This window comes from Falco peregrinus, chromosome 2 (assembly GCF_023634155.1).
Source record: "Falco peregrinus isolate bFalPer1 chromosome 2, bFalPer1.pri, whole genome shotgun sequence".
In the NCBI taxonomy this organism is placed as follows: Eukaryota; Metazoa; Chordata; class Aves; order Falconiformes; family Falconidae; genus Falco; species Falco peregrinus.
Genome location: NC_073722.1, coordinates 41,270,426 through 41,342,514, shown reverse-complemented (window position 1 = coordinate 41,342,514; position 72,089 = coordinate 41,270,426). Strand labels below are relative to the sequence as shown.

Below are 72,089 nucleotides of genomic sequence, written 5' to 3'. Positions count from 1 at the left end.
GGGAACATTCTGCACCGAGAGGGCTGGCAGGCGCTGGCACAGGCTGCCCGGGGACGGGGGTGTCATCATCCCTGGGGGTGTGTGGCTGCGGTTCTTGGGGACATGGTTCAGTGGTGGCCTTGGCCATGCTGGGTTAATGGTTGGACTTGATGATCTGAAAGGTCTTTTCCAGGTTAAATGATTCTATGATTCTAAAAAGAGACTGCAGGCACCAGTTTGAGAGTTGTCTTCCCTCTCAGCCTCCTCCCTTTCTATTGAAGCCCTGAGAGGGTCAGAGGGTTCACAGTCCCTGGCAGTTTTATCCCCCCACACACACCACCTCCAGCACATACCCCAGTCACACATATATTTGGATTTCAGACTTACGTGTTCTCCAGTTATTCTTCTCAGTTTCCACAGAGGGGCTCCCAGCATCAGAGGAACCTGTGTTCCACATTCCATATGCAAACAGGGTCAGGTGCTTTACTGCGAGCTTCTATGATGAAACCATGCCTGTATCTGAGGCTTGGCTTTAAAAACTCCGAAAAATAATTCCTGTTCTACATCCTGGAGTCGGTAGGGTTTCTGTCCAGCAAATACAAGGGGCTGGGTAAGCCAGAAGGAAGGTGTAATCTAAGGGAAGTGTGGGAAGTACGTAAGAAAATAAGAATTGGCTGGACAGAGATAGAAAGAGTGCCATATTGCAGAAGGCAGATAATTACTGAATTAGCTCTTGAGTGTCCATATGATGCAGAGCCATTGGCAACCAGCTACCCCCACTATCATGAAGCCATCTAGAGTCTCCCCCTTTATCATTAATGGACTTTGGATGAGGCCCTGGATTCTTTGACTTGCATCCCTGTGTAAAACATTTAGTTTTTCCTGCATATATTTCCTTTTTTTGTTCTTTTTTCCCTTTTTTTTCCCCCTCCTTTTTAAAGCTATCAAAACCTGAGTGCTTTACCTATTGTCAGGCACTCTGTGTTACATTAGCAAAGCATCCCTATAAGTGCACTGGGCACAATGCAGACTTCAGAGGAGAGAGCTGCTGGAAGCCTCCTAAAACCCACCCACTCTCCACAAAAAATGAATTTTGGCATATCTCATTCCAGAGGTTTTCCACCTAATGCTGGGCACTCGTCCTCACCTCTCCCTTCTCTCCTCCCGCACCCTGCTCAGAGTTGCTCCTCTCTCCAGATGGGCCAAAGCAACCCACATCTAATGGAGGGGCGAGAGCGCAGAGGTGGGTGGCACGGGGAGAAGAGAGCAGGGAATGCAGTCATTTCTGCTCGACCCCCCATCGCTGGGAGTTGGAACCAGGTGATCTTTAAGGCCCCTTCCAATTCAAACTGTTTTGTGAGTCTGTGACTTACCTGATCCATTTCCTCTTCAGATGGACTGGAGGCTGTGTGCCTGACGAGGTACATTGGGATGCAGCAGCAGGACAAAGACAGATGTGCATATACATTTTTTTACCAAAATCACAAAGCAGCTTTGGGTATTTTCCACTACCCCACTTTTTGATAAACAACTGCCTCCACAGGCTGATCTTCCTAAACTGAAGGGCTAACCTGCCTCCAGTACTGGGTTCGGTGCATACCACAAAATTTTTTGGAAGATGTGGCCATCTACCTTTAGGTCAAAGGAAGAGGCTGAAAATTTCCCACCGAAACACAGGGAGAAAACATCTGCCCTTATATCAATCACTTTCAGGGTGATGAAAAACTGCATTTCTTTCTGGTGTCATTTACATCTAGCAAGCAGCATGTTCAGCACTGCCCTCAGAGCACCTGTCTCTGGGACACCTCTTCCAAAATCTCATAATTTTCCCTCTCTCTCTACGTTATCTTGTTATTTGTTCTCTCTCTCTCTTCACCCATGGAAGAATTTCTTTCTGTGTCCCCTGGAAGTACCAGTGAGTGGATTGGCCACATCATCCTGACCCCAATCCTCCAGCGAAAGGGGACCTACACCAACTCAGGATGAACTGAGGTGGGTTGCTTTAGGTCGAGAAGAGCGTGTCTGAGCTGTTCTCAAAGCAGGGGTGAGCAGCGATGAACGGGCTTGGCTCAGCAAAGCTTCTTCTCTCCCACTCTTGCATTTCCCAGTGGAAGTATTTGTCCTGGAGCAACAGGCGTGGCTGGAGTGACGCTACCACATAGCAAGGACATTACACTGTGCACGTAGCAAGGACATTACACTGTGCACGGGTGAAGGGAGTAGGAAGGAGGGTGGAGGGGGCAGGGCCAGAGCCAGCTTTGGGAAGGCAGCCTGCTGGGAAGTTCATTCAGAGCCGCTCTGATGAGTTCAAGGTCACGCAGACACTTTACAAAGTCCACTGCAGGGGCAGCCTCTGCTTAGGAGAGCCCTGGGAGTGGGGTCATTGAGATGTTAGATATATAAAAATGTATAAATATACAAATTGAGCACATGTTTTTATCCATAGATATTCACCAAGAGTTTTTAGTTCAAGCAAACAAAACGGTGGGTCAACTGCAGTGACATCTGCATACAGGTCTAGATAATTTAAGGGGCATTTTATCCAACCCTTTCTACGCACCTCCGACCCGTCATTATCCATTCCAGCTCCCTCCCTACCCCGCTGCCCATTTGCATGCAGATTATCTGAGAGAATGAGTCCTCTGAAAGCGGGGATACCGCAGCACTTCTTTCCACGAAGCGGGGCTTCATGCAATATTTCAAATACAGCTTTTTCACCTCAAAATATGGTCCTGTGAGACACAGGACCAAAGTGGCTTTGACCAGAGAAGGCTGACGGCCACACACAATGCACCGATTGCATCGGCTCCAGATGTGATTCAGGCAGCGGAGACAGTCGGTCTAAAATTAATCCTTGTCTGAAAAGGTATTGTAGGAAAAAGCTGTCATTCCTCTGTCCTGATTGCGCTGAAAGCCTGGCCATTTAGAACCGATTGTGTCAGCGGGCAGCTTGATATTCCTATTCTTTGGGGATGGGAAAGGTTTTTTGCCACTTAAAAGTCATAGCAGAGTGGTTTCCTTGGGCTCAGCATCTGGAAATGGCCATGGAGAATCACCTAGCCCTTCCCAGCAGTCCCATCATAAGGTTACTACGTGGGAATTAAATTGGTGTTTTAATTGAAAGAGCAGCAGTAATTAGAGTATCAAACTTCTGTTTGCTTGTTAGGGGGGGACATTTTTCAGAAGCAAAAGGGATGCTTTGCTTGGGAAGGGGAAGAGGGTGCACCAGACATTCCTCTTGGTGTACAGAGGAGTCCCAGAGCCCTCCCATAATGAAGATGCTGGACAAACACACCCTTGGCAAAGGGGCTGTGGAGGTTTTGAGATTACACGAGGTGAAAAAAGGTGCAGTGGAAGGTTTCTTTGTGAAACAAAACAGAGCTGAACCGTTCCAGCAGGTTGTCCCTAAGCCTGGGCAAAGAGACAAGGTTCCAGGGTTTGGCAGAGACCCGGTGTGTGATGGAAGAGCAGGATGGGGTGCAACCAGCCCCATGCACAGGGATCTACATGCATGAGCCTGTGCCCAGCATGTGATAACAGGAGACGCATGCCACCTGCAGACAGGTGATGGGACATTTCTGAAAGACAGGACCTGAGTACAACTCACGTAAGCTACAACCTGTTCTCTCTCTATGCTGGAGGGTCCTCAGGAGAGCTGGTGCCAGGGAATGAGGTGTTCACGAGGTCATGGCTCTGACAGGCCAAATTCAACCTCTAGGGTGGCCACCTCAAAATAGACATCCTCAAAACAGGGCCCTGGGTCTATCCTTACACCAACAGGTCCAATTCAGACTCTGGCTCTGCTTGCAGAAAGATCCAAGGGTCCACGGACCATCTCAGGGGCACATCAACAGAAATCCCCTGCCAAGCCAAGGATCACCCCCAGGCTGTGCTGTGGCCCCTCAGCAGAACCTTCACCAAGAGCAGAAAGTGATCCAGGAGCAGAGATCCCATGACAAGATGGATTCTCCTGCTCAGCCATGGTGGCACCCAACAAAGGGCTGCAAAGGGGACCCTCCAAAACAAGATCCTCACTCAAGGTCCTTTTTCTGTCCACAAACTGCACCCAGATCCAGTGCAGCCACGTCTCCGCAGAGGAGCCAAAGTACCCTTTGTACGATCCTACATGACAGCTGTAAGGGTCAACTGCTGTCTTCCTCATGAGCACCACAGCGTCCAGAAACGTGACCGAGGTAGCATAAGGTCACTGAATCAACTGGCAAACATCCCCCAGCGACTGCTGGACTTCCACATACACTCAGGTTAGCAGGGAGCGGGCAGGAATGGTCGGGCTCGGAGCGGTGGCAGTGTGGGACAGGACAGGAGCGCAGCTCCTGGCTTGTTTAAGCCTCTTCCTTCCTGCCACGCAGGAGCACGGTGGTTGTCATCACAAAAGCAGGTAAAAATTCAACCCAATAAATTCAGTCCATTCTCCTGGGAAACAGCAGTGTGGCCGGGAATAACCAAAGAATGCGGCACGTGTTTATGAGCACAAGCAAGCCTGGGTGTTATCAAGCTGGTCTGAGCATCCCCAGGTCAGGGAGAAAGCATCAGTTTGGACTTTGAAGTGTGCTTACCTGTAAGCAGGCAAACTTAGGGTTTCCAGCTTTGTTTGAAATGAAGCAAGCCAGTGCAGGCAAGGAGAGGTTTGGCACTGATGTCCCTGTCCCAGTTCCCTGGAGAGTTAAGGCCCTCAGCTGGCAAGGCTCAGCACAGCACTGCTGCAGACTGGCACATCCACGTTCCCGATAGCAGGATGGTTACGTGCCCTCTCTCCTTGCTAAGCTGCCATCTCCTGCGCTCAACATGCCACCCACCACACCACAAATCCTCCCCTGAGCATCCGCCAGCTCCTCCCGCATTCCTGGCATCCCACCAGCTCAGCCCTTGCCCACTGCCCAGCCAAACACGACATATTTCTCTCTGCTATTTTTTTTTTTAAATTCTCTTCCCTTATAAATCAATTTATCCAACCCCTGAATCGCTGTCTGTGCTGTTGCCTTTCCATTAGGCAATGCTTATGTGCCACATGCCTTACAAATTGCCCTCTGGCAGCCACCTTGGCTGGGGCCACACCGCCTGTGAGAAAACCAACACTGTTCCTTCTCCTCCGAACATAATTGCTCATTTTATTGCTGCTTGCACACTCACATCACTTCTCTACAGATACCCAAAGCCCACCACCCTGCTGTGAGGCCGCCAGGCTAACCAGAGTTAGGAAATCTCTCCCTGTGCTTCACAAAGGATTTTTTGTACCTTTTTTTTTTTTTTTAATTGTACAAAGCTGGCGTTGCTGGCATCAGAGTCCTTTGCTTGGACCAGTTGTTCATCCTTTGTGGTTTGTCCCTCTAATGAGCTATCACCAGCACCTGCCCCTGAGAAGGTAGGCCAGTCCCCATGGTTGCCAGCCCGTGACCACATGTGACCAGCTTTCCTTGCTGCCCGTCAAAGGGACTATAGTAGGGGAAGAGGGTGGGAGGAAAGAGGGAGATCCTGGAAGGTGCTGAGCTCTTACACATCCCTGTAACGCATGGAAATCCCCCATATCCAGCCCCTCACTCTCGGACCTTCATGTGGGACCAAATTAATCACTGTTATTTCTACAAGGGGACACTCAAAGCTCCTGGGGGGGGACAGCCACACTCCAGTTGCTGTGGGCATGCAATGATGCTGACCCTGAAGCTCATGTGGGCCAAGCAGACGGGGAACAGGCGGACTGCCCTTGCCCACGACACCAAGGAATCGGCACTCAGAGTCCCAGGGAGCCTGCAGCATGGCCAGCATCTCACACCTGTACACACAGGCACGGGTTCTGGCAGATGGGAGATCATCCAGCTGCTTCCTTCTACTTCCCACAGCTCCTGCCAGCCCCCTGGGGATGTCTCCAACACCCCAAAGCATCTCAGGTTATTAAGTCCTTCAAGCCCATTGACTGGAAAAAAAAAAAGCATGGATAACCCACCTGCTCCCTGGACCGTGTCCAGGCTCAGCCCTCCGGGCTCCCACCTCTGTTACTTCACTCACATATACGCGGGCATGTATTGCACATATTTCTTATAGCATATAACCTGTAGTATTTCTAGACAAGATTTTAAAAAGCCACAGGGTGGCAGCATAAAATTGCCTTTCCCGGCTTGTGTCCGCCTTCGGAAGGTCCCCCAGGCCCCGTGCCGTGGAGAAGATGGTCTCACCCAGGGACAGCCACAGGAGGAGAAGACACCCAACCCCACCACGTCCAGAGCCAGGATCCACTTTGTTTATCACCTGACCATCTCCAATTTCAGCACCAGGTCATTGCAAGCACTTCTGTTTCGCTGAGTTTGTCTGTTCACCCTTCAGGCACCCATCTAACAATTCCGAGGTGGCTCTAAACTTGGTTTGGACACCTGGAGTCTCTCTGCCTCGCCCCACAGCACCAAGGTGCTGACAAGCCAGTCTGATGTGCTGGGGGGTGTTGGGTCACTGCAGATGAGGCAAACAAAGCCCGCAGGCATTAACATGCTGAACTTTGGGCAGATCAGTCCTGAGGGCACCCAGCACAAACTTGTAACTTATTGGAGTTTGCTTTTCCTTCTTTTTTCCATCTTTGCATCTCCATGCTGGAAAAAGCCTCTGTAAGAGGGAATGTTTGGGCTGAGAAAGAGGAGATGAAGGCTGCAGCGAGCCCTGAGCAGCAGCAAAATCAGGATGTGCACAAGCCAAGATAGTGACGTGGCATGGTCAGACACAGAGAGACCTCCCAAGCTGCTGCCATTCCTTCCCATCCCCTCCCCTAACCCCTGCTACATGTCTTGGCATCTTTTGGGGTCCCAGGCTCCTTTTCCAGTTTGGATCTGTGTTTGCTACTGCAAATAAACCAGCATCAGGGACATTTTATGGCCACCAAACTCCATCCTTCACGCAATTGTATAATTAGCATCCCCTTGTACAGCCTGGCTTGTGCCCACTCGCACAGCTGGGAGACCAGTGTGGGTCCTGGATCATTCCCACAGGCCAAGAGGGAAAGGGCTAAACACCGCAAACATCTACAGCCCTGTGCCAGGAAATCATGCTGGGAGCCTTAAATGTGCTGCTGCAGGTACAGTGTGGATGGCCCCCTCTGTGCGTGGCAGCACGGACTACAGTCCACTTAGTGCCACCAGCTCAGGCTTGATGGCACAGTGACATAGAAGGGGTTCTCTGCTGGCTGAAGATCAGTAATGATTTGTGCATGGAGAGGTGTTAAGCCAGAAGCCAGGACTTGGCCTATACCACCACCCCACCCACCTCCAGCACAAGAGAAGCTTTGACCACTCCAACTTTTCAAACCAACCCCTTTTTTTAAGCATTTCTTGCTACTGAGTTGAAGGATCAGCCAGGAAATGGGCAGCCAGGGACAGATGTGAACGTTCCCCCATCAACCACAGGGCTTCGGGGACCCACCTCTGTCAGCACCCTGCCTTTCCCACCCTCTGCCTTCCCACCCCAGCCAGCCAGCAGGAGCTCTCTCTAGTTACTTCTGGATAGTTAGGTGCCTCTCACCATCACAGCACCCATGGCTGCCTTCCACCAACCTTCATCTTATCGATGAGCTCCAGGTGGACACATCTGGAGAGAGGATGCTGCAGGTTTCGGAGAAGGGAGAGCGGGGTGGGCAGTCACACAAGTGGTCACAGACCCCATGGTGATGCCACATCTCCTCGCCATGTGCTCAGGGTGGCCTTCACTGCTAATTTTAAGTAGCACTTAGTAACCAATTGCTAAATTTAGCGCCTCTGAGAGAAACACGAGCCTCATTTTAAAGGCTGGGTTGCTGGTGACAGAAGCAGAGGAGTGAAGGGTCGAAGTGGGATTGGCCTGCAAGGTTTTTCTGCTGGGGAAAGGAGACATTGACTTGAAGCCCCTGTATGAAGGGAGCACGAAAACCACCCCCCAGGCCAGGAGGCATGAAGCTTCAGTCCAGCCATCAGCACTGTCCCTTGTTCCTCCTTTACCAACCTGCCCATGCACAGGTTTCCAGTCCTCAGGAAGAGCAAAACCCCAGCAAAGGGGAATCAACGCCCCAACTTGCAGCAGAACCAGCCCTCCCCATCCCCTTGAGGGTCCCAAACTGCCGCCTGCGCACCCCTTTGTCAGGAGCTGCCTGTTTGCATGTCCAGCTGTTCGTGTCCAGCAGTTGTTGGCGTTGCAAGTTCTGCTGTGTTGCACAAGGGACAGTACCACCACAGCACACTGCCCCAGCAGGAGGAACGCTTTGGGTTTCGCTGAGGAATGACCAACCTCTCCAGGCAAAGGCAAGTCCGTGGAAATGGGTGCTAAGAGCAGGACAACACCCCTTGCTCATGGGGTGTACGCCAGGAGCCAAGGCTGAATGGCACACAAGCCACAGAGAGAAGACCCCTTATTGAAAACCAGGGTCCCAGGACGTTCAATTCTGAATGTGTCTTGGGATACGTCAAATGAGCGAGCACCAACATAGATCTGTTTCGCAAAACCAGACACCATCATCATACTGTCTGCACAAAGCAGAAAGAGGAGCTTTGAAACCCTGATTACCAGCATAACAGCTTTTCTTGGATATCCCACGATGAAGAAGCCACAGGAGAAGGCAACCCTTTGGTTTTTCCTGGGCCATAGCTTCACATGCCCAAAGGATTCAGTTTTCTCCTCTGCTTCCACTTTGCAATAGATCTGGCTGCTGGAAAATCAACTCTGGCTCCTTGGGCTTAAGCCCTGGCAAAAGCTGAGTGATTGAAGCTGTACAGGTTGTTTTACCTTTTGTTCTCTTCAACTCAAGCATGCTGTACTTCCCACAGTACAACTCTCAACTCAGTAATGTCATGAAAAGGGTGTTGCTTCTGAGATAAAATGGGAGAAAAACATCAAGAGAATCAGGACAACTTAGCTGAGGCTGGAGAGACAGTCAAAGATGGTGCCTCCTCTCCAGACAACTATCTTGGGATGCACTGACACACCCACTGGAGAGGTTTTTTCCCCTCCCTCTGTCCCTTTCCCTCTCTTTGTTGTCCCTAGAAGGACCCTTCATAACTTGTTTATCAGCTGGACATCCTCCTTCTAAATAGCTGCAGCTAAGCAACGTGACTCCCACCCCAGATGCTTTGTAGAAAAGCACAAAGCGAGTACGCACACTTCACACGGGGTAGCAGATGCCAAAACAGACACATTCTTCACTCCTTGCATGCACCCTTGGCCAGCAGCCAGCCAGATGGCTAAATGAAATGCAGAGAGATAAGGCAACAGCTAAACATGCATCATCTTCAAACCGAAAACTTTTTTATTTTTGGAAACCGTTTAAACATTTTAAAACTATGCTGATGTCTACGTTTCGTTCACTTGACTTTAAAAAAGAACAGGTTTTATATCTCTACGGAAAAAAGAAATGTTTTTTCTTGTTCCAGTCAGCACCTTTCACAAGGTCAAGATAAAACCTTGCAAGTTACTAACATCTGTGCTTACTGACACACATCTGCATGGTTCAGGGGCTGCTCAGACTGGGGGACACTACTCCTGCTAGGCTGGAAGACATGTAATTAAAGCATAAGGCAACAAATGGACTCATTAACAAATTGGCACGTTGTACACAAGTCCTTGTGGAAGTGATAACCCAGGGCAGAAGTAGAGCCGAACATTTTGGGCAGTGGAACTAGACAATCTTTAAGATCCCTTCCAACTCAAACCATTCTATGATTCCTCGGGTTAAACGTCCACCCCTGCAGCGAGGACCCCCTGAAGGCAGGGTCCAAAAGCACAAAGCTGAGCTTCAAACCCTCATGCCACAAAGCCTCCTAAGCAAGAAAGTGTCCTCCAAGGATTCAAGCATCAGCCCTGGTGACCCTAAAGCATGAAATACCACTTTCAGAAACAAGCTGTTGGCCTTGATGCTCCATGGCTCGTAACGCCCCTGCCCAACGGTGCAGAACACACACACGCACATTCTGCACTCGCTGCGGTGGCACCCAGCGCTGCTAAACTGGTTAGAGGCTCAAAGCCAGAAGGAGTTATCCCAAGCCTTCTCTCTAATCCCACACAGGTCAGGGGATCCGAACCCTGACGATCTGCGAAGCCTGCGAGTTTCCCGACTCCACACCCAACTCCTCTTCAGGACATACTGGAAGTCGGCGTGGCTGCCGTTGGGCTTACGGCTTATCAGAGGAACATATGTCCTAGAAAATACTTGCCTACACAACCAGGGAACTCCTTGAGGGAAACAAACCATGCGCACAAACACACACACACATATGCTTCGGTGACTAAAACCGGAACCCATTTTAAAAATAAACAAGTTTCTTTTCAGGAAGCTTATTTGGGTCAATGGAGAATTCTCTCCCTGAACTGAGGGGTAGCTCCAACACAGCGCACAGATGGTTTCCCATTTACCACAGTCCTGTTAGCGGTCACCAGCTGGAGCTCTTTGGCCCAGATTATGTTGCTAGAATAGGAAAACTCCAGTTCTGATAAATTCTTCCTTACTAACACCATTGATGTGACATATTTCTGACACTGTGTAAACAGAACTATTTCCATACGGATGGCTGTGGGCGATTACCTTAAGGCTCCACTGAGAACCAGTTTGTCTTTCCAGCCAGAAGGAAAGTTTTATCTTGGATGCTTTCCCACAGGTTTAAGTGGTGCACATTAGGACAGGCTTGTTGCAGTATCTTTATTTACTCACCCCAAGTAAATTTTCAAAGATTTTTCTCGTTAACTTAACTTGAATGATTTTTCAAGCAGTTCTACTCAGTCGTAGCAAAAGAGGTACACTGCCAGGGGTGCCCTGCAGATGAAGATGTGCTCCCCAGATCACACAAGGCCCAGGAACAACCTGTGCCAGGCATTCCCTATCCTTGGCACTGCAGTTTAGCCTTCTTGTGGCTGAGCAGCACTGGCCTCTCTGCCCATAACATGGAGAAGAAACTCCTTGCGCTCAAGCAAAGGAAGGAAGGACATCTGTTCAATCAGCTTTCAAACCCTGGCTGCTCTGGCAGCCCCCTAAAAAAATGTCTCCCAGCCTTTTGCTTTATTGCAGAAACAGTCTAATGTAAGAATGAATCCTGTTGATAAACCAAGTACATTTATATGCGACCAGCCCCCACTTCAACAAAAAGGAAGGGACAGGGGGATACTCACCGTGTATCAGAGGTTCTGGGGTGCCCCCTCCTCTCAGACAAAGTAAAAACTATTTTAGTGTGAGATGCAGCATCCCTGCAGGGAAAATTAAACTTTCCAAGCTGCACCCTAAGGTCTCAGCTCTTCTGAGACAAAGCACACACGTAGGATAATTGCATTTAAAAAGTTTTAATTAAACCCTATGTCAGGTACTACATGTAGGCTCCCTGGAAAATATTTTTAATCCAGATGTGATATGATTGAGCCAAGCCCGCACATTCCGTCAAAATTCCTTACTAGTGGGAACGACCTTGACCTCCCTGAGAAAACTCTTCAACATCAGTGGTGTCATTCAGACTTCTGGACCTTCTTTTCCAGGGGCAAAGTGTGAAAACCCCACCTGTTTTGGGTATTGCTGCCCAACAAAAGATGGATTTTCATCACAGAGGTAGATCAAGAATGCTGCTTCTCATCATTTTCCTTCTTGCCCACACTCCCACATAACTCTGCATGTGTTTTCCGCTTGGACTGGCTGTCCCAATTATAGCTGTAGAGTGCACTCCAACTGCATTGGCATTAGCAAGGGAATTTGGAGGTTTCACTTTGCACTTTAGTTTGGTGCAGAGGCACGAATGCTCCTTCCATTTTGAAGGAGAAGTGACAGATGAGACTTTGATGTTCCCTTTGCAGGCTGCACCATACCCAGTCAGCTCCTGCAGAAGTGCTCCCAGTTTAGTTTCCTTAGAGAGAAACCTAATTTGCAGACATGAAAACTACGTTGTGAATCAAATCAATTTTTGAGAAGTGGGAATGACTGGTTTATCTTCAAAACCAAGATACCATTCCAGACCAAATGTCTCCAAAGCTGGCTGTCTCTCTGCTTTCCAGCACTGTGATTCCTTTGATAACTTCCCATGGACTGGCTGAGTGAACCCAGAGGGAAGACAAATTCCCCTGTGAAATTATAAGCAGATTTCCTGAAGTACAAAGACCCACACAAGCTGACAGACAGGTGACATACAGAGTTAAATATGTAGTGATGCAGAGTGATTTCTGTGCTAATCTGGGCAAGGCAAATGGCTGTGCCTCTAAGGTGCAATACTTTTAACAAACAGTTAAGATCAATCAGTACACTGAATATCCTGATCTATCTCAAGATCCTCCTACTCCAGATTTTGTAGAAAGGGAGAAAAGTCCTATTTTTATAACACTGAATAAAAGAGTTGCAAGTTACTGAGTATCCAGGAAGTACCAAAGCACCCAGTCTTTTTATTACAACATTTATTTTAGTATCGAAGGCACTTACAATACAGAAAGAGGAAAAAAATATGATAGGCACCAAAAGTGAAATTAGAATTAAAATGACAAAGAAACAGTTTACCAGACAAAAGGAGCACTCTTTCCTGTTAACAATACAGCACACAGAAATGAAGCTATTGATGACTAACTTTTTAAACAGTTAGGGCTTTTTTTTTTTTAATAGAAAAAGGTAAAGGCTGTTCTACTGTGAACTGAAATTAAAAAAGAACTCCTCCACACACCTGTACAAGGATTTGGTAGTTGGTTGTGTTCGCAGACACGGGGGTCTTTCAGCTCTGGCACTGCAGGAGGTCCTGGTACATCTCAATGAGGTGAGCGGCCTCTCTCTGCCCAGAAAGCACAGCACCGTGGGTAGTGGAATAATACTTCCTGTGAGTGGCCTCCCCTGAAAACATCACCTGCATCGGCTGGAGAGGATAAGAAAAGCAGAAAAGCTCAGCAGCACTTACTGGAAAGCAGATGCGAGGCTAAAGGGAGACAATACTTTCTGTGCCCTCCCACACCTCCGTGAGCTGACACCAGTGTCTTCAGAGTGCTGGTTCTCGAAATCCCAGTGTGATGCACTACAAGGACAGGCACAGCACGTCTGCCAAAGTCGTTGCTATGCCTGCATGGAGCTGTTTGCAGGGTTGAGGCACCATCGCAGAGCCAGATGCTAGCTCCAATAGCCTCCAACAAATCTACACGAGTCACAGAGCTCCTTAATTCTCTACCAGCTCCTCCCTTTGCTCTCCTAAATTATACATGAGACTTTTAGGCTTTAAGGATATGGGTTTTTTCTGGACAGCAATTTAAGAAGGAAAACCAGTCGTGTCTCAAAACCCACAGGGTGAGACACAGTGTCTTATCTCTTACATAGTTAGGTGCTTGCTAAATTGCTGCCAGCTCAGTTCTGAGGCATGAATTTCAGGTACCTCTCTTCTCCAGAACAATAGAGAAAGATTCCTAAAGCTTCTCCTATCTTTTTAAATAGATTTCTGTGCTGAATAGAACTACATGGTGCAGTCAGGCTCTGGGTGGAGGAAATGAACTAGGCAGCTGCTTGGAGGCTGCATATTCATCAGCCATTGTCTCTGGATTTAGACACATAACCTTGAACGATGGGGTGAGTTTAGCTTAATACATTATGGCTCATCAGTTGAGCTGTGGTAACTATCTCCATGTGTGCTCCTGCTCTCCTTGCTATATTCAGAAAGCAAAGGCAGTGTCTGACAAGCAAATTCATTGTTCCCTGCCAATGCATGAGTCCCCCAGGCAAGGACTGGGCCTCCCTTACCCTCTACTGCCAACTTAGAAAGATTTCCTAATATGCACCTCTGACACATTCAGACCTAGACATTAGTAGGGTCACGCATTTAATACTACATATTCAGACTACGCTTTAAAACAGAGTAACACATGCTTTCCTAAGGAGTTTTTAACTGGCCAATAATGCTAATGGTCATTAAATGCAGAGATCACATTTCCTAAAACCACGTGGAAAATCAGCTCTTGATAATTTCAGAAAGAGATGTGGCCCTGAGATCTTAAAATATTAAAGCATTCAAGAGGTTAAACGTTAAAGAGGTAGATTAAAATTTTAAAAAATTACATTAAAACAATTAGAAGCTAACACTAAACATTAAAGAGGTAAAATACCTCATTTTATGTCCAGACGGGTACGTAAAAAAACCCTGGAAAACACATTTGCTGGTTTTTACTTCCACCTCCCTCTCAGGAAACCTGCTACCCAGCACCATGTCAGTCTTACTACCACAGAACTGATTTGAGCCATACTTACAGTAGTTTTGGAGCTTTCCGTGTAAGGCAGTGGTTTAGCGAGTTTCTCCACGTCAGCCCCACTAGACCCAACTTGGGTGTAAGAGTAGGATCCACGGAAATTGGGATTGCTGCCCCAGGAGGACCGCAGGATCCGGCGAGGTTTCGGAATGTTTGGATTCCCTGGATGGAAAGCAAGACAAAAAGTAAGACCATGTCCAAGAGAAAACATAGCAATGCCTGTGCAAGGCATGGGGTGGCATGTATTCAGCCTGACTTACTGAAAATGCATCCCAGCCAAGCCTGCAGGCTATAGGGAAGAGGCCCCAAACCAGACCTCTTTTGTATTACTGAGTTCTAAGTATCTATATAACAGCAATAGAATCCCTTTTAATCTCAGCTGCAGTCTTCCACTTTAGGAAATATCTCAAAATGTTTATGTTACTAAAAACCTAAGGAGCTTCAGGGAACCCTGGGCAGTCTGGTTGAAAACACAGAGCATCTCCTGGTCTCATTTGCCACGGGGAGCCTGGCAGTGACCAACGATATGACTGATCTCACCTAACTTCAGGTATTGAATTGGGTGCCCCGACTAAATTGGGTGTTTAGGTAGCCTTGTGAGACAGGTGCGCCTCCAAAGAGGAACAGAGATAGGGATGTCAAAAGGCAAATTCTCAATATGCAGGAGCATAGGAAAGGCTGTCAGAAATGTCTCAAAACCTGTATTATTCACTCCAACTGCTACCCAGTTGCCTCGAAAATGAACCTAAAATCCCACAGACCCATTTCCGTTTTGTGGGGTGCACATGGCATGGGAACTAGGCTTTTAACACTGGAAATAGGATTTCTAGATTGCTGTAGGATTTCCCCTGCTAAGAGGATGTAGGACGCAATGGTGAATGGCACCTGAGTGCACCTGTAATACGGCCATCAGCAGTCACTGTCCCCACCCCAGAAAGTACTGGAGTACCTGGGATCCAGACTGTAGCCAAGGCAGCCTACCAGCTGGTGGCACAAGAGCCTCAGGTTGAACCCTCTCGCTAGGCTGGTTCGGGACCACCTCAGTGTCACTGACTGAGATTTTGTTGCCGTCCTGTGATCACATCTCACTTGGCAGGAGAGGAATGGGGGAAACGGGAGAATTGCAGTGAAGAAAAATCCCCTCTGCAGGAAAGCTGAGACCCACCCTAGAGGCAACGTCACATATCCAGGCAAGGTTCAGCCAGTCGGATTGAGTCTGCGTCTTCACCAAAAGGGATGTCAAGCACTAGAACAGGCTGCCCAGGGAGGTGGAGGAGTCACCCTCCCTAGAGGTATTTAAAAGACGTGTAGCTGTGGTGCTTAGGGACATGGTTTAGCGGTGGCCTTGGCAGTGCAGGGTTAACATTTCTTTTCGACCTTAAAGGTCTTTTCCAACCAAATGATCCTATGATTCTAAGAGACTGTCAGCACGAGTCAGAGCATTGAGACCTATTTGCACCTTGCGCTGCTCCTGTGCCTGCTTCAGACCCTGACTCTGTAACACCAGCATGTTTAGCATGCAACAAAGACAATCCAAATTCCCCCACCTTCTTCGTCACGGCTTAGAGAGGGAGACATTCAACTGTGAAGACTAGTTAGGCACTACATTATTTAGTTCTGCTAAACAGTTATTTAGTTGTGCCATCAATTCCTTAAAATCAGGAGCAGGTTACTTCCCTGGTTCAGCTGCTGCTTTTAGCAGTATCGTGTGTCCACCAGAACTATGAAATACAAGGTTGAAACCGAGCAAAGGCACCTGGATGGCTTGCCAGAGTACACTCCCAACACCTTCTAACCACTAACCCCCACATCAAAATATGGCACAGACTAGCAAATAAATATACCCTACAAACAAAACACATCCTACAAACAAATGTTATTTCAGGGGTAACAACTTAGCTTAACAAAGCCTCTAAAATATGCTCCTCTAAGAATCTTCAAAGCGGGAATGCTTGGGATGGAAGTGAAAAGCCCAAGGGAGTCCGAGAACAGGGAGCTCTTGGACGCGTCAAGGAAGTAAGTTATCACGTTTTATTTTTAAGGGCTGTGGGAAAGCCCAAGAGAACACATCATGAAAGCCATTGGACAACACACCACCGGACACGACCAAAGCAGTCATCCATCACACTGCACTATACAAAAATGTTCACACAATGTATTTTCAAATAAAAGGAGTCTCTGCAGTGGGCTGGTGGTGCCTCTTCTGTAGCTGGTGCATGTTCTCATGTTCCACTGTTAAGGTGCCCAGAAGATTTTTCAGTACAGGAGTCAACAGATAAGATGCTGATAAAAAGATGATTAACATTAGGAACACAGTGTTACAAGCAATGAGATGAGGGCTTGTCAGCCTACAGATAAGGCCAGAGATGGGCTAAAAGACTGAAATTCGTAAATGAAAAGGTTTGTGGAGTCATCAAGCCAATCAACAATTGTATACATTCAGCAATATTTAATAGAGCAATTGCTCAGACTGGTAAAAGCAACAGCTTTGTCCCTCTCCAGTGTTTCCCACGGATGACCTTGTACTGTGTATACAAGCAGGTAAACAGCAGCCTTCCCATCGGGGAATTATTCTTCACACAGCAGCTTCATCACAAGGGAAAGTGCAGCACAGCAACATGAACGGTGTGGCCCTGGGCAGATGGCAGAGCTTCACGCAGAGATGCAGGAGCCAGCTGTCAGTGTGGAACAGGGCTAAAGAGCCTGGGTACAATGAAACACAGCTGTACAGTCCCCAGAACCAAAGCCAGCCTCCTTCCCCAGCACCGTGCTGTGTGGCAGTGCAGACATACCAGCTCTCATGAGCTCCTTTAAGGTTCTCCAGCACATCGGACCATGTTAGCATGATCCGAGTGTCCACCGTGCAACTACTGTGCTCCTGCGCTTCTGCACTTACGCACCTTTTAATGTGAGGAGCTGTTTCTAAGACAAAAATCAGGAGACCTTCATGTCTGCTGCACACAGAGAAGGAGCCTGGTTGAAAGTCAGACGGGAACACAACACAAGCTCAGATCCTGAACTACTATTTGCAAGGCAGAAAACAAGAAAACTGGGAAGGCCACACTCGTTCAAGGAACATATTCAATTGGACTTTCTCAATCTGCTCTTAAATAGAAGGATAAATACGTGCCTTTGCCTAAAGATAAAAGTAACAATTAATACAGATGTGGAAATTTCTAAGTTTTCTATTGTCCGAAGAAAGATAAAATGGCTAAAAAAGGATCTTAGCCTTCACTAAAATAGGAGGGGACATATCCTTATGCCACAGATTTCCACTTCTGAAGGTAACTCTTGCACTATGGAAGATAACTCCATATGCCTCACACAACCCTGTCTTTGTCAAGCTACTGGGAGGTGTGGATACATAGATCTATTGGTTGTGGGGCTGATTATGAGACACAGGATTACCATAAAATCAACTCACAGACCTCAATTAAGACACACAAAATTAGTTGCCTACATGAGAGCTGGGTATTTAAGATCCCATGAAGGCCAATGGAGATCTGTGGTACTACCCCTACATTAGTATCTACAGCCACCAGAGAGACATTAGGGTACCCAGCCGTCCAAATAGGGCTGGTTTATATGATGCAGAACCTGAGAGAGATCTAGAGAAACAGCTGGAGGATGGGACACACACACCCCACTCAGGGCATCTCCAGACACAGCTTGACAATCAGCGAGTCCTCCAGAAGGGAACAGGCCTGCAGTTGCTGCCTTCTGGCTTCCAACAATCAGAGCTTAGCCAATAAAGAAAGGAGAGCAAGACTTCTAATCATTTGAAGGCAGCCCATTTAATCAGATTTAGAGGACACCACGTTTCAGCCATCCAGTTGTGAAAAGCAGTAATTGTCAACGGTTCTTAGGTTAGAACAATCCTTAGAGCTTTTCACAGCAAAGCCAGATAATCCACAACACTAACCTATGGATGTGAAATTCAAGGTCACCTCTTGAGAGAAATTCTTAGTGTGAGTCTAAAAGAAAGGATTTAACATAGGGCTGTCTATCACCCTTGGAACCAAGGCAAAGGCCTCCATGAGCAACGGGCTGGGAAAACACAGCTAAAGATGGGAACCCACCTGGTATTGCCTTATTTCTTTCATAGAAGAACAATAAATAAGAACTTGGGGGACTTTCTACCCAGAACATGAAAGCTACAAAAGGCAAAGCGAACATTAAAAGGCTCACGCTACCTACTTTGATTACTGAATATAAGGCACTTTCTACAGTCAGTAGAGAAAAGCTTCTGAAGAAGATGTCACAGAGCACCAAGTGAGGTGTGGGAGATCTGAACTGTCTTACAGAAGAGTCTTTCCACTGAGCTTAGTAAGAACCTAGGAAGACTGATTACCCAGCTTAGTTAGCTGACTTACACGAACTTGTGTGGAAATGCTTTAAAAGCTGGCTTTGGTGGTGCTAATTGGACCAGAGGAGTCCAGTCATTTTCAGAAATGACTACAGTTAGATCACAGAAGGCTGCTTTGCCCCCTCGCAACCACCCCCTGGCTGGTCTAACCCACTCTCACACTCCCAATGAAAAAAATAGCAGAAGAGACAGTAGGTGCACTGAGAGCTGAGCACGGTTCTGTTATTTCAGCCTGCCTGGCACCTGGCCCAGATTATTGCTGCTCCTGTGAATCTGCCAGGGAGACCAGGAGCAAGGGTAACAGAATAAATCCAGGTACCTTAGCAAGGCCATACTGAAAGATCTGTGAAAAGGTTTTCTACAAACAAGTTTCTGGGGCAGAAAGCGTAACAGGTCACATTGTGTAATGGGTGCTCCAAGAACAGGTTTTCTTCTCGCAGTTTCGAGCAGCTGAGAGTCCACCTCTCAGCTTATGCACAAAATGCTCATTGCAGGGCAAGGCCCTGGTAAACTCAGTCTAAAATTCTCCAGGATTAGCAGAAGGCTGAGACAGCTCACACTGCTGAAGAGTCTGATGGACAGTGACCAGGTGCAGTATCAGCTGGAACAGCAACTGCAGCACATACCGACGACCCAGGGCCAACATATTTCCATCCTTGGAGGGAGAGAGGCACATCCAACACATGCAAACAACAACAACAACAGTGAAGGACCCCAAGAAAGAAGTGGGAGAGTATACTCCCATCTGCCAAACTAACAAAGACCCGAAGAGCCAAATTCCTACTGATGAATCTAAGTGTTTGGGGGGGTGGGGGCATGGGGGAAGCGGTCTTAAACAAGCAGCTTTGCCAACAACCAACATTGTTTATACGCTGTGTGAGATGTCAGCAGTGGAACAACTTGGCCTTAAAGAGAAAAGCCTTCTGCTACACCAGTATAGAGCAGCAGCCGGCCTGCTGAGGTCAGGAGGAAAGAAGGCATGTGCTTACGTTGTGACATAACATAGGGATACCCAACACCACTGAAAACAGCTCATGAGGCAGAAGCTGCCCCGAGTCCAGCATTCACTCATTCATCCCATGTCTCCGCAGGCTGCAGGGGAGCCACAGCTTCATCACCCAACATAAATGCAACATCGAACAAGCTGAAACAAGGATTCAGTTTTGGTTGCTGCATTAGGGTTTCTGAGACCAGTGTCTACCCTATGATATCTGAAAAGAGTAGTAAAATGGAAAACCTCTTTTGGCAGTTGCCAGTTATACAGGTAGTCCTCAGCTTCCAGGACCCTTTCTCTAGATCTCCATGTTGTTGGGAGCAAATGGTCTGTAAGTACAGGGGAAAGCTATACTTGGGAAGGCAAATTTCTTCCTTTAATTGGAGGTCCATGGACAAGAGGTAATGCTGGAAACCCACCAGGTGCTGAGATTTGGCTAACATAATCTAACAGGCAGATAGAAATAGCTTAATCACGGGACCCATCTCTAGAATTGCATAAAATACATCTAATCTTGGGGGATGCTGCTCTTATAATTATGTATAAATTCAAAATCCTTATTTCAGGACTGCCAATGAGTCAACCACTATTTCTTTCAGTGTTACTATCTTACACTTGCACTTGTACAGTATCTTCCATTAGAGGATCTCAAAGACCTCCACAGATACAAAAAGCCCTTTACTTGGGAAGGTGTGCAACCACGAGAGAAGTGACTGCAGGCAAACCAAGGCCCAGCATGTTCAAGTATTACTACTTCTAGTGATTTCACCTTGGATTTTCTCAGTATAATACACCTCAGATCTGGTCTTGCTCCAACTGCTGCCTTTAATGTGATGTGTGCTCAGTAAATGTGAAATCTGTGAAGTCTAGGAAGGTTTAAGTGAGGTGGCAGGAAATGGGAACTCTCAAGGTTCAAAATTTGGGTCAATTCTCATTGCTTCATATTGAATGGAACTCAGGGATGTGATTCAATCACATCACCTCAGCTGATCTAAACAGGTTCAACTCCACTGGCTCTAAAAGAGCTATGCTGCTTTCCACAGCTGAGATCAGCCCTCAGGAGTACCGAGTCTGACAGCTCCAGCTGCTGAAGAGTTATTTGTGATTAACTAAAGCAGAGGATGTGAAATCCTCAAGCACTTCTGCCCACCACTTCCTGAGCTGTTTATCAGCCCCTCTGTATAAATAGCTTTCAGGCACACCCAAGCAGGAGGTATGCTGGCAGGACATGCACAGCCCATTCAAAGGGACATAACATGCCAAACTAAAAATTACTTTAGTGCATTTCCTTCCTAGCGGTTATTCAACACCCCAGCCCCACTCTCTCTCTCTTCCCTACTCAAAGAAACCAGAGCATAGCTGACCTGTAAATTTACGTAGCATTTCAGTGCAGGTTTCTGCCACAGTTTCATCATCACACTTCTCCATAATCAAAGCCTCTTCTCCACAGATCCAGCCACTCAGGACATGGCCATACCTCTCTGGTGGGTACAGCACATCAAAGCTGCAAATCTTCTTGTACCACAGCTCCTCAGGATAAGTCAAGCTCTCACTCTCTGCCTCATCTTCCCAGACAAACTGGATGCTGTTGCATTCGGAGCTCCAGAAAGGCTCTTCAAACTCCAGGAAAATCTTGTCAGTCGTATTGATGCCTAGTTTCTCAATGGCCATCACCTTCTCCTCGGGCAAGCGGGGATGAAACAGGCTCTCGTGGCGTTTCTTCAAGACTCCCAGGGACACAGTCACAATGACATGGTCTGCTGGGATGAACTCACAGTCCTCACACTCTACAAAGACATCAGAGCCCTTGTCCTCCTCGGGGAGGTCACTGTTGTGGTCAGCCACCCTTTCAATCTCCTTGCTGACTGACTGGTTCCAGTGGATGCACTTGACTGGCTTGCGGAGCTGAATGACAGACTCAGGAATGGAGCGGGCCAGAATCTCCACGATTTTAATGAAACCGCAAGGAATGATGTGATGAGCCCCAGGGATTTCGGTCCATTCCCCAAATTCACTGAGCGAGACTTCATCCATGCTGTGGGAGCTGCTCTCGCAACTCTCTACCTAAGGAAAAGAAACACAAAAGCAACATTGCCACAGAGGAACTCATTTTGGCACAGCACAGCATTGCAAGGGCACAAAGAAGCTGCGCAAGCTGGAGTCCTGAGTCCCACTCTTAAACCACGTTATTTTTGCTAGTAAGAAGTGTTTGGCCATAGTTCTGACAAAATCAGTCCTTAGCCTGCCTTCCAACCAGAGAAAACATTTTGTCATAGTAACAAGTGGCATCAGCTTTGGTTGCATCGGCCATGGTTGCATCATCCAGAGTTCAGAGTTGATGTCTTTGCTTCTGCATGATTCTGGGTCACAGTTCTGACTTTTCTATCATTTAAAACCCACTTCACTGGTCAGGCACTGGCTGCTTGGTGCTCCTACAACAGAAGCAGGAGCTATGTTAATCAGATGCTCTTCGCAACGTTAACAAATGTTTCCATGAGGACCCATGAAAAACTTCTGGCAGCTATTTCTGCTGTCTGCAGCTTTCAACATGCTGTCAAACAGACAACAATCAGCAATTCAACAATGTGCCAGAGGTGAGAGAACCCAACATAGAAGGAACTGGAGATAGAAAAGGGAAATGCCAAGACATGAAGCACTTGTGTTTGATTCATTTGATGTGATTATGAAAGCTTTAGATTCAGGACCTGTTGGTTAACATTTGCAGGAGTATTAGGTATAGCCGTAGCTTCCAACAGTCCCTAGAACAAAGGCAGGATGTTTGGCCTGTCTTGTGATTAAGTTTCTAATGATAATACTGATGCATGGGACACAATGATCTTAAAACCTTCAAATCACCAGAGTCACAAGGATTTGCACTCTGTAATTCCTTAAGCATTTTTTACAAAAGGAACATTACAATTCCTTCCCTCACCCTTTGGCCGATCTTCCAGGCATTTCCACACTTTAATGACCCTGTTTGGAAGCCTGGCAAGCCTAGGCGCTCTCCCTGTGCAGCATTCTGTTGCAGGGTAGGAATCTCTGTCCTGGGCTAAGATGTCAGGCAAACAAGTGAAAGTTGTACTAAATAGTTCATAAGCTTCTCCCGTGACTGTATTGACAAACAGGTGGCTGCCCCTTCCTCGTCATGGCCCAGTGACTCCAATGAAGACTGAGCAGGCACATCTGCTGGGCCAGGTTGCCAGCACCTAGGTCTTGAAGAAGACCTGTCCTCTCAGACTGCTGTTGTTCCACCCCATCTGACGGCTGAGTGGGCAACTATCCCCAGACTCAGGGTCAGTTCTGCTGGCCCACAATACAAACCCTGCTCCCTGGGTCATGCAACAGGCTGCTCATCCTGCCTGGACACTCCAACAGGACGCTCCACATTGTGACGATAACAATGGTGATGGCTATTCAATTATTTCGACCAAGAAGGAAAAATGCCAGGAAGAAAAACAGGCAACTATCAAGACTATACTTTGCCTGATACACCAGTTAATCCCCACTCTCTCAGCAACCACTCTGGTCTGATAGTCTTAAGTATCAGAAGCTTTGTTGTTCTCAGGTATTTACACATGAGAAGGGATTTAGGAGACTTGCAGAAAAAGTCTCTGGCTGTGGCAACCTGTAGCAACAACATAAGTAACCACCAGGAAAACCAGGCCTATATCAAATGACTAACATTGTCTGCATGGCTGATGTTACATGGATAACACGATAAATAACTAGATTTTACATAGAAGCTGTGGAGATGCCCTGTGATACAAGCTTTGTTAGGTGTTAGGACACCAAAATATCAAAACAGCATTTGGGACACCCAGGTTCAAATCTCAGCTTTAGCACAGATCCCCTGTGAGGAGACTCTTTGGATCTTTATTTCACTTTGTTTCAGCTTCTCACCTGTAAATAGTGAATACCACACACTTACCCTCATCACAGAGTGCTGCTTGCCACCCCTGCCTCATTTCAGAAGACTAAGTCATTATAAGTGCAATAGGAATGACTGCTACACTTAATGTTGCATCAAGTGCTCCACAAATAAAGTCCTCATCCCACAGAGATCTCATTTAGGCCAAGGTGTTGAGGGATAAAAAGAACTATGGAAGCCGTGAGGAAAGATGATTAGGACATGGGTTTATACAATCTACCTTTGATTTATGGCTTTACCTTCAAAATGCTTTCTAGGGATTTTCTCAGCAGATTACTAGCATCAAAGTTACATTTCTTCTGCTCTCTGAGATACGGACAGAGGCAGAAGTGGGTAAAAGACGCTTAGGATCACTAGGTCCCAGGTGTAAGGCAAAAGACAAGATGTTACTAAAAGAACCTGACAATAGATTAGCTTCAGGTGGTAAGAAAACATTAAGTCATACCAGAAAATTTAACAGGAATTGTAGGTAGGAAAGCCCCTTCTAATTAGACAGCTAGAAGTTTAAGGTTAAAAAAAAAAGAAAAAAGAGTAAAGGCATTATTTCTTGCAGCCCACTGTCTTTGGACATGTCTCACAAGGACAAGTTGTCAATAAAAACACAAACCACCCCAGCTGCAAGAGACCATAGAAAGCAATTCCCCAGTGATAGTCAAGGCTTAGCCAGGTGTCTGAGGTCCACGATTTGTCTGTTCTTGGTTAAAACAAAACAATGATGTGCACACACACCTTAAGGTACTGCTGGATCATGGCTAGTTTCAGCCTCTTGACGGCCTCTGTGTCATCCGGATCGGCCTTGACACGTTTGCGCACTACGTCCCGTGTAAAGACGCCCACGCTATTCTGGCTCTCAGCATTGACTGGTTTACCTCGTTGGAAGAACTCCTGAGTCAGGTTATAGACCTGCCAGAGAGAGGACAGAAAGATGGACAACATGATTCACAGCAGAATCCAAGCCCCAATCAGGATGCTTTTTTCTCCATCCAAACCCAGCACATTCAGATCACCTTCTCCTGCCAGCTTTAGAGATCAGCTTTGGCAGTTTATTGTGCACTCTGCTCCCACACCATGTCAAGTTGTGCCCGCAGCTATGCTGGTTAGAAGGTAGGAAGCCCCACTTCTCTCCAGGCAAAGATAACCACCCTTGCTCACCTGCAACAGGCTAGTTACTATTAAGTCATTAAGATACTACTAACTATTAAGTCATTAAGTCACTATGAAGTTATTTTTTAATTCAGGCATGTCCGTTCTATCACTTGCAGATGCCAACAGAGGCAGTCCTGCCATCTTCAGTAGCTAAAGCCTGTTGTTCAACCAGCTGTTTAGATGCTGCAGCTGGATCAGTAAGCAAAGTAAGCGCAGACTGCAGAACACCTCTGCAGAACAGGCTTATGTTTGCTACATGTAATTTCTGGCTCTGCTGAACAGTGTCACAGCCTGACTCGGCCCCAGTCTCCTTCCAAAGTCGAGGACTAGGACTGACTCAACCAGCAGGACCCACACGCTTCCTCCTGACAAGAAACCACTAGCTCTTCTCCCACCTCGGTGTCTCAGGTGCAATCCAGATTGTAGGGCCCATATATTTGAATGCTCTAGCCTGGAACCAGCCCTTCCACCCTCTCCATTATTTAGCAATAAAGCCCAGGAATCCACCAGGTGGGGGGGAATTCAGTTTCACAGTTACTTTTCTGTTGTGCCCTGAAAAATAGGAAGCAATCAACACAGGAATTTTGTATGCAGACACCTTTTACTTGTTGAGCACAAGACAGGTAGAGATCCATGGAAAACAACGGCATCTCTTGTAGCCCTCCACCAAGAGCCAGCTTGAGGAAGATCTACAAGAAAAATCCCTAACAAATTGTTCTTCTTTGAAGGAGATCTTCCTGACTTTTTTTTTTTTTTAAACCCTAGTTTTCCACTTTATGAGCTACTTAAAAGCAAGAAAACACTCATCCACCTCGGCCATCTGCTTGTGGCTGGCTGGCTAGCATCATCAGTACTTCTGTCTGTAATACTGCCAGAAGAACCTACAGTTGAATCATGGCCCTTCATTTCCATGGAAAAACTCCGACGGATTTTTTAACACAGGAAAGCTTTTACAAGATGCCTCCCAGAAGCACAACTCATCCCACTGATGACTTGTTTGTCCAGAATGAGTCACCTTCTCACCTATATCATGCCACAGGGGTGCACAGTACTCTCACAAGTAGAGAGGCAATATTTCTGCTTGGTGAGTTTTTCCTGTCAAAGATGGTTGATTACATTGTGATCCTTCTTTGGAGACAGATTATTCAGACATACTGAGAAGTTAAACTCAAGAGTAAATGCCTGGTAAGAAAGCGGCAGAACTGTGGCAACCTTTCCTTCAAAGGTTCCTAGAGCTTCCCATTCTCTACTGATATGGCTATTGTTTTAAATCCATGTTACAGTTTCTTCCCACTCCAATTCTTCCCAGAAGCTTGATTGTCTCTTGGGTTTTAGGAACAAAGTGAATTTGAGGAGGCAAAAATAAAGGGATGATGAGGAAAGGGAGGTGGTGAGGAAAAATGCACAGCGGTGGTACGAGTGAGAGGGCAGGTCTACGAGTGAATGGAGGAAGGGAAGTAGATAAGGACAAGTAAGGGGTGAGGAGGAAATTGAAAATAAGTGAAAGAATGAAAAAGGGGGGAAATAAGCTACAAAACAGAGAAGTAATCACAAGAAAAATGATTGGAACTGGTGAAGATGGAAGAGAACTGCAGACACGGATTGGGACACAGCCTTTCCAAGGAGATTTCCAAACAAGAAAGATGAAGACCAATACCCTATATGAAATGAAGGCTTTCAGCAAAAGAAAGAAAGTAGTGCCTTTTCTGTTCCCCAATGCCAAAAGTTCTTTGGCAGTTTCAACATCCCATGGTTCTCAGGTCCACTGATTTCTGAGGCCCAAACCAATTCCAGCAAGTACAAGCTGCATAGACCTTGCGTCAGCATAATGCAGCTCAGCTTTCATAAGCCGATTGCACACTATAAGCAGCTAACGCATTCACAAGACAAGCAAAGCTGTGTTAAAACCCAGCCACCGTTTGGCCAAAAGGATAACTGAGCCATGGGTATGTTTTTATTAACCATTGTATTCTTCATTGTCCAACAGAGAAAAGAGCAGAAATGCACAGTTCTCTGTGCTGTAAACATCAAGTAAAGTCTTTCCTATAAACGTCAGTATAATCACCATTAGGATTTATTATTCTTTCTCAGAATCCCTGTTACTTCCTTGCTTTTCTCTTCTTGGGGGTGCTGAACCATTTGATGAACAGAAAGCAAAGCTATTGTAGGCAAGAAACAAAAGGAGAAACAACAGCAAGTCCAACATTGAGATATACTGTCATAATAAAAGAATCAAAACTATACTCAAAATATATTCTTTAGTGCACACACGCAGCGAACACATCCTATGTAAGAAACCATGGAAAAGGTTCGCCAGAAACCCACATTTGAGGTAGATTTCCAATGAAGTAGAAGCAGAATTGTACTGTCTGGAGTCAGAGTTACTTAGGCTTTCCCTCCCCAGGTGGGAAACTGCTTATAATAACAGAAAGCATCATCACGCCTATGGGATCACCTCTGAAGTCACTGGGAACCGGCACTAGAGAGATGTGAAAACACATTCTCCTTCAATCATTTCATCACGATGTGATGACAGAAGGGCTCCCAAGAGAGTTCAAGTGGGCTTTATCTCAAATATCCGGGTGAAAGGTAGCATCAAGAATGACCTGAAATATTCTGCTGATTTTTCTAGTTAACCCTACAAAATGTTCATGCATCCACACCGAAAGCATCACGCCTATCAGCAAGGAGAGCTACCCCATATACAGTCTAGACTCATCTCCCCTTTCTACAGATCACATACAAGCAGGAATAAGAAAAGAACAGACTGCATCAATGTCCAGCTCCTACCACGGGCAAACAATGACCTGATCATTTCTCACCCTAAAGTTCCTCAGTGTCTGGGCAGAAAAACTGGCCCCGGAAGCCTGTCTGCAAGAACCACCAGCAGAAGCAAAACACACAGAACGTCTCCAGTGGCTATTCATCCTAAGCAGATTTCTTTCCCTAATTCTGAGGGTTTACATACAGTCCTGCAGGGAAATGGGGCCGAAGGTCAGAAATTAAAAGGAGATTAATGGCCGTAATCCTAAAGCAGCTCCACTTTGGCTTACATCTTCTGTCTTCCTTCTGACTGGCTCTGGGGCATCCCACAACCAGGTCTCTGCAGCAAACATGGGTTCCATCAGGGATGTCCTCTCTGTTACCTACAGGCTTCCCACCTACACGTGTTTACTACATACGTGCTCCTCCGCCACAGGAAGAGGCAGTCTCTTAGGAAGAACAAATCTAAATAAAGAAGTTTCTCAGCACTGAAGAAGGTCAGGAAAGCACATCCCAATTCACACTCCTTCCTGTCAACGCCAGTGACGATCTGTAGCATTGTTTTTTTCCCCACTTGGCTTTAAAGTTGCAGTGACTTAATCCCCGGTCGGTAAAAAACCCCACTGGAGATAGGTCCATGCTGTTACCAGGCCAGACATCTGTCAGTGCAATAGAGGGGCAGGGAGGGAACGGGGACTCTCCATGGCCCTTTGGTCCTGCTTTCTATGATAACACAAGGCAAGGCACTGGAGCTTAATTGGGGATGGCACAAAGCCCATCATAGGGTGGGGGTTAGAAGGGTGGAAAACTTTGTCATTCTTTGGCTGCATCCCTTCCCCAGAAGCTGTGCAGCACACAGGAGAAAGCTGACAGATAACAAGGTCATTAATTAGCTGATTGTTAAAGGGAGGGTTCCTGTGAAGCAAGTCTTTAGGGACCGAATCCTTCCTGAAAAGCCTAAGTAAAAACAGGCACTTTTTCTAAATCAGGCTGGCTGATGGACTGTGAAATTCTTGGGCAGGCAAAGCCCTGTGATTTTTCACCTGCATCTAATTTGTCAAGATCACCACCTCCCTCCCACCCTTCCCTAATACCTGGGAGTTGGCCTTAAATACCTCTTTGGAGAGGGAAGTGAGGCCTTAGCACCTACAGAAGAGCAACTCTGAGATGAGTGGTCCCTATTCACATCTTCCCAGCAGTTATACACACATGTGGAGACACTGAAGCTGCAGACATCAGCCTCAAAGGGCACGCTCCTGTTGCTTTTCTTTGAGAGTCCTGCAGATGTGGTATAAGCAGGCAGAAGCCAAAATCCTCCCCCAGCCCCAGGATTCCCTGTTATTCTAGCAAGAGCAGAGAGGAAGGTGAAAGATTATGAATGTGTCGCATTGACATCACACCTTGGGGAACCTTCCAGTGCTGGTGCCCACTTCCTCTGAGAGACCGACCAAATGGACTGATGATGACCCTGAGCAGTGCCAGCCCCACACAGTACATCGTCTGAGGATAGTCTTAAAGCAACAGTGGCTGGAGAGCTGTTCCACCAACAGCAGGCTCAATGCCCTTTCTCATGATGCATCTCTTGGCAATGCATGATTGGGAATCCAGGTAGCTGCTCTGCAGGACTGGAGACCTTCCTTACAGGCTCAGCTTGCTAGTGCTTTCACTGAGGAGGATTTGGGTCACCTCGATCACAAGCCTGTGACATATCTTGACTGACTTCAATGCAGTGCAACAGCCTCTCGGTTACAGCAGCCTCTCACAGGGAACTCTCTGCTACAGAAATGAAGAGCTGAGCAGTCTCACTGCTTCGCTTCCTCATAACCAAATAAAGACTTGTGAGGTACCCCCTACAGCTATCAAAAATTCAGGCTACTGCAAACAAAAAAGCAGCAAAACTTGTATTAAAGTAGAAGCCGCCAGCCAAAAAAGATTGGACAAGTGCCTGGAAAAAGTGTAAGGACTTTCCAAATGCACTAACGAGGCAAAGCACTGGAGGTACTGGAGTGCCTTGCCTTTCACACCAGGAGAATTCAGCACACAGAGGAGAAACCTTCCCTTGCTTAGACTCCAGCTCCAGTGACTCCCCACACCCACATGAAACACTCGAGGGAGACCCTCTGCCCTTTGCATTCACAAGAATTTGGTGTCCAGATGACAAGATAACTGGGGCTGGAGAGATACAGATGGAGAAGCAGAGCTGAAAGCATATGCTCGAGCCCAAGAAGCACATGGCAGCAGCTGCAGGGAAAGAAGGGCAGTGTGTGAGTACATGGGAAGTGAGCCAGCTGTGCAGGAGAGGGCAAAAGTATTTGAAACTGTGACAAATTTAGCCCCGTTCATTCAGGACTACATTTTCCACTGTTAATGCCAGCGCTCCATCCCTGATTAGGCTTTGCATCCATCATGTGGTCGCTGCTTGTTTTGTTGGGTGGGTTTTGGGTTTTTTTCCTTTGAAGTCAGGACAGCTTGTGTCACAGCCTTTGCTATCTCAGCCTCTTCTAACGGGGGAGATGCAGCCTGAGAGATAAGATGACATGATGGTGGGATTGCTAACAGCAGGCTGCCTCAAGGATCTGAGAAGGGTCTTGGGAGCTCCTACGAGGCAAGGGAGGAGCCTGACCTCGGGATCTGGTGATCTGTGAGATGGCTTTTTACCCTAGACAACTTTAAGGTGTTTTGTTAAAACCTTTCAAAAAAACAGAGATGCAGAACTGCAGATCAAATTCCTACTGTTCCTCCCCAGCACCTGTTTCATCACCAGTTAAAGCACCAGTGTACTGGCCAGCCAGGACGAAACAAAATGATGGAATGTACTCTAGTGAAAATGCAATAATAATAATAATAATAATAATAATAATACAAGCTGAGGCAGCAGGGGACTCAATGAAACACAAAACAGAAATGCCCCAGGCAGACTCAGCATGTGTAAACAGAAACATTCTCTGCACTTTATGCCAGAAAAAAAGGTCCCCAAAGCTTGCACATGCTCCTGACCACCCACCCACTGGGGCACTTTTATCTCATACAGTCTTTTTTAACTGAAGATTTTCAGATCATGTAACCCACCTTAATTCCCACTTTTCCTACACAGTGCAGGGAAGAAACCACAATCAGCTGTCTTAAATCACTAAAGATTGTCCAACCTAACACCCCAAAGAGGCTGGGACAAGATGCTCAACAAAACCATGAGCTGCCCCTGCAAGCAATTCCAGCACACTTTGAAGGATGACAGAGAAAGCACCTCCTCAACAACAGCAATTAAGAGGTTGGCTGATGTCTTCTTCTTGGCTTAAGCTGTCCCTTATATTTTTATCGCAGAGAGTAGCTGTAGACATTTTCACAATCCATAAATGTGAAAGCCTTTTCTGTCTCCTAGTGATAAAGATATCCTGTGGCAACGATAAGCTAATTACATGTTGCATAAAGATTAACTTTTAATGTGTTGTTCTCTCATGTCACTGGCTGTTCCCTTTCTCTTGCTTTAAAAGAAAGGGTAGATTTACCAAATTAATCATTTCTAAAACACTGGCACCTTGTTATAGCTTTTATCTTATTGGCTGTATCTCAAAGCCAAGTAGCTCTCATCTTTGTGTTCTCTTCTCATTTCAGTCTGCTTGCCTCTGAACACCCTCCCTTTGCTGGACATTTTCATATCATCTTTGAGACAGGATGATCACCAAGCACTGCATGCAGTTTGGCGGTGTTCCATTTACATAAATAATGCTGCTCACTGCAGCATTTTCACTTTCTCTCTCCCTCTTTTCTAGTCTTAGTTGCTGTTAATTTTGCTCCACACACACTTCACCTGTATTTTTCCTGGCTGGCTCTGGTTCTTTTTCTATCCAGTAACTGGAAAAAGTTGTTCAGATTAATTATCTCCACCTGCCTATGTCCAAAAAGAATTCCCTCCCTAACATGGGTTGCTAGATTCCTTCCATATTGAGGTTTTTTTTGAAATTCCTACTACCACTCCCTAAAATTAAATACTTTTGCGCAATCCCATCACAGGTTCCAGTTCAGAGACCGAGGAGAGTGTCAGAAGTCTTCTAAAAAAAAATAAATAAATAAAAAATAATCCCCATTTCTGCTCCCCATTCAGTTCTTGGTAATTCTTTACAGCTACAGTGACTTTTCTCTTGGTGGCTTTCTAAATGCTTATGGACACATTTTTAAACATGAAGTATGCAAGAGTAACCTGAATCTAGTGTGTGTTTACCCAAGCGTCAAATACGGGTGAAGTTCACTGTCAGATGAAAATCTGAAGGTTTTAGGCATGGCTACAGCCTGATGAAAACAATAATGTTTTGCTCTGTTTTATATAACCCACTGAGAGATCACATTACCTGGAAGACTAGATATTCTGCACTGACCCCTCCTAAATGTACTTCATAAGTGACATGACAAAAGTGTGGGGAATAATTATAATTAACTTTGGCAAGCCTCCTTCTTTCACTTCACTCTACCTAAGGCCAAATCTTCCTACTGAAAGTAGAGAGAATTAATACCAATCATTCATGTGTGCTCAACACACAAATCAGTAAGGAACCCCATTTCCCCTCTGAAAGAAATACTAGGATGACAGCAGCAGTGCTAAGTTACAAGAAAGTAAAATTGGCCTTTTTTGTCAGACTCTAACACTAGCTCATTGCTTTTTTAGCAGAGGTTAACCCTTCCACCAAACATGCATTTGCATTTCCATCTTGCAGCCTTTTATTTAGTATGCTTAGGTTCTGTGTCTGTAGTTTGGTTGGGGTTTTTTTCTGTTTGGATCTTCTGCCACATACTGAGGCCCTCATCTACACTGAACCAAAGAGGACATCACTGGACATTGATCAAAAGAATAACCTTAAACTGAATTCCACACTGGTCTGAATCTACCAGAAAAGATGTTCCTTTCCTTCTGATGCAAGAAAACTTGCAATTCCTACAATACTGCACTGACTTTGGCACACTACGGTATTTACAACATCAATAAAATATCACAGGGCTACAATATTTAGCTGGGTTTGCATTCTACTTTGTTTTACAATTTGATCCCTCCTCTACTCCTAAGTAGCTCATTCTAGAGCAAATGACTGGATCTTCCAGCAACTGTTGCTGGAAGCAATTAAATTGATGACAAATGTGGGAAGATTGTTCCTTCTGACAACGGTGGTTAATCCCACATCAGGGAAAATAGGTTATAGGTAAGCTGATAAGAGCAAACTAAGTGTTGACTTTTTTGCAAAGAAATTAAAGATATTACTGGGTTTCTACCTTTGTCCAGTACCAGTGCTTTGTCCAGTTGTAACTGTCAAGGGGTCTCACCATTTCAGGCAAACCTACAACCTACACAAAGCAGCTGAATACCAACCTCGTTGTATAAATCACTGAATTCTTCAACCACATCTTTCGGGATCCTTTGCCCATTGTTGGTAAGATGATAAGCCACCCCATTCTTGGAGTAAAGACTGATCCGTCCAACACTTCGCTCACCATCGGTAGTCTCTTCAAGTAAACCATTATCTTCTGCTAGATGATAGACTGGGTTTCCATGTGAACCATGAATCCACGTAGCTCCCAGTTCAAAAGTGGCGTGCCCTGTAGGAAAGTAAACCAAGGAAACTAGTCACTGAAGCCCATTTTCCTGAAAGCTTGTCATGCTCAACCCACAATAAAATGTACATGTGCAAAAGCAGAACAATTGCCCAAGGACAACACATTTGAACATCACTTAAGTGAACTTTCTCTGTTAGAAGACGGCAATGGCAGTGTTCTTCAAACTAGTCCTTTGGGATACAAGTTTAGATAGTACTAGGAGGACGGGATGTTTCCAACAGAGACTCATCACAGTGACACACCTCTGATACTTAAAGGTAAAATTCAGAATCTTCTAGGTTCCTGGCTCTTACCATGGTTGTTGCTAGCTGCTCTATCCTTCCTATTTGACCTTTCTCAATCTTCTCTAAACCTGCGCTTAAGAACAGATCAGACAGCAGAGGATGTCCTGCCCAATTTGCAGAACAAGCCATGTACTAGTGAAGGGGGCATGAGAAGGAAAAGAGCTGTAAGAAGCCACACTGCACTATTTCAAGAAGGGCATATAAGGATATTTACATAAATATTATAGTTGTTGGGAAAGAATAGAGTACCTAAAGACTTCAAATATCCAGTGTATTCAAGAGGAGGGGATGGATACCCAGACACAGGAAGAAAAGCATCTACAACAGGGAGATGTAGGAAATTTTGGATGGCCCTGGGATAGCAACATTGGCCTGCACACTGAACCTTGTCCTGTGATTAAAAATGCACATTATTTACAAATATACCTCAGATTAAGCACAATACAAAAATGCATTTCTATTCCTCAAACGAGTAAATGGGTTCTATTTTAGTATTTATGCCTTTGAAAATTTAAATCAGGTTTCTTAAAAAGATGCACTATCATGTTAAACACCAAACACATTTAGTCTTCATCACCTATACTCTCTGTCTGCAAAATACAAAAAGTTTGGTCAGCCCCACTCTCTCCCTCCCTTATAATTAATGGGGCTTACACCAGGGCTCTCACACTCCATTAAGCCAGTGCTGCCATGTTTAGGCTGGTGGCACAGGGAGATGTTCAGCAGCTGAAAGGAGGTGCTAAAAATAAGCTTGGGTCATGTCCTCCACCCACATTTTTACAGATTCTCAGAAGAAAGAGCAACTAACTGTTTTAAAGTCTGACAAAGCCGTGTTCTCCCAATATCCCAGCCAACACTATACTGTGCAGTTCACTCTGCAGAGGTGTGTGAATGCCTGATTAAGTGGGATAGTTAATAGGATCCTGCTTGATGAAGAAAGGATCATGCAGTTACTAGCCATCATATACCGTTTAACATGTAAATATATGCTCAGACAGAAAGACACTGCAGCACTACGCTATAACGCAGTCAAGTTTAATGGGTAAAAGCTCCAAGAAATGCTACTCTCCAGCTGAGACACTGCCTCCAATGGAAGCTCCACATTATCTTGTTTTTCAAGCAGACGACCATCTCATCATTAAGGTGCATGCTGATTGCCCTTCAAAATATATTATAGGACTTGACAGCACAAGACTTCTATGTGTACCTAAAACAAGGCATGTGCCTCAGAGTGTGCAGCATCGAGTCACAAATGTGTGAATATTTAAGCCACCACAAACTCCAATACACTCCCAGAGCACCCAGCCTAGTGGAAATGACTGCTGTACATTGGCAGCTAAAGGTACAAAGCTCATAAATATTGCATGTGGCAGTCACCTTGTTAATGCAATCCTCCTGAGAGTCATCACATGCCAGATCAGCAGCAGGAATACTGCCTGCTGCTTTGTCAGGAGCTTGCTCTCTGCTACACTAACAATCCTCCTGTATATAGCTCTTATTTATGGGGCACCTGATCTTTGAAAGAAAAAAAAATGCCAGCAGGTCCCACTGTGTTGGTGCTGGGTAACAATGTGTTCCAAGTTCTCCTGTTTTCAGTAGCTGTGTGGAATATAAACAAATACCAACAAATTAAAAACAGTCATTCTACCTGTAACACTTAGAAACTCACAATCATCTCTACCAAGCAGATAAGCCAACTGTTACTTAGTGTAAGTTACATGATAAATTCTTTAAAAGTGTAAAATTAAATAACATTTTTTTAAATAGAGGTGGCTAATTTACTTTCAGGGCCTTAAAAGATTTTAGTTTCAATATTAACATACTTCAAATGCACCATCCAATACAACAAAAAACAGACAAAATCTGCTTCCTATTCTGTGAATATAATTACTGAGAAACAAGCAGCAGTCAAAATAGGCCTATACACAACTATACACCATACCAGTAATTTTCTAAAGTAATACACAGATCGTGTATCAAGCCTTCTGAATACGCACAGAACTTTCAGATTTCCCATTTCAGCCCTGACTATTTCTTGGGTGTCCTGTCATGAAATATCCATGGTGGATATATATGTTATAGATCATGTACAAGAAACACGCATAGAATCCACAAACACACAAACCCTCTGCCTCACCTGTGCTAGAAACAATGAATAAACCTCTGAAAATCCAAATTATTCCTCCCTGTGCTGAGTAGCAACATACTCTATGCAGCTGAGGGAAAATACTATCCCTTGCAAGATACAGCTCAGTGAGAGTGGAAGTATTAGGATATAACCCTGAGAAGGTGCCACCATAGCTCTATTCAAGATTTGCACTGGATCTTTAGTCATGTGTACAGATAGAGGAGTGGCCAGAGAAGTTCAACATTCAAATGCCATTTACAGAAGCAGATCAAAAAGTTTGTATGTTGAACATCCAGAAGAACCACTTCTGTAACAGTTTCTTGTAAGCTTTAGCCAGTTGTGAGAAACGAGCCGGTCTTGCATGCCCCAGGTGCAACCTTGCTGGCTCCAGGGAATACAGAGGAAGAAAACACAGCCCAGGATCAGGCTTCCCTTTTGCCCTCATACCAGGGAATAAGGAGGCCCTGAGTACATGCTGCTTCTGAAGATCTCACCACCCAACAGAGCTCCAAAATTGTTTGGCTAAAGGGCATGCGAATCTGCAAAGCACAGATGGGGCCATAACACGGACCCACCTCGGGAGAGAACTGCAGTCCACACCCACACAGTGTAACTCTGATGGTTTGCAGAGGATAAGAAAAGACGATTTAGTTTGTAGTTTTAAGAAAGGTATTAAAAGATCAAGACTTTGGTTTCCTGGTCCTCTGCTCTGCAAATAACAGTTACATCTACCAAGTGCAAGACCTCCACCAGACTGAAAAGCCTGCTCTTGTCTCACGTTAGCCAAGAAGCGCTGATGAACGGGAGGAAGCAGATGCCCTGCAACAGCAAAGATACAAGTAACTGGTGAAGATGTCTAAAGGTGCGAGAATTGGTCTCAAAACTAGTACAACAAAACTATTTCACAGATGCACTGACAAAACAATATATTGCTCCCTGAAGATTTTGGGTCTTTAACACTTCCCTCCTCTCACAGACATGATCCAGGATATTTTTAATACAGTGTATTGTGAATAAAGGACACACTTCCCATTCTAACTTCTGTGCCAAGTCTCAGCAGAATGTAAAGTGCCCTATTCAAACCCTGGAGATTCAATTTGTCCGATTGCTTTTTCACTCATTTCCCTTCTGCAAGTTCATGGGACACTACTGTTTATTTACTGTGGTGAGTTTATCAAATAAAATATACTAAGTGATATAAGCACCTGACAAATAAAAAGGAGGGCAGCAAGAGGCCAAAGTTAATAAATACAGAGTGTGACCAGAAACAGAACTAGTTAATTGAAATCAGGAAGGCAATTCGGTAAAAGTGAAGAGCTTTTTGCCTCCTGCAGAGAAGAGACAGGCAATGCCCTTCTAGATACCAGGGAAAGTTTCATTGACTACTGTGCTGCAAAGGGCAATGTTTGTTCCAGTAGTTTTGCATTTAAAGATTTTACAAGCCCTTCCAATTGACACGGGATTAAAATATCCTGTGTCCGCACCTTTATTACACACAGAGAAAGGAAGCTGCAGAGGTAGGAAAGCTGCAAATCAGGATGAAAGGATACATTGAAGAGGTTTTCCCAGCAGTCTGAATCACAGTGGGTAGTGCCCTACACAGTAAATTAGTTCTAGGGAAATGAATGGGGCTATTTGTGAAACAGAATAGCTTGGAGCTTGCCCCTTTGCGAGTAATGGAAGTCACTGAGAAATGGCCGTTCACTAGCCAGGGGATTTACTGACTGCTCCTAGTCAAGAGTCAAGCTTGAAAAAGTTGGTAGAACCTGTCTCAATACAGTTACTTAACTACAGAATGCTTCCCACAGACCTGAGAGACACAGCTCTTCCTGTATGGGTGAAAACAATCACAGAGATCTTAATTTCATAGAAACATGGTTTTGGAGCAGCCCTCCTTCAGAAGAGATGCACAAACTAGCTCAGACTCACCCACCCACCCCGAAAAGAGCCCAAGGACTTATGATCCTGACAACATCACTCCTCAAATAACCTTTTGCATGTGCACACTGAATGAAAAAGCACATTTCTAAGGTCAAATTAGCCTAATGACAGCACAAAGCCCTGCTACCAGAATAAAGAAAGCCCAGTGCATTACTCCCAAAATGCTGCTCTTACCAAGTTTCACACTTTGTACACGGCCTCCAATTCGGTCAGTCGCCTCAAGGATAGTTACATCCGTGAAACCGCTTTCCAAGAGTGCTTTCGCTGCTGACAGGCCTGCAAGCCCAGCACCAATAACTACTATTCGAGGCTGTCGTTTTCTCCGTAGGCCACTACTAAGAGGATCATCCGTGCTGTCTGCAGATATTTCACAACTTTGCATGCCGTCCAAGCTCTCTTTCTAAGGAACCTATGGAAAAAGCAAACAAGTGTGTTCAGGGAACTCGGCTCAAACTTATCCTCTGCCGTTAAAAATCCTAAGGAAGCCTGAAAACAAAACAAAAAAAAAAAAACCACAAACAAACAACACAAAAGTCTAGCAGAAAAGAAAACTTGTGAACTAGACCAAGTCTTCAAACTGGGATGCATAGGAAGGATAACTGAGGTCAAACTGGGATGCAACAACTTTTTGTCCTGAAGCACCAGCACTGGAAACTCCAGAAATCTCCACCCTCTTGTACCATGTAGACCAATTCCAGAGAAGTCAAAGGATTTTCAAACTCCCATCTCTTTATATAACCTTCAAAAGCGGCAATTTTGTGGTAAAGACTTTTTTAAAAAAAAAAGAATGAAAGAAAACCACATGCTCAGTGCCGACATGCCCCACAACACAGTGATGAAGCTTCATTTTGCCTCTGTGGCAACCTCAAAGCATAAGCTTTAGATCATATAACTAGGGGACTAGGTAAAGAGGATTTAGCTCAAAGCATGGAGATCAGATATCAAACCGATGATTACAGAAATGGTACAGATGGAAAAATGTTTCAACTGATGAAAGCCAACAAGGGCCAGTTCAAGAACGCCCAGCCACATGATGCAACCCCTGGAGCCAACACTGTCCAGCCACATCAGGATCTGCCTCAGCCTTTGATGAAGAGCAGTTCAAACCCATCCCAGCCCTGACTAGTGCAATTCTATCTCCAGCTACAGAATGCACCTGACTGCTCCTCCAAGCAGCATCCTGTTTTTCTTTGCAAACTCCTCAAAGCCATCTCTTTAACTGTGCATACCCTTAGTTGTCAGGCCCATCACCTTATTTTAGTACACATCCTGAGTCCATGATTAAGATTAAATTTTAATTGGGGATCACCAATGTAGGATGTCTTTGTACACAAATGTCAGTGTCTAGTCATCTGGTTCTGGGTAGGTTCACACTTGCCCTCAAGAGCACAAAGGAACAGGGTACAGAGACCCATACTCTACCAGGCCCAAGAAGACATCAGTCCTGACTTGCAAAGGATGAATCCTGGGCTGTGTGTTCATCACCCCTTGAATCATCTAGAACCCAGTGATTTAGATAGAGTGCACACATCATTCCCAGGCTTACTGTCCTCCCTACCCAACACTTACTGAATGCAGACAAATCCAAGGAGATAGTATGCTGCCTCTACCTGTTGCCAAGCTACTGGATACACCTTCTGAGCTCTTCCCCAATTTGCCCAACACCTGGCCAGCATCAAAGACTCCTGCTCCTCTCTTGCAGCACCAGGGGAGACAAACTTTTGCACTTAAGACACTGCTGGACTATCACAGTATACAGTCATGCATACTAATTAAGTACAAAGCAATAGTGGTTTCATCTGGACAGTCCCTTTTTCTCCAGGATCTTGAAGAATTTATGTATGTTGACCAAGCATCTATCCCCTGCTCTCTGTAAGAGACACCAGACTGCAGTCAGCAGTGATTTAGGCAGTGGTATAAAAAGTAAAGTGGTCCTGCTGGAGCTCTTGACATCTATTTTGAAAATGTTTCAACTGGAACAACTTCAGCTCAATCCACCCTATCTGGGCTCACCTGCAAAAGAGATCAGCACAGTGCCTGTAACAAGCTCTGCTTCTGCCAGTACAGCTCGTTCCAACTGCCTCTGAACAACGGAACAGGTGACAACGAGCAGCTCTGCCTGCAGCCATGCTAAAAACTTCTACCTGCGACCACATCAATCATCTCACTGTTTTCACCTCCTGACTAACAGATCTCAGCTAGCAGATGTTTGTCATAGGGAGCCAGACATTAGTGTTTGGAGAGTTATTTCCAAGCTGAAGTCAAAACATGTCAGGCATCTGATGCTTTCTAGTCCATGGTGAAAGAATCCGTCACGAATCATGGTCATTTGACAGGCAGAAAAGCTGTGAGCAGCCAAAACCAGGCACTGGACTTACTCTGAGCAAGCTGGATTCAAACCCAGTACAACAGTTTAAAGAAGTAGCAGTGAACAATTTCTTTTCTTCCCTGTTCCACAAGAAACAGTAAGATCTGGAGCAGACAGGATAGTGGAGGGTGCAAAGCTCCCTCCCTACCGTAGCTTGGTGAGATGGGTCAAGTTTCCAGTTGCAAACACCTTAAGACTTGTCTCTACTTGACTCTGATGTTGATTCATTGCTTTTGTGGACTTCCCCCACCTTGGACAGGAGTGTTTTGTTCTCTTTTATCTTAATCCAGTCTGAAAGTGGATTTTCAGAATGGGCTAAGACAAAAGAGGAACATGGCACTCCAGATATGGAGGGCCTCCCTTGAGAGTTAGCTGGGAACTGCTCCATAATGTGTAGGTGAAATCCTCACCAGTCAGAGGCTAATACAACGACAAGCCCGCTCCCCAACAGACTCCCACAAACAGAGATAAGGGATAACATTCTAGTTAAAAGCCCAACTATAAAAAAAAAAAGGAAGCATCACTTTTCTGTATTTACCAGTGCAGGACAATGGGAAGGAGCTGGGTTTCCTACAAAGAAATGGATTTTTCCACCACCTTCTCTTGAGGCTGAGCAAAGCCACATTTCTTGGGCCCTGTCAATCACTGGTCCTTTACTTCCCCTCCCACACATCTCAATTTATCAACTTTTAATCTAACAAGATGGGAAATCAAATTTCTCTGGGTTCTTTTAAGATCTTAAGATGGGCCCCAAACATTGGGATCCCTGTATTCAGAGCTCCAAGAAAGTCTACCACCAGGATATGAAGGGAAAAGCGGTACAGTTTTTAAAGAACTGCAACAGCAAGTCACGTGGAAAAGTCTGGTGTTGGTACAAAGAGGAATGACCCTCTCCTGGCAGCACCAGCTTCCAGCAGTAAGTCCAATAAAGACTGTTAAGGGAGAGATAACGTCCAGACCACTGAGTCTAACAACCCCCGGGGCTTCTCCCCATTGCATTTGCCAACTCCTTTTTCCTTTTTGAATCCCTCTATACTTCTGACCTTCACAATAATGTTGTGGTGAGGATCTCTGCAGTCTACTAATCTTCTGCAAATATTAATGTCCTTTTGGTGATTTCAAAAATCCTACTGAATGAAAATTGAGGACATCCCCCGAAACTATGTTATAAGAAACATTGAACAGTCATTCCTTGTTCACATTCTCCTCAGTGCTAAGAATGCTCACATATGATCCTAGTTATCGCTTCTTCAGGAAGAAATAAATCTTAATCTGGCTAGTCCTTCCTCATTTGTAAACTATCATAAACCCACAGCTGAAATAAATCTTGAAGACATTTCTAGTAAGAGTTACTATGACCCATAGACATTCTACAACACTCTCTACTTCTCATCCAGTCTCCAGATAGCACTTCAATACATCTATTTTAATTGCCACAGTAAAGGAACATATTTTCTGCCACCTACATCCTGTAGGAATTACTCTAGTTAGCTCAGTTCTTTAAGTACAGCTTTCTCACTCCTGGTTTCAGCAAACTCATGCAAATTCTTCACATGAAAGCTTCAAGAAAATGTTTTCCCCTCCTGTTTCAGCATTTTAAGACTGGATTAGGTGACCTATCTAGACACATGAGAAAATAACAGGGTATTTTGTGCGTACAGAATCCTGATTTAAAAACCATCCTTAATTAATTAGCCAACAGCCTTTACCGTATGATCGGCAGGGGAAGGCAATTAAAATTTAACAAGACCTTGGGCTTTCCAACCAGGATACATGCTCCACTGTGAAATGAATGGACAATAAAAATAGATGAATCCCCACTACACTTTATTTCAGTATCAATTACACACGCTATTAGGCGCGTAAGTAAGACAAGCACATAAAGTACAATCTATTATGTGCAATGCTCTACCTTCACTACTTGTCTGGCCACCACTTAGGGCTTCAGCCACTTAATATTACCAGGTCCTCTGACACAAAAATAGTTTGGCTTTTTACTTTCTCTTGATTGCCAAAAAGGGTTGTTTTGGTGGTTGTTTTTTTCCATCACAGGGTAAGAGGTGTGTTAGCTGTAGTACTATGAATCTCTTCGAGGCTGTAATTTTACTTTGTATCCATCTAAGAGCAAGTGAAGTACTAAAACATAGCTTCACTAAAGTTCCCACTGCTTTGTCTTGCTTATACCTTTGCTGTGTGACAGCTAACAGGCCCCTATTACCCACAAGAAAAAAAGTTAGCCAACCTTCCTTCTGTCTTAAAATTACAGCTTTGATCCTTTTACCTCTTGCACATCTAAGTGTCTTACTCATGATATTTTAATCACTTCTTCTTCCAGACCTGCTCCCCTTTATCAATCTCTATTGCCATTTTGCCCTTGCCTCCCTAGGTGCCACAATCCTTCGTTCGTTCTTTCTCACTACCACCCATTTCCTTCATTCAAAAACACCCCTGTAAAAATCCCTAAAATCACATACACACACACCAAAAAAAAAAAAAAAAAAAAAAATCCTGAGCACAACTGCTGTTTCCCAGCAGACAAATCTTTGCAAAAATGTATTTTCTAAGATGGGCAACATTCTACCAACCCAGAATCACAAGTTTCCATTTCTGTCATTTGTACCCTTCAATCCTATGAGCTCCCCATCCCTTCATCTCTGCTGATCTTAGCTATGTGCCAAGCCCATTGACAGCTCCCAGGGAAATGACTTTTCATCTGCACAGAGGAGCCTTGTTAGCTTTCAGAAGGTCTTCACACCCGAGCTATCCTAGCAATAACTTAGAAATTATTTTGAATGGATTCTTATGCTTCATCCTTTTAATAAGGACATATTCTGGATACACTCCCTTTAACAGAGAGTTCCTTCTACTTACTTAAGTTACAACGGCCCCACAGACAATGGCAACCTAGAAACAGCATGAATGTAAACGTCACATTAGCCTTCTCTACCTTTAATCCAGCAGCAATAGCAATAAAGTTCAGAGGTACGTCCACTTCATGATTTTTTTTTTTCTTATTTTGCCAGTAAAACCTGGCAGGTCACAAGGAAGAAGCCAGAGAATTAAGACAGTTCACAACTGCCCTCCTTATTACAACAACACTCTCTAATCAGGCTATTCTTCTAGGACCCTTAAGAAAAAGGTCACCAAGGCTCCAACAATTTAAAAATACAAAACAAAAATAAACAAAAACGTTTCTCAAGGAAATCTGCTATTCTTAGCTCAATCAAATACTCTTGTGGTAGTACTGTCTTAGCTGTAATTACACAAATACTCATACAAGGCAACGTGCTCACATGCTTAAAGGTTTGTCTGGTAGTTGGTTGGGGGGGTTTGGTTTGGTTGTTTTTTTTTCTACCAGGATTGGCTGGTATTAAAAGAAGTGACCTTCCTCTCCCTTCAGATTTCATGTAACACAGCAGAGTGTCTTATACCCATGAGCCACAGCTGCAAGCTCCCAGCTTACCAGAGACTCCAATCATGGTCATCCCAGCTGGGACTCGTCTCACCCCATGTCATCATTTTGGTGTCAAACTTCCATCTTCTGCCTGCAGCCTTTCAGGTGATGGAGAGGAGTAATCCATCCTGCTGACCTTTGCCACACCTATCTTAGGATGGGCAAGCTGAAAGGAAGATTCCAGACTAGTTTAAGACAATCACCTAACTCTTCTGAGTCCTCTTACATCAGCAGTTTAGCTAGGATCAGGAGTTTGCTTTGGAGTAACCTTAACACCCCCACCTCCCATGCCTTCATTTGTGCTGTGCAATGGTATCAAAGCAACCTAACAGCTTCACTCCTTGTGGATGAAACTGAACTACAAGATGCATTTCAGGAGAGCCAAAATATATCCCAGCCACTAAGGGGCATATATTATGGGACTAGAGTACTGTAAGTCCAACCTGGAGCCTCTGGGGACACACACTTGCAGACATTGGGGACACACACTTGCAGACATGGGAACCTCAGCACTGACTCTTCCACTCAACATTTCACCTCATATTACCATGACATACTGATCTAGAAATAGCTTTTGACAGCTAAAATCGGGTTGAGAGGAACTGTAGCTCCAGAAGAGGCAGCCAGTGGCTACACTTCCATGTGCTATTCCAAGAATTCTGCACAAGGATGCTGTTTTCTTTCCTAACCACACTATTTGCCTGAATTTCTTGGTCCTTCTATAGTTAGTATGAAAATTTTCAATTCAACACAAGTGTAACAGCCAGTCTGGAGGGTGAGAAATGCATCATCAACACAAACTAACTCTCTGCTGACCGCACAGACCAAGAAGCTCCAACATAATCAACCAAAATTTACCAGGAGTCACTTCATTCCCTCTAGGTTTTTAATTGATGGGAATTAAGCATCATCCTTAGTCAGAAACCTAAACAGCAATATTGTGTGTTTTTGAAAGGAACACAGATAACAACAACAAGACTTCATTTCAGTTGAAAGACTAAATGGAAGCACAAGAAATAAACACACTACTATTTTCTTTTTAAGTGCAACTATTCAAGATACTATCAACACATGAAGGGGCACGAAATATACATGTATCTATAACACACGTTTTTCAACACAGTCTGAAAGTGTTTACAAACTGAGAATACTTGACACCAAAGGATTAATTCAATCTAAGCAGAGACAAAGTGAGACTGAGCAACCAAGACCAGAAGACAGAAAAATTCAGAACAGAAATTAGATGGCTATTTGTAACACTGACACTAATCAGTTGTTGAAATACTTTTCACTAAAGACAGAGAGTATACTGCTTGAAGCTTTTAAATCAGGATCCAGTATCTCATAGACTATACACTCCGGTCCCACCAGAAGACAGGGTTGTGGTGCTAGAAATGCTCCTGCCCATTTGATGGAGATGGCCAGGGCAGATCTGCAAGATGAAACTTTCTGGCCTTTGCACTTCAGGAATCTACTATGGTGCAGAACTGTATGTTTCTGAGCACATGCATTATTAGCATAGTTTTGCAGAGATGGAGTGCACAAGCAGGTGGTTTCCAGTGATGCCTAAGGAATGGAAATTTGCACAGACCACCCAGTACAGGGCATCTCCTGGGCCTCAGAAAACAATAAAATAGAAGTAATAATAATAATAATAAAAGCAACCATGCAAAATTGTTAGTACAGTTTCAAAAGCCATTTTTCAATAGATGTAATAATCTCTATTACTTCAACAACTGCATACAGAAGAGTGGTTATCTGAAAGCACAACAAGCAAAGCCTATGTGCAAAAGCTCCACAATGGAAACAGAAAGGCAACTTATTCAGCAGATGTAAAGACACTCTAGTCTTTAGGCCATTAACTCATTACACAGTCTAGCACTACTTGTACTAAGCAAGTGTATGGTCGTAATGAGTAACGTTTATCTAAGTAACTGCAATAACAAAATTTTCAATTATCATCTCTAGTGCACCTTTTTTTCTAAGCTGAGGGAGAAAGGCTTGGAAGGATTATTCTAGTTGGAGCAATTTTATCTCCTTTAACACCTTTCCAGGCTTCAGGCTCAGGCTGCCCACTGAGTATAGGCCAGGATAGAGCAGATCATCTCTCTGAGTTGATACAGAAATGAAGTGGAAGGAGATTTCTGTGCTGGTCACCCATGCCTCCTATCACTGTTAGCTGTGGCTCTCCACTGCTCCTGGCACAACAAACAAGGATTTTGTAACTTCTCCCTCTTTTCCCCTTCCATCAGCCTTCTCAGAAGCAAGCACATTAATCCTTACTGCCTGTTATTACGAGATGCTCTTTCCAAGCTCTCCAGGCTGTAAACATGTCAGACTGGAAGATACGTCTCTTTTTTCCTTGTCCCCATATCCCCCCCGCTTCTTTTTAATCCAGCAGGTTGCACGCCAAACTCACTCACAATGCTTTTCAGAATCACCATTTATACCAGCATGGGTTAAGTACAAACCCCCTTTCAACAGAAGGCAGGAGCATTATTAATTGAACTTAAGTACTCCACGTCAGTCAGGTACGTGAGCAAAACAAGCCTGCTGTTATAAACTGCCTTTGTACAGTAGTTGTGCAAACACCAACCTGGCAAGGTTGCGTCTGCAGCACAATGGGAGGTTTATTGCATCGGAAGCAGACACGCCTCATTTATTCAGCTACCTGGAGAGCTGCAGGAGCGGGATAATGGTCCGCAGCCATCTACATACATACCAGAGCCCTTCCCAAGCTCATAAACCTGTGTCACCGACAGCACCCGCACCAGTGAGATCAAGGTTAACTTGTGCTACGCCTGCACATGCTGGAAACTCATCTCCAGCTGCTGGGCTGAAACGACCTGAAGAGTAGCATTTCATCATCACCATCCTCATACTCAGGCTTTATTCAAGTCAGCATTTTAGTCTAAACAGGTTTGCCAGCTGGATGTGGGCAGCTGGAACAAGTCACTCAGCCCCAGACCAGTCCTGCTGTCCTCTTTTGCAGGCAGCTGCCAGGTCTGGGCAGGCAGCAGGCCCTGGCAGAGAAGACCTGTTCTGACAGCTCACTGAAACTGGTGTTGGTCAGAAGCAGCCCCTGAGAAGCTCTACATCAACCTTCTGCTCCAAGTAGGACCATCACCAGCACATTCTCCTTGAATGCGGTGTTTTCCAGTATTGGAACAAGCAAGACAGATCCAAAAATCCCTGCTTTTCCCATCAGCACAACTTCATCCCCTTGCTCCTCATCATCTCTTCATGCCTGACCAGAGCCAGGAGGCTTGGAGATGCTGCATGGGGATATCTGAGCCTGAGTGAGTAATTCTCCTTGGACCCAAGCAGGTTTTCAGTGGAGCATCTCCACCATCTCTATAGCATCCCTCTCTACTCCATCCACACCACCAATACAACCCATTTATCCTGTGTGCCTCACCTCTGCACACAAGCCCTGGCGACAGAGAGATGACCACGCTCATCTTTCTCACCATGATGGTACAAAGAAGCCAGACAGCTTCTCACAAAAGCAAGCCAGCACTCCTGTCGCAGACAGGCAACTTATGTCCTGCCTTATTTTTCCACAGGCAAAAGCCAAAACAAAGTGGTTCAATTTCCAGAGAGTTGCTGGAATTTATAGGGATGGCTGTGAGAGAAAAGCAAGCTGGAACTGAAAACAAATGCTACCACCCACTAAAATTTGCCCATGTAAAAGCCCAAGCCATTAAATGTGGCTCAAGGTGCTGAACAGGCTTCAGTTCAGTAGCATCCATCTTACATTAGCATCTACGAGCCCCATTTACAAATTACTGACCCACCCCAGTGACTGACACACAGTGAATGCAGAGCTGGATCAGACATCAAGGAAGGAAACACATTAATAACATACCACGTGCACTCTCAGACAGATGCATGAATAAAATGCTTCCCGTTTTACCCATATGCCAAACCTGCAGCCTCGCACCCAAAATCCTGGCATCAGGTTTTTTGAAGGCCTTCAGGCTGACTCTGCACTCCTCTTCCTCTGGACATATCCCAAAAAAGACAGAGGGAAATTACAGCATTAATCTTTGCCTGTCCAAACTCAGGTCTCCTCCAGCCTGAGAAGGTGACCTTAGCTAGGCTGCCTAGCCTTTATTCTTTAAACAAAACACCACAAGCCTTATCTTCATTTACCCCCTCACTGCCAGAAATACCACCTCTCCATACCTCAGGGGAGACAGAGATGGGGCCATACTAAGTTGTTTCCTCTTTCCAAGCTGGGAAGAAGCTGTGCTTCCTCAACACACACACAACAAATATTGGACTCTGACTCCTACTGCGGCCACTGATGGTCTGTGGGACCTTGGGCAAGCCATTTCACCTACCTGTGTCAGATAAAGACGACCACCAGGAGCCACCTCTGTAAAACTACTCCGCTAGTTATGAATGACAAGCAGCCCAAAGCTGCTGGATTTTAGAGTTGAGGCCATAAGACTTTATGCAGGCTACAGGCTCCAAGCACAGCACCACTCTGTGGTCCTACACTGCCAGCCTAGAAAAGGAAGCAGAAATGTTTAAGTTCAACAGCAACAACTTGTTCTGAGAAAGGGTATTTCCCTTTCATATTCTAAGTATGATCCAAGACAGCTGTCCCCTTTGCCTCTTCCTGCAACACTGTCATCCAGGAAAAATGCAGGGGAGAAAAGAGAATAAATCTTCAAATCTGACATTTTGCAATTATCCCTGAATCAACAAAGATGGTGGAAAAGTTCCATGATAAGATCTTCTGCCAGCTTAGAGACAATGGGTGCCTCCTTTGCCACATGATTTTCTGAGCAGATTATCCAAAGCTGCATTGCAAGAAAAGACATAGCTAGCTAGAGTCCAGATCTCTGAGCGATCAGACCAGTGGCCCACAGAGAGTGGAAAATATGGACAGAACAGCATCTATGATAATCCGGTCTTCAAGACAAGGAGGGTCAGGAAGCACTGCAACGAGCCACCAGCTCCCATACCCATCACAGGTGGGCTACCCTCCCTGCTGAGAGACGATCGGCAGAGCTGGCAGGGCAGTGGGCTGGGCAGACAATTTTAGACAACAAGCCAGCAAAGATGGAGCAGGCAGGGAGCAGAGCCCACTTTGTAAGTGGGTGCCAGAGTTCTGACTTTACAAACCAACCTGCTGAGGAACACACAAGCATCACACATGATTTACACTGCTGCAGCCGCTGAACCTCATGGAATAGCACTGACTTCAAGCAAAGAAGAAGAGTCAGGGTGTTTTCTCTTGCTACACCCCTACCCCCCTGCACACCAACATTCAGTTTGCAGCATCATCAAGTATTCTAGTAACACACCAAATGGCTACCAGAAACACTTGCCCCAATAAGCTTCCTCCACTCTCCAAAGTCATAAAAAATTTGTTAACTGAGAAAATCTCTGTACTTTCCAATGTTCAGAGGGGATTAAAACAGAGAAGAAATAGGTCACTGGATGGTGCTTTTGATCAGGTAACCACTGCACATTTTTATCACTGTGATCCAACTTGGTTTAATGCCTGCAAATATCCCTTGAGTCAAATGAACTTGTTCAAAGCTGATTCACACCAAGGCTACTTTTTAAATTGGGTACTTGTTGACAAGTAGAATATATTTAACAAGCCCCAAGCATCTTGGCATGCAATATAAAGACTTCCTATTATGAGCCGGTTTTGGTTTTTTTTAAAGCTAACATATGGGCAGAGCAGGTTGCCTGCCATGGGGCACTTCCATACAGTGCTTGGCACTGACAGAACTACAAGGATATCCAAAAAATAAACCAAAGAACATTATGCCAAGAACACAGGGGATGAATCACATCATTTAAAACTTACTGATAAAACTCACCATTATGTGTTGTTTTTCAAATCCTTCTCATCTGAGGGAAAAGAAAAGAAAATAAATCAAAATAATTGGCTGGTCTATGGCTAATTCTCAGGCGTTCTGCTGGCTGAAGGGTACCATGAGAACACGGCAGGCTCAGCCAGCTCCAAGATGCTGGGATGGGAAGCCACTATCTTCAAATACTCTTCAAAGGCCCTTCTGACAGCCTGCTGGAATATATCTTGGTCAGTGGGACAGCATCTTTATTTACAGTATGGGGAAAAAATTAAGGACTAAATGCTTCCTCCACCATGAGAAGCTCCCATGGAAGTGCTAGGAGATGGTCACCATCCCCAAGTGATTCCCAGAGAACTGGGCTGAGAATGTTACCAAAGGCCTTTCACAAACACTCAGCAAGGACTGTGATGGTAAGATGGGTCAGCTACGGTCAGACTGGCAAGAGGGACAGTCTTGGAGGCATAAGTCTCTTCCTTCCCTTTTTTATGACAGCTTTTCTGGTCACGCAAAGCTGGTTAACTTGTCTGCTGAGACATTGACTTCCCTGTGCCATGCAGTCTGGGTTATGGAGCTTCTCCTGCCCACGCAGCTAGTAAGATCGGAATGCTGTAATGCTGTGGTTCATGTGCCAGAAGCTACGGTATTACACGGGACACAGTTAAAAGGAGTTTCACAGCAGTGACAAAAAGCACAGCTTAGGCATGTTCCTTGCACAGCAAAGCAAATCCAGTAAATCTACTGCTCTACAAATCCCCTGAAGATAGAGCAAGGATATGCTTAGCCAGCACATCAGCATCCCCTTTATTTTGGAAGGTTGCAGAGATAGGTACAAGGGCCCACCCTACCTAGAGGGCATCCCACAACATCTATCAACATCAGTGACAGCTCACACTGCCAGAACACTCTTCTACTGCATCAGAAGAAGCTGGAGAGAATATGGACACCAGAGTGGTATTCAGCCTGCTGCAGTGAATGGGATATTCCCATCTTAACCTTGGCAATAGAAATGGAGATCCAGCCAAAAATTCTAACATCTTTGGTTTCCACATCCTATTGATCATCAGGGACCTGTCAGCATTCTCAGCTGATCAGAACCTAATCCAGTACAGCAAGATGCAGTTTGGCTGTGTTAGCCTCCAACCAGACAGCAGGTTAACACCTCAGGAACAGAGCTGTTCAGCTAACCAGGACAAACAACCAGACCCAAACTGGACTGCCTTTTCCCATGTTTTTGCAAGCTTGCCAAGTTCTGGTTGACCCCTTGGTGAGAATCTTCCCCTTCCTCAACCACATTCAGTATTCAGAGGTATCTGCCACTTCTAAGCTTCTCATGAAAGCAAGGCTTGGTGCTTCAGGACTGTAAAAGGAAGGAGAGACAGATAGTAAACTACAGAAAAAAAGAACTTATAAACTAAAAAACACTGGCATAATGGATAGAACAATGCTGCAAACAAGTTTCCTGCAGAACTTGTATTCCAACTGCCAAAGAGAGCTGTACCCTATTCCATCTGGATAACCATGCGATCTTATCTTCACTACCCTCCTCTCTCCAATTGTTTGAGAAACTTAATTGATAGACCAGCCTTAATTAAATAGGAAACATGCCCATGTTTGCACAACTCTGAACACAATCGGTTCTCAGTCAAATAAACACTGGTGTCCATAATACATTTGGGAATTCTCTGTGGTTTGGGGTTTTAAATTCATTGCAGCAAGCTTGAGAGCAAAGTTTCAACAGGAATCTTTTCTTCTCCTCCCATTCTCTGCAATAAGATTGTGAGACAGGGAATGAATCCGCATGCAGAGGCTCAGTACTGGTTCCAACTCAATGTGTACATGAGGATCATTTCAGGACACACCATATGAGACAGGCTAGCCCAAAAGCAATCATGTTTTCTCACCACTTCTCAGAACCCAGACGTAACTAAATGCCCTGAAATAGCAGTAGAACTCTCTAAATAGTAGCATTTCTTCTCTATTTGAAAACAACACCCACACTGAATCTTTGATTTTAAGCCATCCCCAAGAAGTTACCACATCTTTACCATTCAAGCCACAGGGAAAATCATTACATGCAACAGAAACACTAGGGGATGAGAACCAAAATTAGAAAAGCCAAACACCGCACTGATTTACTCCCACAGTAATTGGATTGACTTCAGCCTGGAACAGACTAGACATGACTCCAGGAAAAGTACGTCTCGCCAGGTGCTGAGGGGACTTCTCCTGGGCTTGTGCTTTGCTGGAACGTTAAAGACAAACCACATCCTCCAGCTTTAAGACAGCAGAACAAAACCAGGGCTGGCTTTAGCACACTGCAACACACGCAGAGCTTTCTCCATCCTGCTGTCTGCACAAGTACACTCACATTATCAGACAAGAGCGCAAGGTAGGGGAATTCAGGTTGGCAAGCACATTCTTAGATCCCAATGAAGTCTGTGTCATGATTGGTAGACTGGCTTTCTGAGGGTTTTTACTCACCAGAACCTTCCCTTGAAGAAGACAGGTGTTTTTCCTCATGGTGCTTGAGCTGTGGGGTTTTGCATACAACAAGAAATGTTTCAATACAAAAGAACAGTCCTTCTCCTAACTAAATGCTGTCTACTTTCAGGTCATCTAGAGATATCCAGAGGAAATGGGCAACTGCTACAAAAAAAACATATTATACAGGAACGTATCCCTGCTGTAAAGCCACAGAAGCAATTCACTCTGCTGAGTGATCTTCCTCCTGAGTGCTGGGGACACCAAAACAGAGCAGAGAGCAGAAATAGCTCATGAAAGACAAGGAAAAGAAGGGTGGGAAACAGACAAAAACACAACAATGACTTTTGGCTTTTGTTTCCACCTTCTTGAAAACTTCAAAGCAAAGCCCAATGACATTTTGTCTGGAGATGCCAACAGAAAACCTCGTCCAGTTGACTACTTGTGCTTTGAGGTTACTAAGTGCCCTGCAGGCAAGTGCAGCCTGGAGTGCCGTGGGATGCACACTAATGATGGATTATCACTTCTGCAAGGTGCCTTTCATTCCTCCTGACACACCTGAACTCAAAAACACTTCCCCTCTGTGACAATCAAAACATTTTGCTGAAACAAAAGGAAGTTTACTTTGCATTTCTCCTCTTCAGGAAACTGTGTCTCAAACAGCTTCACAGAATTAAGATAGAACATTGCTCAGAGAAATTAAACAGCCAAGCTGAGGGGAGGAAGCTAAAAAAAAAAAAAAAAAAAAAAAAGAAAAGAGATTTTAGATGTAAGTTTTTTCACAGAGCAGGAAGACTTGTCATGTGGCAAACAGCAGAAACCTGGAACTCAGACACTTGTGATTTATCTCTTCTTCCATGGCCTTCCCATGTGACTGGGGGTAAAAGAATGACAATCCTACCCATAAGTTGCAAAAAATATAGCACAATTTCAATGTCTTTAGATGGAGCTCATTTTATTCAGCACGTCACACTTTATCCTTTCAGTACTTCAGCTTCACCATATGTAAAACAGCATTAGCACCTAGCTGTGCCAAAAAAGCATTTTGATTAATGCCTTCAAATGAAAAGGAATCTGTGTGAAGTATTAGTTACCCACCAGGACTGCGCTATGTGGAAGTCAGAAGAGATAACAAGCCAATAAATTTCAAATCACTGTTTGCATCCATCCCATAACTACATACTGAAATCCACACAGCCTACAGATAGGCTGGCAAGTTGGCAAGAGAAATTTGTCATTTCTAAATTTAGCAGACACTTCAATTATTGTACAATGCTTCAAAAGCAACAGAGACATAAAGTGGAGTTTGTAGGACAACTATTTAAACTTAAATGAGAGCTCTGCTCACTGAGCAAAGTCTTTTCTTAATTCCCTTCCTGTTTGGACAATCTGATCCACTTCTTTTTTTCCACCACAACCACAAGGGTCTGTCCTGCAGTGAATGGATAGCCTTTTTTCTGGGATAACTTCCAGGTTAAAAAGAAAGGATTTACACTTGAATGAAACATAGGCTCTGTATTTGGAAAATTTGTTTTGAAAACTTGGGAAGGAAGCAAAGCCTCCTTCATTTAAAAAGGGACTCAATTAACATTCTCCAACAAGTCTTCCTAGTGAAAGAACAGTACTTGCTGGGGGACATGTGATCTGAAACTTGTTCTCCTCGCTCACAATGTTCCTTTCTGACAGGCCACTTTTTTTTGTGAGACACGAGGATCTTTGCACAGCTTTCCAAAGGACTGCCTGTCACAGTCAAGGCCTTGACTCCAGACATAAGATGTTCTATGACTTAGGCTCAGGAAACTTAAAAACAGTGCTTAAAGACCCTAACGAAGACCTAGAGTGACACGTTCACTCTGCAAGCACTGTGGAACCCTCTACAAGGACAGCTCATCCACCTTCAGCCACAACAGCGAGATGAATCCTCCCCAGGAGCTAAAATGCATCGCAATTTCACCACCTTGTCTTCTTGAAAACATACAGCATTGCACATCTGGTTTTGGTTTGAAAACATTTTGTAAAGACAGCACTGATGACCAACCAAGCAGGTGTTCTGCTTTTGACTCATAAGTCACCAGGTGTGGGTTTGATCTGCAGCAGGCAGCGGCCAGACAGGACCACCATAAAGGTTATCCTGGTTTTGAAAAACAATCCCAGAAGTGCTAGACATGTCTAGATATTGCCCACACAGGAGAAGGAAAACAACCTATGCCATTATTTTTTTCCAGCTAAAGCTAAAAGGAAAAAAGGCCACTGACAATTTAATATCTACTTTGATTTCTGAATTCCCTTATCAACTGCATATGACAGAGCATTCCTCACCCTTTAATAAGTACAGGTCGAAGTCTAGCCCAACTCCAAGCTGATGATGGATTGAGTATGGGAGTTTACTTCAGTACACAGCAGTGTGGAATGGGAGATAAAAATATTATTAATGCATATTGTTACCAGAAGCATGCAACCTACACCTCATTTAACACTTTGGGGAGAAAATCTGTAACAGACAAGTCTCATTCATCTCTTCTGGATGCCTCAAACTGAAACCTGACCCAGGCACACAACAACAGAGGGGAACAGTTATGCTGTCAGTGCCGCAGCTAGGAGGGTAGGCTTTCTATGTAGAGAAAACAGGGACACAGACTCTCTCCAGAGCCTGTCTCCAGGAATTTAGATGCTGAGATGTGAACTATCCTTTGGAAAAATACAGTTTTCCCTGCTGACCACACTTTTAGTCCAGGCACTAATCAGGTGTGGATAGTTTTCCCTTGCTGACCACACTTTTAGTCCAGGCACTAATCAGGTGTGGATAACTATAAAAACTTTTCTGCACTCAACAGCTCTAGTTCATCCAAAATAAATCAGTGGTTTGGGAGTTTTACTACACTGAAATGGACCAAAACAGTTACTCTGCATCTTTTCCCTTTGTCCAAAATAAAAGTGACTTAGGGGGGTTGTTATTTAATAAGATTTTCCATGGGAAAGCCAGCATGTTTTAAATTCACACCCCACTTTACAGCGGAATAGTTTTCCTCACATGGTCAAGTGCCCAACTCTTAACCCTTGTCCACAAAAACACAAATGTCAAGACAGAAAGCATCAGAGAATCCTCTAAACTTCCCATATAAATGAACCACAAGGTACCTTCCACAGCTGGGAATTGAGCTGCTCGGTGATAAGCACCCTTAATGGAGTTTACATTTGCTTAAGACACTTCAAGATTAAGTGGTTTACTACTGTCTTTTCTGTCTACTACAGACAGATGTTGGACAGCTTAACAAACTGAAGATATATTTTAGATGAGGTAAGCAGGCTATAAACGCAAAGTCCAAGTTAACTCTCCCAAAATTTAGGGCCAGAAGTAAGGCTCAACTAAAGCCTTTTGTCAAAACGCTCCATCAATCCCAAGGGAATCCAAAAAACATGTGGATAGGACATGTTTCACATAATCACTCCCCCATTACCTTCAGCTAAAGATCCCCTTGGCAGATGCATCTTTTGCACCCAGAAACGTCCCTTGCAGATTCAGTCTCCTGAGAATGTAATAGGTGGTGACAACTCATGAAATATGCTCATATACATGTCTTTCAATAGGCAAGCTAGCTGCTGGGAAAATATAAACACCCATCTTCTACAAGTCTGACTTTGTTTTTGTCATGCCTTTGGAAAAGAATCAATCCACTCCAGAAGTTTGAAAATGGGTAAAAGCAGTAACTACCTCTTCTTAGGAGAGAAAGGGAAGAGTATTTCAATAACCAAATAGCTTCTCTTTCCCACATATAGAGCTGGTCACACAAACCCCCGTGCAAGCTTTCTGAACCTGTCCACAGTGTGTCTTCACATACTGGAAACAAGCTTTATAACCAGGAACCTGCTGCAAAATTGAGGTGTCCCACACACACACAGGATACCTCTGTTGTATCTCATTGGATTTAAAAACCAGGATGAAGTTATCCTGCATGTTTTATTAAAAGAGACCTCCAAAAGGGATTTAACCACTAGAAAAATGGTGCATTTAGAAGTGAAAATGCCTGGCTGACATGGGCAAAGTCTGAAAGTGTTGCAGCTCTCTGCTCTGGGACTCAAATTTTAATGTAAATGCTAAAAACATACAGAGCCTCTGCCTCAGAAAGTTCCTGGAAATGAAGTGATGGGGACACAGGACCATATTTACACCACTGCTCCACTGTGCATCTTCTTGTGTCCATTTGTCACCAAGCACATCTTCCTCTCCCTGCTCCAAAGCAGATTAAGCTTAATATACTTATGTAGTTGTGAAGTGTACTGCCTATTATCCAATTAGACAGCTAACGAGATCTGAGTAACAGCACATAGGCACAGATAACTGTTGGCTGATATCTGGTACAGATTAGACACGTTCTTTATTTTTTCCAGCCCTTGCAGAAAAAGGGTTGGGATTTGTTCAAAGGCTGCTCTGAGGACTGGATTCAGGTAATTGTTTAATTTAGTTCGGGACCCATAAACGCATCATATTTGTTTCCTCTTGATCTCCTGGAGCTGTCATATCGCAACTGTTCCGTTACAAAATTCCTGATAAATCTGGCGCAGCTTGCACATTTAAACTTTCAGTGTGGACAGATCACATCACCTTTAAGGTCCCTTCTAGCTTCAAAAGTCTATGGAACAATAAAGGATCTATGCACCAGCAGGGAAAAAAGTATGCCTGTACAGAAGTGATAAGGATATTGAGAAATGCAATCTTTATTAGCTCTGACACTGTTCCACATGACATTCCCATAAGTTCCAGCTAAGAAAACACGAACTAGATGTAATCACCATAAAATGGCTGCTTGACAATATAGTTCTCAAAGCATAATTATCAAGGGTTTGCTATCTAATTGGGAGGGCACTGGAAAGCGGGTCCAGCCAGGCAGAAGAGCTGTACAATATTTTCATTACCCGTTTGGATGACAGACTGGAATGTACAGCCATAAACCCACAGATGATTCAGCTGCGAGGATTTGCCAGCACTGTGGTGTACAGGTTTAGATTTCCTAATGATCTTGACATACTGGTCCAACATCAACAAGAGGAAATACTTAAGGAAGAGTAGTCACAGGTAAAAACACAAAAACGGGGAGCATCTTCCTATACAGCAAGACTCCAGAAAAGGCTCTGGCATTCTACAGGGTCAAGGTATAACTGCAAGGTTCAACGATGTCCCACAGCTGCGTAACGGCAAACCTCAATCTGCAGTGACAACACATGGCAAACACTTAGCTATAGCTTGCAAAGTTTTGCCCTTAGCTTCAAGGAGCTGTACAGTTAATACGCTTTTTATGAAAGCAGACTCAAGAGAATCTTATGGAAAATAACAAAATTAAAATACACCAGGTATGAGATTAATCTGGACCCACTTAAGCCAGACATGTTCCTAAGAACAGACCAGCCCAGGCAAGCAGGCAGGCCACAGCGTGAAGGAAGCCTCCTTCTCACATCAAGCCGGAAAAATCTGGAGTTCAGCTTCTCTGAGTAAAACACCCTGGCTTTATTCTCCATTTAAAAACAAGCTAATGACCATCAATGTAGATGAAATAGGCTTAAAATAGAAAAACAGACCAGAAACTACTTTTTTAGAACCCCGTGTGCTTTCACTTCACACCCCTCTTCTTCCAGCACACTTGCCCATATAAAAGCTCCACGTAGGTCAGTGTGAACACAACTTCTTCACTGTTCTGAAGCAACTCCCTTATTAGCAGATCTTTTAAAGAGTGACCATCCTAGAGACACTTAACCTGTCCCCACAAATGAGGAGATACAGATTGGATGGCTGGAACACAAGGTGGTTAAAATGTGGTTGGATCACTGAGCTCAAAAAGTAGCAGCCAACAGACTGAAGTCTTTAACTGGCAGCCTTTTATGAATGGCATTCATCAATGAACAGCCAGTACTGACCCTGACACATCTTAATTAATTCTCTGGATGATGGGATGGAGAGCTTTCTCACAGACAACACCATGCTCGGGTGAGCAGCCGATACACTGGAGGGCAGGACCGCCCAGGAGCCTGGAAGAATGGGCTGAAGGAACCAGCATGAAGTTGAGAAATAGAAATGAAGAGTCCTGCACCTGAGAGAAAAAATACCCATTGTCAGCACAAACTGGGGACTGACTGGCTTGAGAGAAGCTCTTCAGAAAAGCACCTGCTGGTCCTGGTGGGCAATAAGGTAAACGGGAATCAGTAGTCTGCCCCTGCAGCGACAAAAGCCAGCCACATACTGGGATGTATTGGGAAGGACAATAGCCAAGAGCTAGGGGAAATGGCTCTTCTTTTCTTGGCATCAAGGAGGCTGCAACTGCAGCACTGTCTAATTTAGCTGTGCTTCCCAGAAAAGGCATTGACAAAATCAACATCAGTGGAGCACCACTAAGGTGGTCTGGTCACTGAGATACATGATGTAAGAGAACAGAATGAGGGAACAGAGTTTGTTTAACTTGGCGAAGAAATAGCAGTTAGGGGGGTATCTAATGTCTGTCCTCAACTACCTAACTAGGGAGTTACAGGCAAGATGGAGGCAGACTCTTCTCAATGAGTATGAACAAAAGGACAAGAAACAATAGGCAAGCAACAATTCTCCTTGCAGCAAGGGAAATTCTCATCAGACAAGAGGGAAATATTCCTCACCATGAGAGCACTAGGTATGGCATCAACCTGCTACACTTAACTAGAAAAGTTCCAAAACTTGATCAGGGAATCTGACAAGAACCCTACCTTTGAGTCTTGGCCTGCTTGGAGCAGGAGGTCACATGAGAGAGGTCTAGATGTCCTATGCAACGTAAGTTGCTCTTCAGTTCTAAGAAATCATTATGAAGGAACACTGAACAAGGGACTTTGCCCAGTGGCCTACAGTACTCTACACTTTTTCAGTGATAACAAGACAGAGAACAGCAGAGCTTTCACTGCTGTTTGAAACAGAACAAGGGAAACTGGAGACTCACATTATACAAGTTATCATACAAAAGCTCTGCAAGAAAACTGTGCGGAATTCAAAGAAGATACATACTGAGAGTTCAAACAAACAAAAATCAAGACTACTCCTCCCTACCTGCTCTTCCCACTGCAATAAACATGAGTCGACGCCAAAAGGTGTTTCAGACCTGTCCAGACCAGTCTTCATTTTGGTGTTAACTTCTCCAGTTGTCTCAGGACAAAGGCTGTCTGTATGCAGGCATATCTTTCATACATACTCCCTACTGTCTCCCACTGAAAGGTATAAGAGGTGTTAACAGATCTAGAGAAAATGCCTGCAACAACATACACAGACAAGTTTTTCATTTTTTTCCCCAAAAGTTAAGTGACGCACTCCGCAAGTGCAGCACTTAGATACAATTCAAATGAAACTGCCACCTTCTTCTGAGTATCCTGTAAAACGAACCCCCTAAAACCTGACAAAACAGATACAACTATGGTGTACAAGAAGGTCAATGAATGGAAACCATAGTGTTTTGTGTAATGTGGACATCTGTCCACTTGGAAGCAGCAAGACCCAAATTCACTTCATCCAGACAGACAAGCAGCTCTCAAATATCTCTGTCTGTCACATGACAGACATTTGGAATAATTTTCCTAAAATTATAACAATCAAACAACAATCAGCTTCAAGCAAATTGCTAATTGTTTTAAAGCTGGCTGGCACGTTACCCAGTTACTTCATTAAGAAATGTTTCTAGTGCTTATCTGCTGCATTTTCTCTCAAGTTTTGTGTTTCAGTGCTACATTTCCTCTCAGAATAATCTCCACAGCCACATTTTACCAGCTTTAGAAAAAAAAAAAGGTGAATAACTGTATCCTTCACAGAAATGAAGAGGTAGTATGTACAAAATCAGAAGCAAGAGCATAACCACTGCAGAGAGGGAGACTAGAAGGTCACCTGTGAACTGCAGCTGGGAGGTCAGATCAGGAAAGAACAACTGGCCCAGCTGCAATCCAGCTAATCATGGGGAAAACCTTGGTGAGAGCTGCTGGCAAGGACTTTCACCTTACACCAGAGAAGCACTATTCTGGAAGAGTCGGTGAAGATCTGTAACACATCCCTGTGGAAAAGATGGCACTTGAGAGCAAGAAGAGCATATGACCTGTTTTTATAGTGGGTAAAGAGACAAAGCCATAATGAAACCTTACATGACAAAACACTATCTGCGCTGCTGTCAGAAAAAAAAAAAAGAAATGCATTTCATACCCCAAAGTGTACCTATGAGAATCATAAAATTGTGTCTGTCAGCTCAGTACAGGCAGGTACCAGAAGGAGCACTGCAGGCAAGTTTTGGGCCCTGTGGCTCAGAGAGGACGTGGCCCAGATATTCCCAAACTCTGCCACAGGGGGCTGAACAGCTCTCTGTACAGTAACAAAAGGGCAACAGGTCAGCAATTTTCAAGTGTAGCCCAAGAAATTGAAGTCAGAAACTAGGAAAATCTTGGTAATGGCAAGAACAATGAAGGACTTTAAAGGATCACCCAGGGAGGATGGGGAAAGACCATCACTGGAGGCTTTTAACAACTGTGTTGGGCAAACATCTGCTGGGAATGTTTAGATAGATCTGACCCAGTCTTGGGGTGGGAGGTCAGATTAGACAACTTAGCGAGGTCCCTTCCAGCTCTGCTGCTTTCTGCTTGTAACAGCAATATGACAACAGAACATAGCAGCAGCCCCAGAGCACACGAGCTTCCCTAATATTTTCATGATATGTTGGAGACATGCCGCGAGATCCTGTGCGCAGCAGTTGCCCACTCCCACGTGGTAACTTCTGCCTCCACTCCTGGAGAAGCGATACAGAGATAACACAAACAATTGGTCTTACAGAACAGGCACGTGAACAGGATCTCCCCACCACAGCCTTCCTGGTGAGACAGTCCCTCTCACATCCCACAGCACAGGGACACTTGTTAACAGGAGCTCACGTGCACTTTTTCTCCCACTTTGCCTCCTTCACATCTCACCCTGCAGCCAGAGGAGCTCTGTCTTTTTTCTCTTTAGGCCTTTCTTCTGTTCCTCCTTGTTATATTTTCATGCATAAGATCATCAGGACTGGATCCTTTTCATGTTTGGGGAAGCCCTGAGAAAAATGTCTATGCTTCTAACAATAAAAAAGCTTGCAGATTGTCTGCTTAGCATTACAGACTCCAAACTCCCCTCCAGCACTGCCTGTCCCTCTGCTCAGCTGGGATCTTGGCACAAGAAATCCCACCTGCATAAACTCCTCCTGCAGAAATGCCTGGTTAGTATTGACCTTTTGGTCACCCCCAAGATCTGCAGCCTTCAGTGCTTCCTACTGGCTTGCCCACCACCAGCTACTGAGAGCAAAGCTGACTTCATGTAGCACTCTCACCAAAACTTTGGATCCCCTCCTAACACGCAGGGAGCCCACCACAAAGTCCTGGACCCCACCCCAAGGGAATCAGCAGACAAAAAGGGTAATGACCCAGTGTTTAACTCTAAAGCCCGTGGTTGCATTCAGCCCTTTGTCAAGTTCTCTTCAAAGTCCAAATAGAGGCACCAGATGCTATTGTATAACCGGAGTAATGGTGTGACCTCCCCATGATTATAAAGGGGACATTTAATTTAGCCTACTATGTTACTGGAAGCACTGTGTTTCCGCAAGCATTCATTAACAGCACATAGTGTTCTGTGAGATTAGACCATCCAAGCAGCAGAGTGTAAACTGCAAACCCCAAAGTACTAACCTTTCTCTCAGGGTTAAAGCTGGACCTATCAACTTCAGCAGCAAAGAGCTTTTAGGAGCTTTTGCTTCCCTGTGTGCCCCCCACAACTCCTCCCAGCTCACCCTTGTAAACGCAAAGCCAACGTCCAAGCTCTCAGTCCTATCTGACCCTGAAACCACACAGTGAACAAGTATGACAGAAGTGGTCCGAGGCAGAAATGCCCACGCTTGTGTGCGCATCTGTGAGTACACCCCAGCACATCTGAGGGCAGTTTTACAATCCCAGGAAACTTAGATCCAAGTCTGCACTGTCCTTAAAAAGGACACTCCTGACTATATGTGTAGTGCTGACACCAGCAGTCATGGGACAGGCCACAGATTGGATCCAACTGAAAAATAACCCTATAAAAATAAGTAATAATCTGCTGCCAGGTGTGTGGGCTCCCTGATCAAGATCTCTCGCCCACAGTCACTCCAGAACATGCACAAGAGCAGGATCAACCTTTCACTAGAAGTGGCACCTTAAATTTCTATAAGTCACCACTGAGACTATGCCCTGATGGGGGTGGAGAACAGTTATGCAAGAGAGGAAGCAAGCAGTCAGAGATAGGACAGCACAGCAAAAACATCTTAATGCAGTTTCACTGCTGAAACCAGCATGTTGCAAAAGGACGCTCCTTCCAGCTACCCGGACTTTCTGAAAGGGTCTATGATTTTTAGGAGTTTAACCAAAGGATTGCCAGACACACTAATGATGCACATCCTCCTGGCAGAGTCCTCTGGGATCACAACTATGACTGATTCCAAAAAAGAAAATCCTGTTAGAAGAAAATTGGAGATCAAAGCAGGAGGTTACACCTACATCCTGGAACATGCATGCCCATGGGACAGAAGAATTTTTAATCCCGTTTCAGAATAATGTCTGACCATCCAACAGAAACATTTGGTTAGCGCACTTGAACGTTACACCTGTCCAGTCTCTTTGGGAGAAAAAACATTCCCCACTGCCCTGCAAAATGAATTAAACTAAACAGAACTCTTAAAAAGGAAAAGAAAGTGCTTCTTTCCTATGCAATTATCAGCTTAGAGATAGGCCAGGACTACCTTCTTAGCTTAGCATAAAGTGTTTTCTGGATACATTAGCTACAAGTTAGCTTGAATAGGTACTTCAACAGAAATGATCCAAGTGCTTCCTTCCCCACTCCCTCCCCCCGCAAAGTGTGCAAACATCATCATATCCTGTCCAATAATTCAGTCATTCCAAGCATGCCAGCAACCTACGCTGTTAAATGCCACTCTGCTAAATCTAGAGGACACATTTAAGAAAAATCTGGCATTATGCAGAATGATGAACAATGAAGAAATTAGTAACTAGCTATCCATTCTTCAGAAATTATCTACCTCCATTTAGTTCTTTACTTTGTCAGCCAGGGAAACAAGTATTTTCTTACTGCTTAAAAGGTAGTTCCTGCCTTTGAACTCAGTAGGTAAAAAAAAAAATAATAATAATGACATTTTCAAGCCATTATAAAGACTTTGCAGCCCTTTAAAGACCTATGGGATAAAACAAAAGCAAGTGACCAAACCTGAAAATTCCCCACAAGCTGAAATCCTCTTTATTTACATCAGCTCAGCTCTCTGGGCTCCCCACAGGTAAGAATCTACCTTGCTAACTGTGACCTCCATTCTGTCACTGATCTGCTCTCTCCAGCTTTCTCCCCCTGTCCTCCTACTCTCAGAAGCGAGATAAACATGGTCTCAGAGGATGACATGGAAAACGACTATGAAGAAGGGATAGGAGACAACCAAAGTCCTGTGTAAATCACTACTCCGGAGCTGCAAAACATGTTTCTCTCAGCCTCAGCAAGCTCCCAGCCACCATCATTTTGAGTTCTCTGAGAGCACTAACAATAGCCATCTTGTTTCACCAAGACTTAAAGGATGGCCTGGTAGCAAAGAACTGCCCTGAAATAGCTCAGGGATCAAACTCCAGTGTGAACAGCAGGGAGGAGCTTTTTGACCCCTCCCGCATTACGTTCCGGCTGATTAGCTTATCTCACTACCTTCAGAGCAACTCAGGCCTTCCCCCATGCCAAAACACTGCCTGCTGCGTCCATCCTTACAATCTCATGCCCCTGGCCCCAAGATGTCACAAAACAAAGACTCCAGCGGTCACAAAAAAAACCAACAAACCCGACCAAAGCTGCACTTAAAACCAAGGACATGATAAAAATTCACAAAGCAACAGCACTTTTTAAAAATCTCATGCATTTACAGATCTGAAACGTCTTTTTAAAGATCATTTAAAAATTTAAAGGCCAGGTTGGATGGAGCTTTGAACAACCTGGTCTAGTGGAAGGTGTCCCTGCCCATGGCAGAGGAGTTGGAACTAGGTGATCTTTAAGGTCCCTTGCAATCCAAACCGTTCTATGATCTCCAGAGGAAAAGGTCACCAACATACACAGCGCCTCACCCAAAGCAAAGGTCTGTGTCACACTGCTTTCAGGTTCAGCCTGCAAACAGGTTGTATAAAACCCCCTCATGTTGTGTTATCCACAGCCAGGTGGACAGCATAGGGCTGCCAGTTGAATCCCCACCACCTGCACAATGGTGTTCCAGCCTGCCATCCAACCGCTACCCCAGGGTCCCCCAAGGGTGCTGGCTCTTATACTCAATGCCTTTTCTACCTACACAATGAATAAAGAACATGCTGCATATTTTGGTGATGTGATGGACGCACTCCGGTCACGTCAGACAGTTGGAGGCAGCCTCATGATCACAGGCCCTGGTTCTCATGGGGGACTTCAAGCACCCTGGTATTTGCTGGAGAAAAAAGGCTGAGAGAGCTGGGCCTGTTTAGCCTGGAGAAGAGAAGACTGAGAGGGGATCTTATCAATGTCTACAAGGGCAAGTGTCAGGAGGATGGGGCCAGGCTCTTTTCAGTGGTACCCAGCAACAGGACAAGGGGCAACAGGCACAAACTGCAACGTGGGCCGTTCCATCTCAATAAGAGGAAGAACTTCTTTACCTTGAGGGTGACAGAGCACTGGAAGAGGCTGCCCAGTGAGGTTGTGGAGTCTCCTTCTCTGAAGACATTCAAAACCCACCTGGATACAATTCTGTGCAACCTGCTCAAGAAGAACCTGCTTTAGCAGGGGGTTGGACTAGATGATTGCCAGAAGTACCTTCCAACCCCGACCACTCTGTGAAGGTAAAGGACAGTGCCAAGAAGTCCATAAAGAGCACACACCCCGCACAGTCAAAGAGCTATACCACTGCAACACCAACTGATGATATCCTACTTCAGAAAAGACAGTTGCATGTGTGAAGCTTAACCTCAAGAGGCTTTATTACAGGTTGCAGCGGACCTTCAGAAGGTACTGGGAGGAGCTGAACCACATAGGCTCCCAAATATGGTCCAAAACACGTTCTCAACTGTACACAGACACAAACACAGGACCTCAAACTCAGGTCCTTACAAAGCCACCCTCCCAAGCAGAGCCACACATGATGTGAAACGGCTGCACCACATCAACATGTTCTTTAGGTGCCACAGTGTACACGATGCTAATTGGAGTCACCATGAAATTTTATATTCCAAGTAGTTCATATTCCCACCGACAGTATTTCTGGAATAAACCCACTTTTTACAAGGGTATGTAGTGCATGCCCTGCATACACCTGCTTTTTACAAGGCTATGTAGCGATAGGACAAGGGAGGATGGCTTTAAACTGAAAAAGGGAAGTTTTACATTAGATATTAGGAAGAAATTATTTACTGTGAGGGGGCGATGAGGTACTGGCACAGGTTGCCCAGAGCAGCTGTGGATGCCCCATCCCTTGCAGTGTTCAAGGCCAGGCTGGACAGGGCTTGGAGCAACCTGTTTTAGTAGAAGGTGTCGCTACCCTTGGCGGGGGGCGGGGGGGGGGGGGGGGGGGGGGAGGAGATCTAAATGATTGTTAAGGTCCCTTCCAACCCAAACCATTCTGTGATTCTATAATCTTCTCTTAAAATAAAAAGAAACCACTGAAACATGAGATCAAAAATAATAATAATTAAAAAAGCGCCAAAGATTTGTAACCAATTTCCATGGTGACTACTATAAATTCAAGTTACATTACTGTGTATACACCCACGTGCCCTCTACATGGGGCATGGAATACCTGGACACATCAAAGCCAACACATCAACAAGAGCTGATTAAAAAGGGACACATCATCAAGGTCACTGAAAATTTTCATATTCCCTCAACTGGAACACAACAAAGATGACATCACAGTCTGGAAACACCATGATGTTCTGTGATGCCATTTGTTAAACTAGCCACTTCTTAGGAGTCTAAGAGGTCCATCTTAGGAGACACTATCCCTCTCCAACACTACTACTGTGCTACAGATTAATTTTTGCACCCAAGCAGAGCAGGACAGGTCCTTAAGCCAGAGGTTTAGACACCCTCTTGAGGAGGAAGAATTCAAATCCATTCTTCACCCACTTCATTTCCAAGAGGTAATCTTTTCACCTCTTTATTATTTACTGCTCTGACACAGTGTTTTAGCTCATCAACAGAGCTAAAAAATCCAGTTATTTGATTTCCATAGACTTGACTTCATTAACTTCTGGAGAGGACTAATGTTTGTGGCCACTGGAAAAGGATATTTCTACATTTTTCCATTTTCTGGTCTGTTAATTATGGTTACTGAGAGAATGAGACAGCAGTTATATTTGTGAAATACAACAGGCTGTATTTTGATATTTGTCAAAGGCAAAGAGAAAATTATTTCTATTTCTTTTTTTTATATAACCCAATCACACAAAGTAAGTAAACCCACATACTTCAGAAGTCAGCATTGCCATTCTCCTTAGATCCTCATTTGGGGCAGCAGAAAATTAGTTGGAGAATCTTAGGTTTCATTAGAAGGGATTGCTTTTCTGTGGGGTAACAGTCTCTGAAAACACAAAGCAATATAACTGGGGTTGAGAGGACAGGCAGCTACACTTTTGTAGCAGGCAGCAGAAACACAATACACGCAGCAATACCCCTCCAAGCATCTGAGGCAGAGATGGGCAGGAGTCTACTACCATTTTTTGCAGATGGATGACTGCAAAAAAACCAAATTGTACTACCCAGCTAAGGTGGAGACCATAAAAGAGCATCAACACACCTCTTAGACCAGAGGATCCTGTACAGAGCCCATAATCCACTGTCTCCTGTTTGTGAAGAACGTCAGCAATTTGACAGAGCTTTCCAAATTCTACCTCAGCCTCTCCACCCCCACCAAGTCAAGAGATATTTTGCCACCCTAGGAAGAGACCATGTTTCAGAGATACCACAGCTGTGGCAGCACTCAGGCACGTTCTGGTGAGAGAGACACAACAGAGAGAAAGCCCTCCCAAGTGAAAATCAGAGAGGGAAATCCATACGTGTTTTCAGCAACAGCAGAGACAAGGACAGGAGCTCACAGGACACGTGTGATCCGTTCGTGGTGCTCCAGCCACACACTGCCATTTCAGCCAAGCATGGCACAACTCAAGAGCAGTTGCTCCAACAAGCCAAAGGATTGAGCTGGACAAATAACCACAGTGCCCAATATCAGCCAGCATTTTCAGGACTTAAAAGACGCAGACCTCTGCACCTATTTCCACGTATAGTTTGGCCAAAACACCAGCTAGATGCTCCTCTAAACCCCGATGCCAGGTAAACATTTGAGTAGCTATACAATGATTTGGATCCAGGCACTGAGTCAGACCCAAGACGATCAGTTTTTTGCCAGCTCAGTAGTCACCCAAATTGTTTCCCGGTCTGGCTACCCACTCTACAACAGGGGTACAAGGGAAAGACAGTACTAGAGACAAAGCCAGCTGAAATTACGGACCTTGCTACTCACTGAAAAACACTGTCTATCTGCTCCACAGCAGTGCCATAAAAGATTAGCAAGTGCTGGGCTAACAACCTAGAAAGGGAAAAGGCCCTAGGAGAGCAAAGTGTTATCATTAAGTCAATAAAACAACATTTGTAAGACTGCAAACATACAGCGTTCTTGCTCAATGTGCAGAAATGCTCCTAGGCTTATTTCTTGTCCTCCACTAAACCTGTCTGGTAACTCTGGGAACAGGACTATGTCGTATAGGCTAAGGGAAAAGTGGATCAACAGGGTGAGCTAAGGACAGAGCTCTGGACACAACTATTTCTGCAGGATCACAGAGTAGACACGCATTAGCTGATACATATGGTTTCACTTTTATGTAAAGCTTGTGTTTACTTCTAAAATATCAGGGCAATTACAGCTGGCCCCAGCACTGGATTTGAGATGGTGTGCCTATATGCCACGCAAAGTGATTTTTAGAGGTGATCAGAGAACAAGGGTCCGGTGGAACAGCTGTATTTCTGGGGCCGAGAATGTAAACTGCTAAAAAGCTTTGTTTTGAGATCAGGTTCGGTAACTGGCAGTTGGCTTTGTGCATTTCACTACTGCGCGCCTGGGACTAATCCCTCATCCACCACAGTGATTTACAAGACTGAGCAATTCTGCAGAAGTCAATGATCTGACTGAAAACACGAGATCGGTATGAAATGCCAACCCCCAGTATTGTAACAGCTTTGTATAAACAAGAAACACCAAAAGGCAAATGAACTGCAGGTCTTCACAGCTGGTAATTTACATCGCGCCTCACACATCAGATTACGGTGACTTTCCTACTTAACCTTTATTCTTCATGTCATTGCCTGGAACACCGAGGCAGGGGAAGCGGAGGCGCACACGGACACACATTGTGCGCAGGCGATACGCTGACATAAACACACAAGAGAATAAAAAAAAAAAAAAAACCAACAAAAAAACCCAACCAAAACACCCCAAAAGCCCAGCACAGCTGCACACGGCAGCGGGCACCCTGCCCTCGGCTGAGCCCCGCGCACTGGGGCGAGGCAGTGGTGCTTTCCCTCACCCCCCAAAACCCCAGGTAGGGATTAAACCATCACCCGCAGCTTCCCGCTCTCCACCTGGCCTCGGCGTGGCACCAGCCGGCATTTCTTGGGGCTGCGGAACGAGTGTTTGCGCCTTTGCGAGGGAATGCGAGGTGAGGTGTGTGGGATGGGGTGCCGGGGCAGGCCCCTCAGGCAAACGCCCCCTGCCCTCCCGCAGGGCGGCCACCCTCTCCCGCCGCAGGCTGGGGACCCCCGTTGGCCGTGTCATGAGGGGAGGCACCGCCGAGGTGGGCTCCGGCCTGCCCGCCCGCCCCTCCACGCCCGCAGCAGGTGGCCGGCGGCCAGGCCGGGGCGCCGCAGGTGCCTGCCGAGGGGGCCGGGGGGCTGCGGGGCGCCCGTCGCCCCGCTGTGCCCTCTAAGGGGAACAGGGGGGGCACCCCGGCAGGCGGGGAGGGGACCGCCGCCTCCCCACCCGCCCCGTACCTCTCTCTGCGGTGGGCGGAGGGGACGGGGTCTCGCCGCCCGCCCGGCTCGCCTCAGCGCCTCGCTCCCCTCCCGCGGCTGAGCGGCTCCCGGCGCGGCTCCGGCGGCGGCTGCTGGCACTGCGAGGCGAGAACCAGCGCCGGCCTGTTTTCCAGCCGCCTCCCCTTCGGCCCGCCCCGGCTCCGCCTCAAGTATCCCCCGCCTCCTCCTCCGGGTCCTCTGCCTCCTCCTCCTCCCCGCCCGCTTCCCCCGGCGAGCCGCGGCCTGCGAGCGCCCGGCCGCCTCCCCCTGCGGCAGGCGGCGGAGGGAAGCCCTCAGGCCGGCCCCAGCGGGACTGCGTAGGCCCCGGGGCTGGAAAATCCCCCTCGCCTTGGGGACAGGCCTGTCAGGGGGCGGCGTGGAGGGTGGCAGCGCTAGAGCCCCTCAGACACACCACCCCGGCTGAGCTGGGATATTTACTCTTAAATACCGCTGGGCACAGAGCCTCCGCCGTGCAGGCGTCCCCCTAATTATATTACATATAATAAGCAAAAAAACTCGTATGTAACGAGCTGGGAGATGGCGTTCAGAGCTCTAAAGCTGAGGAGATGGGAGTCTCCTGCTTCTGAATTTGCTGCTCTTCATGCAGCTGCAGGGTAAAAGTTTTCTTTCTGAGCAGCAGCCCTGTAAACAGCACTTTTTACTAAATTAAAGCCTCTTTCCAAAAAAAAGTTTGCAACCAGGAAGGAGCAATGTGTAACACACGGGATGGGGATCCACCAGCTGAGCTGAAACACTCAGGCATCCCCCAGCCTTTCCATTAAACACTGGCTAAAATTGCTTTTGGATGTCTGGAGAAAAGCTGCGCCTTCGATGAAAATCAGTCGTGTCTGCAAATTGCCTTCAAGCGGTTTAAGGTGTTATAAAACACCCCCAGCTGCTGCCGGAGGTGCGCACCTGCACGACTGGCGTGAGGTCGCTCAGCCAGCTGAAACATCTGGAGAAAACAGCAAGAATAACGTGGGGTTTGGCTTTCCCAGCTGCAACCAGATATTAAATACAACTGTGCAAACTTTTCCGTTTCATATAGATACTGTTTGCAAGCCACTTTCTTCCAGACCTCGCGCTCTTCTGACTGCCCTTTACTGCTGCTGTCACTGCTGGGATCAGTACCTGCAAAGCACCTCGAAGTACTCAGGTGCTGAAGCCATGGTGGTGTTTGACGATCAGTATAGGACAACAGGCATCGCATGGACACATGCTGTGTTTGAGATGTGGTTTCTGTGCCTGCAAGCCATAAGGATGGCTGTCCCCATCCAGCACACTGCAGGAGCCAGACAGCTGGGCATGGTGGGATGGTAACGGAGAAGAGGCAACAGTTCTGCCCTCTCACACATGATCCGCAGCCTCAGCATAGGGTCTCCACCGAGCCTACAGATGGAAGCAGAGCTTTGCAAATTAAAGGACTTCAGGGAAATGAGCCACATCCCTGTTTTAACCAGCTATATCTGGAAAGAGAGGAATTGGCAATGATGTTGGTTATGTTGGCTGGAAAGAGCAGCCTTTCCCACCGGACCGGACAGAATCTGAGATGATGAGGAAATAGGGTCAGTTTCATGGTCCGCCTTGGAGCTACCTATCTGGAGGGCATGGAGGGGAAGCTGGGATTTCCTGCCCATAGTCCTCAGAGTCTCACAGAGCAATACCTGCCCCCGGGGCTGCCTCTAATCAAGACCACGTCTGTCCATAGCCAAAGAGGAGCTATGGTGATGAACAGACTGGTGGCTCCCTGTTCCCACAGAGAAGCTGACCCATGAGAGATGCTAGTCATCCAGCAGCTGGGAAAGCTGGTGAGCCAATTCCTACTGAATGGCACTTCTATTTCCTCCATAGCAAATAAACAACCGTGCTTCAGGACTGCACTAGCTCTCAGCTCGCTTGGCTGCAATTTGAAGAATTTGAACTAAATCTAGAAAGCTCTGAGTATCTGGGGTCCCCTGGGCTCTACCCTCTTTCTCCGGTTTAAATTTGGCAACAGAGCCCGGGCAGCTTAAAAGCTTTAGGCATGCTTGCCAGTTAAGGGTACATAGAAATGCAACTACCTGTGGGGAAAAAAAGCTAAAACCCATTGCAAGCACATGTTTAATAGGGTATTCAATGCATTAAGAAAAAGGAATTGACAGATGTGGTTGATGTTGGTGCCATACTTGGGCAAATTGCCAAAGAAATTTGATGAAATCCTAAAATAAGCACTTTTGGGGCCTCTGACATTTGTTTTCTTAGCTTGTGGTCTGTGAACAGCTGGCCTTCACAGTAAATAAAACACCTTTCCTGGGAAGTACCCATGAACAACAGGTTTATGAATGAAATACAAAGCGAATGATAGAAGTCTAGAGAGTATAACCTAAAACCTAGGGAGAAAGACCTCCTTGTGCAAGACACCTGAGAACACTGCACTGCCAGGAGCTGCGAGCCAGAGGCATGATCAGCATGAAGAAAGAAAAAGGTATTACTGCCTGGAAGGTCTCTTTTCTGGGAGGATGGTTGGGGTTTTTTGGCACTACAGCAAGATCTCCCAGGGATGGACAGAAATAGCTCAGGTCTCACGTCCTTTGACACACACACACACACACACACACATTCAAATGGAGAAGGGATCTAGCAGACTAATCAGGAGGGCTCATGGTGGACATGAAGCAGGTGGTGGGGTACTGGGACGCTGTATTAAGCTGTACTTCTGGCTTTGGGGGTATTTGAAGTCTTTTCAAGGGGATCTATTGGGTGGATTGATCCTTTCTTTTTTCCTGATAAACAAAATAATGATTTACAGCCATTAAGCGATTGTCCTCTAGATTCCTATTGACCAGCCTAATGCCCCCTTCCTAGAACTGTCAGGCGAGATGAGGATCAAGCCTGGCACTAAGGGGTTTTTTTAGGAAAATAATGATCCAGCTGCCTGGAAAAGGTAGGCAACATTCATTACCCTTCCATGCTCCAAAATACTGATTGCCAAACATTCAGTATGAAAAGGCTTTGCCTCTTACCGTTCTCACACAGTGTTTTTCATCTTCAGATTTAAAAATGTTGGTAAAAGTGCCATTATCCACTTGAAGTCAGCAATCTTTCAATGCAAAGCCATCTGATACAAGCCACAGGGCATGCTATGCTTTACAGATTGCCCACTCTTGCTAAGATAAGGAATTGGTATTATGACGTGTCTGCAGTTGAAAGGCCTCCTGGCATGTCAGAAGACCTTTGGGGGATCCACTCACACACTGACAACCAGCAGGACCCTTGTCAAGCTAAAATATAACTCAAAGCAAACACAAAATACATAGCTTAGAACAGGGCTTTTCTGATTTTCTAACACAGGAATTGTTATCATAAGGGCATGGGTGCTGATTTTGGCTCCTGCTCGGGGCTGGGTGATGAATGATGGCAGAGCCACCTGTATTCCCTCAAGCAGTACACTAAGCACAGTTTGAAAATACCTGTGTTAAATAATTACATGACAACAATTCCGAACAGCCCAGCTGACTTTTCCATCCT

General features: G+C 45.3%; 1 protein-coding gene across 3 annotated transcripts; it reads right to left on the bottom strand.

Moving 5' to 3' along the window:
* Positions 1–12,334: 12,334 nt before the first annotated feature.
* On the bottom strand, positions 12,335–68,719 carry SMOX (spermine oxidase). Of its 3 annotated transcripts, XM_055795955.1 has the most exons (8): positions 68,562–68,719; positions 47,504–47,670; positions 37,510–37,744; positions 32,738–32,964; positions 24,202–24,375; positions 20,909–21,608; positions 14,186–14,346; positions 12,335–12,812 (listed from the first exon to the last, which is right to left on the bottom strand). In XM_055795955.1, exons 3-8 carry the CDS (start codon positions 37,715–37,717, stop codon positions 12,675–12,677), a joined length of 1,608 nt encoding a protein of 535 aa, XP_055651930.1. In that variant the 5' UTR covers positions 37,718–37,744; positions 47,504–47,670; positions 68,562–68,719; the 3' UTR covers positions 12,335–12,674. The 3 variants fall into 3 exon arrangements, with proteins under 3 accessions (XP_055651930.1, XP_055651929.1, XP_005230707.1); XM_055795954.1 differs by lacking the exon at positions 47,504–47,670; XM_005230650.4 differs by lacking the exons at positions 47,504–47,670; positions 68,562–68,719 and adding an exon at positions 43,167–43,323.
* Between the last annotated feature and the right edge of the window lie 3,370 nt (positions 68,720–72,089).

Bases quoted from the DNA above. Each gene is read 5' to 3' on its own strand.
- SMOX (XM_055795955.1), bottom strand. From the start codon at position 37,717: ATGCAAAGTTGTGAAATATCTGCAGACAGCACGGATGATCCTCTTAGT. The intron at 24,376-32,737 runs GTTGGTATTCAG...TCTCTCTGGCAG, and splicing joins TCAGTGATTTATACAACGAG to GTCTATAACCTGACTCAGGA. The intron at 21,609-24,201 runs GTGTGTGTGCAC...TCTTTTCCTTAG, and splicing joins TGATCCAGCAGTACCTTAAG to GTAGAGAGTTGCGAGAGCAG.